The sequence below is a fragment of the Corylus avellana genome, chromosome 11 (assembly GCF_965113065.1).
Source record: "Corylus avellana chromosome 11, dhCorAvel1.hap1.2, whole genome shotgun sequence".
Taxonomy (NCBI): domain Eukaryota; kingdom Viridiplantae; phylum Streptophyta; class Magnoliopsida; order Fagales; family Betulaceae; genus Corylus; species Corylus avellana.
In genome coordinates this window covers 7,592,612-7,664,700 of record NC_142500.1, presented here as the reverse complement: position 1 = coordinate 7,664,700, position 72,089 = coordinate 7,592,612, and the positions used below count along the sequence as shown (strand labels likewise).

Sequence of the window (72,089 nt, the reverse complement as noted above, 5' to 3'; positions counted from 1 at the left end):
GCCTGGATAATTAAACAATACAACAAATGTTAAAAGATGGGTTTGGGTCAACTATTGGACCAACAGTAACAAAATAATAGCCAACAAATGGCCAAAATAATAAGGGCGGTTTCCCTTTTTTATTATTTATTTATTTATTTTGAGAATGAGAGAGAGCAAATCAGAGAGCAATAGAGGGGTGAAAGCGTAGATTTAGGATTGAAAATAATGGTAGCATGTGGCTCTGATACCATGAAAGAAAATATAATCTAGAATAAAATATATATAATATGAAAATAATAAAATAGATACAAAGAATTATTTGGTTTGGTCTGTATCCTACTTCTACATGATAAAGCTTAAAGGACTTACATTTTGCTCTTATTCTTTGGTGATGTTTACAATAATATAATAGTCTCCTATTTATATGAGAACTATGGTAGATGAGAATAATACAAATATGAAAATTATATCAGATTTGAATGAGACATTCAAATCTAATAACCTAAAAAAGAAGGAGATTACAATCAAATCTCATAATATATTAAATCTGATTACCATCAAATCTCATAATATGAGATAATCAAATATACTTTACCACTTTCATCCCTTCTTCTTCACGCTCTCCTCATGCTGTAACAATAACCATTCAATGTATAACTCATAAAATAGCTTTTCTTTGCATAAATCATAATATCACATTTTTAATACATAAATCACAAAATATTATTTCAACTACTTTAAAGTTTGTTTACTCTTAATTTTCTCTTAACATTCCACTCCAATGTCTGCGATTTATCTTATAGTCAATTAATAATAGGGGAAAATACATTTTACCCACTGAATTATCCATCCATTTGCACTTTTACTTTCAATGTTTAAAACGTGATACTTAACCCCTCAAACTTTCAAATTGTTGCAATTCAACCATTCTAACTTTTTTTTTTTAAAAAAAAAAACATAAAAAAAAAACCAGAAAAAAACAAGGAAGAAATATGTTAGGGTGGCTGAACCACCCCATAGGGGGTGGCCAGCCACCCTGTTTGGCCTGGGGGTAGTTTGTACACCCCCAGGTCGGCCGTTTGGGGGTGGCCGAACCACCCCCATGGCCTAAAGGGGTGGTTCGGCCAACCCCAGACCGGCCGCCTGGGGGTGGTCGGCCACCCCAACATATTTTTTTTTTAAGTATCAAATTGCAACAATTTGAAAGTTTGGGGGGGTCAAGTGTCACGTTTTAAACATTGGAGGTAAAAGTGCAAATGAATGGATAGTTCATGGGGTAAAATGATATATTAATACAAAGGCTTAAATACCATTTTGCCCCATATGGTTTAACAACTTTATTTTTTGTTCCTTAGGGTTTAGATTTTATCACAAGAGATACCTTGGGTTTACATAAAGACGGAGATGGTACCTCCATCTAAATTCCGTCCAAAATTTGACGAAAAGTCACGTCAACACCATTAAGAAATTGATACGTGTTAATATACATAATTAAAAGGGTTAAATACCTTATTCACTCATGTGGTTTAACTTTATTTTTTGCCTCATAGGGTTTACTTTTTATCACAGGAGGTACATGATGTTTGCATAAAGACGGAGATGGTACCATCGTCAAACTTCCATTCAAAAATTGATGGAATGCCATGTTAGCACCAAGAACAAACTGACACGTGTCCAAATAATTAATTAAAAATAAATATTTTTTTTAAAAAAATTAAAAACGTTAAAAATATATTTAATTAATTAATTAATTAATTATTATTTTTTAAGTTCTTTATGCAAACCCCATGTACTTTCTATGATAAAAAGTAAAGTTGTTAAATCACATAGGCGAATAAGGTATTTAACCTAAATTAAAAATAATTTTTTTTTTAATTAAAAATATTAAAAAATTATATTTAATTAAATTTTGTTTAAAAAAAGATAAAAAATGGGGAGGTCGTAGTCATCCCTTTGTCCATTTGGGGTGGGTGGCACCCCTCCTTTGGACATTGGGGTGGCCTGGCCACCCTCATCTGGCTGGATTGCCACCTCACAGCCCTGGAGATGGTTCAGCCACTCCAAGGGGCCAAATGGGGTGGCCGAAACCCCCCCCCCCCCCCCCCCCCCCCCCCAAACCCCATTAGAGAGTTCAAGAACTCAGAATTGATTGGTATTGCATTCCCAAGGAACCAACCGATGAGAATATACTCCAGTGTCTGCCTCTCTGGAATGCCGATAACTGGGCCACAATTCACGAAGTCAAGGTTATGCTTAAATATTCATCTAAAATTCACGGAGCCCCCTTTACTGCTTCCTACATAAACTTCAAAGCCGATGCTTGCATTTGGTCCTCTGGAGCATCTTCCTGCACTTCATCTTCTTCCACCACTACTAATTCCTGGCTTTCACAAGAGCTGGACACTGCAAATCAAGACAGGCTTAAATGGGTGCTGAAAAACTACATGATATATAATTACTGCACAGAAGCAAAGAGATTTCCCCAAGCCCTCCATTCAGAATGCAACACCTTCCAGAGAAACCATCAAATTCTTTTACTATTTGGCCCCTTTGGGGTGGTTTCGGCCACCCCCATTTGGCCCCTTGGAATGTCCTATCTACCCTTATCTGACCTGATTGGGAGTGCCCAATGGCCAAAGGGGGTGGCCAGCCACCCAAAAAGGCCAAAAGAGCCACCCCAATTTTTATTTTATTTATTTTTTTTAAAAATTAATTAAATATAATTTTTTAATATTTTTGATTAGGTATATGGACACATGTCAATTTCTTAATGGTACTGATGTGGCTTTCCGTTAAGTTTTGGACAAAATTTAGATGGGGGTACTATATCTATTTTTATGTAAACTTGAACTACCTTCTTTGATAAAAACTAATCCATATAGGGTAAAAAATAAAGTTGTTAAACCACATGGAGCAAAAAGGTATTTAACCTTTTGTATTAATATATCATTTTAAGATTAAATCAAAATATATATATATATATATATATATATATATATATACATTTTAAGATCAATACTAATGATTAGACAATATTCCAAAAATCATTATAAAATGCAAGAACAAATGCAAACAAATTATGATAATGCTTAGTTTAATTAAAGAAATTATACACATTTAAGCTATTATTAATTGACTATAAGGTAAATCGCAGACATTGGAGCGGAATGTTATGAGAAAAAAAGTTAAAAGAGAAAATTAAGAGTAAACAAACTTTAAAGTAGTTGAAATAATATTTTGTGACTTATGCATTAAAAATGTGATATTATGATTTGTGCAAAGAAATGCTATTTTCTGAGTTATACATTGAATGGTTATTGCTACAGCATGAAGAGAGCGTGAAGAAGAAGGGATGAAAGTGGTAAAGTATATTGATTATCTTATATTATGAGATTTGATGGTAATCAGATTTGATATATTATGAGATTTGATTGTAATACAAAAGAAGACATGAAGAAGCTGCACCATTAATGTTCTTACAAAATGGGAGAGTGGTTTTCATTTCAAATTTCTGGAGAAATCGGTCACATCTGCAGTACGTGAAAACGTTAAAAAGAAAAGAGAGCAGTCTTTTCAAGAGACAACATTAAATAAAACAAGACAAATGCTCCTGCACCCATGACTGATTAGATGCATGAGAGCTAGAGGAGGCATTGCACAAACCAGGAAGAAAATCAGCTCTTTAATGAGTTGAAAATAATAAAATAAAAAAGAAAAAAAAGAAAAAAGAAATGAAATGAAACAAGGAACCAGCGTGTAAAGGGACTGCAACATGCAAAACCAAGAAGCAACGGCCTTGAGACTCTGTCTGGGCATAAAACAAAACCAAGTAAAACAAAACCCCTTTGTCTCTGTTCTAGCAGTTCGTTGGCCAAGAGGACGAAGAAGAAAACAAAAAACAAAAGGAAATTGAGAGGAAATGAAAACAAAAGGAGGCAGTATATATAGGAACAAAAACAACAAAGGCAGCCATTTGTTGTTTTCTTCTGGATGGAGATCAGGCGACAGTTTGAAAATCCTTGGGAGTTTTGAAAAGAAAGTAGGAAGTGGAAATAGTCCCACATTGCCTGTAGACTTGAGCATGTTTATAAGTAATAGACAACTCTCTCTTATTGAACCAGTTTTATGAAATGAATTAAGCCCATAAATTTCTTAATGGTATCAGAGCCTACCACAGGACGAATGGAGGCTCACACTACTTACCATGTGACAAGGACCAAGAAAAATATCAGCTTGCATGTGAGGGAGAGTGTTGAGAAATAGTCTCACATTGCCTGTGGACAAGATTTTGGGCATGTTTATAAGAAATGTGCAACCCTCTCTTATTGAACCGGTTTTAGGAGATAAGTTAGGCCTACGAATTTTTTCAGGAAGCACAATGATTTATTTATTTATTCATTTCTTTTTACTTTTTTTTTTCCTTATTTGCTGTTGTTACACATATTTTTGGGGTTGGGCCCACGGGTCCCTAACGCATAAATACAGGAAAGAAAGCCCAAAACTCCATGACAGGCCCATTATGAAAAGCCCCGAACCTTTGTGAAAGGCCGGTCCATCTACTGCATTAGACCATCCCAAGAATCAGCACCCGAGACTAGCATAGTCGGGAGTGCCTAATCTATTAGTTTGCAGATAACAAGTGTGCATTAACCATTCGGTCTGTTATACATCATTCATGGACACATGTTAATGATCCGGACAGTTACACCCCAATCAAGGGATATGCATTAATCCAAAGAAGCGGTTAAAAATTGCTTATAACGGCTAGGAGACAGAATTGTTAATTCCTCCATCTGTCATGCCCGGATCCTAGATCCTCCACTCGGTCATCATTACCACATTCAAGACCCTACCTATAAAGGGGGCAGAGTACCCAAGAGATAGGTACATGATTCATTATCCCTAAACATTATACAATACAAAGGAAAAGAGCTAACTTTAACATCGGAGGAGGATTCACTAGAAACACTACCGGCGTATTCTCTTAACCTTATTTTTGTCTTGCAGATTGAAGGAAAAGCAGCATCAAGAATCACAACTCTACCCTTGGGCTCACCAAACCGGAAACTATTTTAACAGCTATGTTTAATGTTTAACATTTTGATTATGGGTTTTGTTCTCATAGTCATGAGTGGCCAATTTCTAGTTAGGGCTAGGGGTGAAGCTCGTTAGTCATGTTATGTGTTCGTGAGAGTTTGTTGAAATGCTTTTCATAGACTAATAAATGAATATTGGAAATGATTTATAATTTGATAAAAATTCATGTGGGCAAGTTATGATTGAATTATAATCGTTTATATATTAAATGCTTACTTTGTTTGAGTACATAATCTATCTTGTGACTATTGGATTTAAAGTAGTGACCAACCCATGGTCAATCTACTTTACATTTGATTAGTACTTAATTGTTGTATGTTCCGATTAGAAGAGTTGATTCTCTAACCTAGTCGAGTTAAAAATATCTTAAAATCATATAAAATAATGCTAGGTGGATCCTTGAAGCTCTAGCGTTTTCTAATTAATTTTTCTTTTAACTCTGTTTTAATTAATGGAGAAACTTCACAAATGATCCATAAACTACTACATGTTTTGAGAAGATCCCTCCAAAAAATTTCAAAAACTCTTAATTTTACCTCATTGAACTTTCAATTTGATGCAATTTACCCCATTAGTCAATTTATTTCGTTAAACCCTAATAGAAACCTCTAAAAAGACCAAATTACCCTTTGATTTATTTATTTTTTTAACTGAAAAAATGAAGAAAAAAAGGGTCACCTTGTGATTTTTGTTTATTATAATATATTTTTTAATTTTTAATTTGAAATTAAGGGTAAATTTGAAATTTTATACAAAAATTAGGGGTATAACACTCATTTTATCACTTTTAACGTTTAAAACTGACGGAGATGAGTACATTGTATCAAATTGAAAGTTTAGAGGTGAAATTGAGAGTTTTTAAAATTAGGGGGTCTTCTCAAAACGTGTGGTAATTCAGGGGTCTAAAGTGAAGTGTTCTCTTAATTAATTAATTATATTTCATTTTATCTCAGATTATGTTTTACTCCATTGCTTCACTTCTGAATGGAAAAACAACAATCAACTCTTTTTTTTTTTTTTTTTTTTTTTTCACAATAATAGAAATTTTACTTGAATGTTTATCATTCCTTGAGGATCAACCTCGATCTCACCGAGTATTTTATTAGTTGCTATAGCTTGCACTTGGGTTCACAATCATTTTGATGCAACACAAGTCAAGGTTTACCAATTAACCCTAGACTCTATTTTATACTAATCATCTCCTAATCACCTATTAAAGTGCTCATTGGTCTTTTACCTCTCATTCAAGCTCTAAAGTCGTTTTCTCACTGCACATTGTCTCTCTATCTTTTTATTTTTATGACATGTTTGATTATTCAGGATGCTAGAGAGAAGATACTTGTCATTAAACATAAGATGATAGCATCACAAAGTTGACAGAATAGTTATGTGGATAATTGTAGGCGGGAGTTGGTTTTTGAGGTAGGGGATAAAGTGTTCTTAAGGATTTCCCTAATGAAGGGTGTAATGCTATTTGGAAGGAAAGGAAAGTTAAGCCCTTGGTTTGTAGGACCATTTGAGATTGTCAGAAATTTGAGCAAGTTGGCTTACTAGGTTGTTCTACTGTCATATTTAGCTAGAATGCATGATGTCTTTCATGTCTTGATGGTGAGGAAGTATATTGCTGATCTTGACCATGTCATTGAGTATAAGCCATAGTAGATTCATGAAGACTTGACCTATGAGGAGATCCCGATATAGATATTGGATTGTAAGGAACAAGTGTTGTGTACCAAGAGGATTTCGATAGTTAAGGTCTTGAGGCGCAACCGCGGGGTTAAAGAAGTATCATGGGAAGCAAAGGCATATATGTGAGCTCATTATCCACATTTGTTCGAGAAGGTTCATGATCTTAGATCACAGTGATGGTTAAGGTAGTATTACTTTTACTCATTATTTTGGATAATGAAATTTCAAGGACGAAATTTTTGTAAGTAAATGGGAATGTAATATCCCGGTCCTAAGCCTAGTTCAGAGACAAAATATTTTGGACCCTAGGTTTAGTGGAATCAAGTTCAGAGGGTTCGAAGTACTTTTATGGCTTGGAAGGATCTCCATATCAATTTTTGACCTAGAGGATTGATCCTCCACAAGAGAGGATCGATCCTCAAGCCAAAGGATAGATCCCAGAACTTAGAGGATCGATCCTCAACCCTAGAAATCCTAAGGATCCATCCTCCATTTTTCATGATTGATCCTTTTGCCTCTAAATGGGATTTTAGGGTTTTTTGAAGCCCTAGTGTAGCCATAACATTTATAAATATGTCTTTAGCCTTCATCAAACATAATTGCATGAATTTCAAGGTTCTGAAAGACTATGAGAGTGTAGTGGTAAAGTGAGAGACTTTGTTTCATTAGTTTGACATCGCTTTTGGGAGTTTCTAATCCCCGCAAAGTGAGTAAAATGATTAGTTTCACTATTCTTCATCATTTAGATTATCTTTCACTATAAGTTAATGTTGTTAAGGTTGTGTTATTGAGTTTTATTCAGTGTTTTTTTTTTTTTTTTTTTTTTTTTAAATTTTTTTTTTTTTTTATATATATATATTATCTTAGTTGAGTTAAGACCATAGTAAGCATGTTTGATCAGTTATGACGATTTCTAACTGTAGGTTTTGGTTAGATTGAACCTTAAATTATTCAAGAGGCATTAGGAGTCGTTATAGGATTTGTTCAAGTTGTTTTGAAGTTCGGGAGTGTTTTGGATGTCTTGGAAGAGATTTCTACCAATCCAGGATCGATCCTCCCTCAGCAGGATTGATCCCAATGCTTCTGGGATTGATCCTACCCCCTTCCAGAACCTTGTTTCGTTAGTTTTTAAATCCTAGGTCAATTTCTTTGGTTCGGGAGAGTTGTCTAACATTAGGATTTTTGCAGAGGACCATCTTGGAGAGATCAAGGTCGGTTTAGAGGATTGTTTCGACAACTCAGGTGAGTGAATCTCACATGGATACTCTAATGTGATTGGCATTGTTTTAGCATACTATTTTGATATGAATGAGAAAACATGCATGACTTTTATTACATGGCCTATATTTTATGAACATGTGAACTCTTTTATTTGTGCATATGATGTAATTGATTATGAGATAAACTGATGTTCATGGTAAGCATTTTATGTCAAGCATGCATGTAAAATATAATGAAGATAAGTGCATTTTGTAGACATGGCCTTGTGACATGGGCTACCATCAAACGGCAAGGCCTTATGGTCTAGTTTAGTTTATGGTTTGCCATTGGATCAAAGAGGTGAGCTAAGTGACAACGCGTAGCTATATACACATGGTGGTCACAACATACGGCATTGTTAGTAGTATGGGCCACTCGGGGTCGAACCCGATCAGGCTGGTGATGATAACTACTAGTTTGTGCACATCGGGGCACTGATGTGTACTAAAGGTTCTTTTGAGAACACGAAAATCAGAATGGGAAGGGCTAAGGGCCCGAGTATACCATATGGAGTTAAGATATGACGGCATGATCAGAATTATCATGGATTTATATATCTATATTGCATTGTATAATCTCTTACGGATATCAACTGCCTTACACGATGTATATTTTAATGTGGATTAAACATTTTTGTAAAACCATAGGGTTCATAAGTTATATAACTGTCTTCATGTTGTTTTACCTCACCAAGTGGTGGACTTACTGTAATACCTAGATAAAAACACCTGTTTTAAAAGATTAAATGACTCACTACAAAAATGGTTGATGCTTTCATAAAACATAGTTTTATAACAAAAAGGCCTACATCCCTTGTGAGTAGCCCATCCCCTAGAAGTTTCCAAAACAAATCTAGAAATCCCACTCTCTGATCGAACGTTCACTAGGGACCACACGAACGTTTGCCCTTAACTTAAGTACGAGCGTTCGATGGGGGACCACACTAGTTTTCTTTGACCAGTCTTTGATCCAATGAGCAATACCCCCAGAACGTACGCTTGGACGCTTTTATTCAACATGTAATAGTACCCGAACGTTTGCCCTATAGTACCTGAATGTTCCCTGACACCCTGAAAAGCGGTTTTAACCCATTCTCCACTTAGTCAAAGCAAGGCACGCCCCAACTCCTATATAAGCTAAGTCTTCGATCCCCAGCCTCCCTTAACCTTAGAAAAACCCTAACCCTAGTGGGAGAAGTGACTTGGAGAGAGAGAAGGAAGAAAGCTTGGTGCTTTTCCCATCTTCTAAGGTAGTCTCCTTACCCATTCCCTTGCCTTTTTATTGTTGTCACTAGTATTACAAGTTTTAAAGATGTTTTGACAAGTCCTTACACCTATTTGCTTGCAAGGACCAAGAATGTTTTGAAAGAGTTTTAAACCCTTATTTTATTTCTTTGGGTTGCATGATAAGCAAGATATGTACTTTGCATGTGTTTACTTAGTAGCCTAGGATGAGATATATCAACCCTTAGTTTTGATGGAAGCCTCAAAACATAGTTTGGAGCTTTTGGTCAAGAAATCTAACTCACTGGCCGAACATTCACTCTCGAGCTTGAGCGTTCGACTAGGAAGCAAGGCATCTGCCCTTTAGCTTCAAAAATGTGATATTAGGGTTCAGTGACCCTTTTGTTAGCTAGGACTTGGTACCATTGTTGTGCAAATATCTACCTAAATTAATAGGTAAATAATTGTACGTTTTACTTGCAAATGCACAAGGCCAACATAGTAGTATATGGTGCAAGTACAAGACCATTCCAACGAGGATTGCAGAATTTTTGTTTAAAAATAATTTTCCTTAAGTAAAACAAAGATTAATTGTTTAAGTGATGATAATAAAAGGTAGAACTTTGATATCCACTGCTAATTATATTTAGCTAATATAACAATATGCCAATGCTTTGATCATGTTATGCATATTTAATGTTTGCCAACTTAAGAGCATGACGTATACTCCTTACGCTATAGATTTCCCTAAGCAACGAGTTAGGCATGGCATATACTCTAACTCTTTTCTTTTCTAAGGGATTTAGCATGATGTATATTAAGTTGTTCCTTAGGAAAGCATATGTTTTATGGAAATCGACAAACACATGAGGCCTAGGGCGTGGCATATACTCCCGGTTCCCTGTTGATTAACCCAAGAATCGCAGTGTGGATTCTTTTGTTATTTCTATTAAACCCAGGACTCGGCCATCCAAATTGATTTAACTAACTAGTCCATACCACATGCATATGTTGATCAGGCACACACATATGTGGAATTCATGCAAATAGGTATTAATCAAGTTAAATAGCACAACAAGATCATTACAAGGGCGCCAATATTGAAATATTAACTAAACATAACTAGGGCTTCAATCAAGCCCTACTAATTAAATTAGCTACACATAAAATTGATGTTAAACATCTTCATAAAGAAAAGAAAAGAAAGGAAAAGAATAAACCTGAGACTTGAACTTGAAGAGCTCCTCTTCTTCTTCTTACAAAGTATATCTATTCTAGAGGCTTAAGGGTCTATTTATAGGCTTTAGAAGTCCTTGACAAAGTAGTAAACCTAGGGATTTCGTAGGCTTTCAAAACCTATTACAATTGAGAGTTGGAAAACCCTAATATGGAAAGAAAGACATTTTGGCCACCACTTGATGTGTCTCATGCGCATGGGTGCGATCAATCGCAACTCGTGTGCGCTCGATCGCGCATTCGATCGCAGGTCTGCGATGGATCCTTCTTCTGTCATGCGCTCGATCGCTCTTGGCCTGATTTGTGTTTGATCTTCTCGGGTACTGCGCTCGATCGCAGGTCCCTGTGATCGATCGTAGTGTCAGAGAGCTCCCAATTTTCCCATCTTCTCTCTTTGAGCCCAAATCATCTAGATTTAGTTCATTTTCTTCCAAAAGCCTACAAAAGTAAATTAAAATGACCTAGTTAATCAAAACCAAAGGATTAAAACATGAAAGTTAAGTGCTGAAAATATGAATATTTTAGCACTTATCACACCCCAAAACTTACATACTGCTAGTCCCTTAGCAATACAAAACTAAAAACAGGAATGGAAAAACAGAAAACAAAAGATAAATCCATCTTTCGTGAGATGTATGATTGCATCTAGTGTATGCAACAAGCCTTTTAAACCCCTTGGAATTCCCTAGTGGACGAGTGAAGTCTCGTGAGGGTTTTTCAGAAATGTTACCCACAAACATCATGCACAGTTCATGTTATTTCAAAAAGCAAAGCATCACTTTGAGATCATGATTTTCATTCAATAGTAAGCTTAAAAAGATGAACTCCATCTTCACAATGAATTGGAATCTCAAAATTCAATTACTTACAAAGGACATGCTAAAACATTACAAGTTTGAAAATAGTGTAAAGTGAACTGGCACAAAATTATGAGGCTTCCAAATCATTCCAATATGCAATGTCTCCATATCTCAAATTTCACTAGAATCCCTACTAGAATGAACAACCATGGCATATTTTTTTCTCTTCTTTTCTCTCTCTCTTTTTTTTTTTTTTGGTCAACTTGTGCAATGTTGGTTCCCTTAAGCTTTCTAATTGACCCATGTAGCGAGTGTTAAGTCAATGACTCCCAAACCAGATGGTTTTAGGGCATTAGGTGTAGAGACACCCCTAAGGACCTATTAACTCGAGTAAAAAAGGCTTCAAAACCAAACTCACCTTGACATTGATCAAATCCAAATTTTTCACCTTTTGACGTGAACACTCAATGCTTTGAGGCAAGAGGTCCAGTTACTTAGTGAAAAGCCTATCAATGATCATTTATTTCATATCTCTTTTTTTTTCTTTTTTTTTTCTCTTTTTTTTTTCATCACTATATATGCCATAGTGTCATCTAATAAGTCATCCAATTTTATCCAAGAGCCAGAAACACACATATTAGATCTCATGTCATACCTCAAAAATTATGTGCTAATGTGCTTGAGTGCTTAGATCAAACATGTGATTTTTCAACTGTCCTAAACAAGTAACCAAACTAACAGATTCACTCATTAGATCATCTGTTCAAAATGCTAAGCTCACTGATGAATTCAAGCCACAATTCTTTTAGATCAACCTAAAATTTTAGGGGCAACATGAACATGCATAATTTTTTTTTTTTCTTATATATAAACAAACAACAAAACAAATAACATGAAATTGGGACAAAGTGTGTGTAAACAACATGTGTGCCCATACCCTCAAACTTAAATGACATATTGTCCCTAATGTGTCTAAATTAAGGAAAGAGTGTACCCGGGAGATGGACGATATGATCTTGGAAAGCATGGCTCATAGCACACCCCCAAACTTGAAGTGAAGCACACTTGTCCCTGTAAAATAAGAAAACACACAAACAAGTAAAAATGAACAAAACTAAAACTAAATAAAAATTGAACTGAAAACACACTAAACAAAAGAAAAGAGTAAACGATGGGGTGCCTTCCATGAGTGCTAAGTTTTACGTCTTCAGCCAGACGGTGGTCCCATCTCAGTGTTGTCCAGAATTAGATGCTCCAGATGGTGGTGGCAAACTGCTAAGGATAGACCGCATCAATTCTTCCAAGGCAGCTAATCGTTGATCTATCAGTGCTTTATCTTCCCGAGCCTCCCTTCTTTGATCAACTAGCTCTCTGCGAAGGCCCGCCATCTCTTCATTAAAGGAGTGGTATTGTGCGGCTCGAAAGATAATCGGGGCTTCCTCTTCTGTTGCTACCGACTCAGCTGCCGGTTCATCTTCTGCCATTGGCTCGGCCTCGCTCTCTTCCCCACCAATTGCTGGTGTTGGAGGTGCCCGGGGCATATGGGAGCAGCTCTTGTTCCCTATAATGTAAAATATTCGGCACTTGTGAGTACATTAAAATTTCACAGCACGTACGTACTTGGTATCACACATATGAGGGAACCCCTGCTTGCGGAAAAAAAAAAAATCTAAGTGGTGTGCTAATTGGATTTCATTGGTCATTTTGATACTTCACCTAGGAGTAAAGTGGATCATAAAATATATCTTGTGTTGGTAGCGAGAAGGAAGTAGGCAAATTAACAAGTTCTTTCTTTCCAGGCTATCTTTCTTAGTATATCCAGATAATAAGTTTGAACAGAAATTGAAACATTTTTGTTATAGCTTTGCTCGTACCTCTCAAAGGAACTTGCTCTAAATGAATAGTTTTGTTTCACTACGCCCTCAGTCGTGGAGCATTTACTAAAGAGAGGGTAGTCGGCCTTGGATTGGAGAAACTCAACGTCAAGTAAGGCAACCCATTACTTAGTCAACTTAGAACTAAACTAGTTGATTCTCTTTCGTCTATCGGCCGGTCATCTTTAAGCAACCTTTGCATTTCTTGTTGAGATCCCAAGTCTCCAAGTCAAGTGGGCCTGAAATGACCCTTGGGGGAGGGGCATGAGTTATAGTTGGTATCCTCTTAGGAATGAAATTTTGCTATTTCTTTTGTTTTTCTTTTCACGGCAATTGGCTTTTTGACACATAACAATAACCACATCGCTTTGGACTTAACATCCTGAGAACCTCCCATCCTTTCAATGTGTCCATCTTATGTCATTAAATACACCAAATATCATCCAAGGATGATCCCCAAAAGAAGAAGCACTCGAACAAAGATTGTTCCAAAGAGACTCCCTTGGCCTGGAACGCAAATGATTCAAAATTTAATTAAAAGATAGGGTTCTAATTGGGATCTTGTCCTAGAACTGTAGACGTTTTGCCCAAGCCTCCATAGTAAAAAAAATAAAAACCTTGTGGGACCCGAAGAAAATCGAAAAAGTTTGTAGGTGCTTGTTATGCTTCAAATAGAAGAATTTTGCTTCCCATGAGACTCATTGAGCAAGGCACCGACGCACTTGGTATAGTTGCCTATTTGGTGAACCTGACCATTTCACTCTGAGGTTCATAAAGGTAAATCTAACCTCCTACATCTTCGCCCCAGAGCTAACACATGGGTTTTGTGTTCTATCGCTCGTTCTTGTTCCAACGATTAACCATTTCTAGAGCAAAGTCTACAGCTAGAGCGAGATACCTCCATGTAAAAAAAAGTAATGCAGGGGTTTCCTGGTGTCCAAGTGTCAAGTCTTGATGGCTTGTTTTGATTGCTTGCGCTTTCCACTAAGGAGGTTGATTTTTCTTTCCCATCCCCATGTTCTTTAACTGCTCAGCTTGTTCTTCGAGCTCTGCTTTACCCCTTCGTATCCAGAAAAAGTAGTGGCACTTTGCATCCTTGAACTATAATCTAAATATCTAAAATCTAAATAAAATAGAAAGGGTTTGAATGAAATCATAAGAATATGTATGATGTACACTCTATTTCCTTGGGATTGAAGTTCAATTGGTCAAAGCATCGATCTGTCTAGGCAGAAGTTGTGTGTTCGAGTCCCATCAGTCTTAACCAATCCAAATCTAGTCACTCATTCTTGTATCCATTTATTAACCTATTCTAGAGCAATCTAGTGATTAGCCTATCTCACACTACTTGAAGCCAGTTTGCTCAAAGAAAGTGACATCAAGGCAAAAAAAGCCTTTCATAAACAGTGGATTGTTAACAACTTCTCATGGAACAAGCAATACTAGGCTTGACTTTAATAGCATATCCTATTAAAAAATCCTCAAAATCCTTTCATATCAAAACTCTATCATTCTTGTATACTTATTCCATCCTATGCTTTGGTAGATCAAAATCTAACACCAAATTGATCAGTTCCTATGCCCCACATAGCCGAATGCCCATATACCATTTGTAATGCCCTGATAAAAACTAAAATTAACTGCTTAGTACACTTCCCCGTCTAATTCTCCTAGGACCAAGGGATCTTTACTCCTCAAAATCATAATATAACAGAAACATATGATATCTCTATCAACATTAATCATTACAACAAGAACATCTACTAAGAATCATCACAATAACTTAAATTATACTATATATATATATATATATATATATATATATATATATATGTTAAAAAAAAAAAATCCGAACTAAAGTTTAATCCACAAACATATCCCAAACACTATGTCTACAACGTTACCCAAAAGTATTAATTACCAAGAACGGCTTTCAAAATCTTGAAATAAGTAAGCATTAACTAGATCACTATCGTTCATCTAAACAGTCGCAACTGCCTCAAGGTCCTTCTCAAATATGAAATCTAAAGGTAATTCGACTAGTGAGTAATAATAAACATGGTTTACATGATATCATGTAGTGAACTCAGTTATGTAGCAAAAGTTTGTAAACCATAAGCAATAATATAAATGAAGTATTCCATTGAATAAAAGAATGTCATGATGATTTATTATAAATATAATACATGATCTATTAAGTAAAGCATGCCATATATTAAACATCCATATAATCTGCCCATGATATTAACTCCTTCTCGGCGGGGTTGGCGTTGTCTTGAAGGGCCTGTAGTATAATACTTGTGCCTTGGATGCTATCATATATTGTTTGTCAGTAATGGCCCAATCGAGTCTCACCTTTGGTGGAACATGCCGTTAATGACGTCTATCCTGGTGACCATCATCATACATGGTTGCACTAGTGATAAGCGCAAAATGTTGCATATTCAAGCCTCTTAACTAGCATTTGTAAATTCCTCAATGTCATTATCTTTTTGATTTTGTGTTATTTTAGTGTTTTTAGGTTCTAAATGAAGATGCAAGCAATTTCATTGATTTTGGGCTTAAAATATGCTTTAAGGAGCTACTTAAGTTAGAGGGATCGAGCACGGCCAAAAAGAGCTTGTGCACAAAACTGCACATGAGCATAGGATCGCTAGGCATGAGTACAAGTGAGCACATGAACATTAGGCTCGAACGCAAGTGAGCTCGAGCACAAGTGAGCTCGAGCGCATCAACATTGGGCTCAAGCACACTCACACCGACTTGCTGGATAGAAATGCAGAACTGATATGGAAACAATTTTAGGTTTACTAATTTGACTAGGAGAAGGAAGTGCGGCATTTCTGGGACTCCAAGGGCTTCTAGGGTTTATTTTAGATCCTATAAATATGTCATCAATCTCTTAAGAGAAAGGGGGGGGGGTGCTTAACTTAAAGAAAATTCACAAAAATATCTTCTTAGAGGCTTGAAGCATTGAAGAGAAAATGAACATGGTAGAAAGCCATTCCAGCACCATCATGAGCAACTAAATTCATAATAGGGTGTTTGTGTATCCCTTTCCAAGTAACAATGGTTTGATTTATTTTAATTTATGGTTTTTTTATATGCATGATGGTTGTATAACTAAGAAAATTGATTTTAATGTTTATATTCAATCTTGATAGAATTCTTATCTTGTCTTAGAAAGCTTTTTATCTTGATTGAACTCAATCATTCTTTTGTGATTATAATAATGATGGTTATGCAATAGTTTTAACTAACACAAGATCAATAAGGTTTGATAGGTCATGCCTAGGGAAAATGATTCGTATTAACCAAAGATGAGTTATGCTTATCCCTTGATTATGTGTAACTAATTAAGAGATTTGATAGTCCATACCTAGGGAAGATAGACTGTTTTCCTAACGGACCATACCGCATCTAGAGGTTAAGTAGACAGTTCATGCCAACCGACAATGGATTATACTTATTTTTTAATAACGGTACTTTCTTGACTACTCGAGTGACACAATTCTTCATGCATAGAATGAATTTTCCTTGTTAAAATATGATTAATCATTGTTATCCGGTTAGTGGTGAAGTCAATCCTTTATTCTTTTTGCCAATACAATTTATCTTCCCTTTACTTTTATGCATTTATTTTTCAAAAAAAAAAAAAAAAAATCATCTTTTAAATTAGGTTAGAATTAATCTAGACAAGCTTAATAACAGAGTCAACGTAGCCTTTGAGGTTCGACATTCTCAATAAAGCCCTATCCTACAAGGATTCGTTCTATTGCGACTGGTAATTTTATTATTGATACTAACAAAACTCATATATTTCTTCATTTTATTATTCATCACTCATTTTCATAAAAGTATAGTTCAAATTATTCTAAAATATAACACGTGAGTTGTAAGCATGCTCATTTGATACATAAAATAGTCATGTTATCAAATAATTGAAATAACAAGCATCCATGTTAGTCTTACTGACCTTGATCGTGGTTTTCCAACAAATAATCACCTAGACAAATCTCCAATCTTCAAATATGTCAAAAGATCTAATATTAGTCTACAATCTAGATGAAAATACCCTTAACTATAAACTAGGGGCAAAATGGTCAGTACACTCTACCATAAAATGTTCGGTTATCAAGCATGTTGTTCGACCTCGATCGGTTGGTAACCTTACCAAATATTCGGTAATCGAGCAAAATCTATATTTCTAACTGATAAGCGTTGAATGTTGCACATTCAAGCCCCTTAATTTGCATATGTTAATTCCTTAGCGTTGTTATTTGTTTGATTTTGTTTTGCTTTTGTGTTTTTAGGTGTTTAATAAAGATACAAGAAAATCATTGATTTTGGGCTCAAAATGCATTTCATGTATTCTAGCAAAAATACTGCAGCAACGTTACTGTAGCTACAGTATGCTCGAGCGCGGCTATAGTGCGCTCGAGCGCACACAGTCGGCAGAGACAAAAAAGGAGTCCGAAATTGATAAGGAAAGTTTTCTAGGTCTCCCAATCTGACTGGGAGACTGAATTACAATTTTTCTGGGATTCTTAGGGCTTCTAGGGTTCTCCTAATCCCTATAAATAGGCCTCTAAGCATTGAGAAAAAAGACACACCGCTTCCTAGAGCTAGAAATCAGAAATTTGCCTTTGGAGCTTAGAAGATCATGAGTGGCTAAACCCCTTTGTGGGGTGTTGATGTAACCCTATCCAAGCATAATGGTTTGACTGTATTTAGTTTCTAGATTTTCAATTTATACATGTTGATTGTATAACTATGAGAATTGCTACCTTTTGATTCTCTTCTTAATTATTAAATGTGTTAAGTGTTAGGTCATTTTAATTCCTTTTTGTGTTTTCCATACTTTTGTTGGCTTTTGGAAGAAAATAGATTAAATCTGGAAGATTTGGGCTAAAAGAGAGAAGATGGGAAAAATAGGAGCCCCTGGCACTGCGATCGATCACATAATACCTGCGATCGAGTGCAGTACCAGAGAAGACATAGCACGAAGTAGGCCATGAGCGATCGAGTGCATAACAAAAGAGGATCGATCGCACCCATGCACAGGAGACATATCAAGTGGCGGCCAGATTGTCATTCTTTCCATATTAGGGTTTTCCAACTCCCAATTGTAATAAGTTTTGAAACCCTACAAAATTCCTAGGTTTACTAGTTTGTCAAGGACTTCTAAAACCTACAAATAGACCCTTAAGCCTCTAGAGTAGGAATGCTTTTAAAGGAGAAGAATAGGAGCTCTTCAAGTTTAAGTCTCGGGTTTATTCTTTTCCTTTCTTTTATTTTATGAAGATGTTTAACTTCAACTTTATGTGTAACTAATTTAATTAGTAGGGCTAGATTGAAGCCCTAGTTATGTTTTGTTAATATTCAATATTGGCGCATTTGTGATGATCTTGTTATGATATCTAACTTGATTAATACCTAGTTTCATGAATTCCTCATATGTGTGTGCCTGATCAACATGTGCATGTGGTATGGACTAGTTAGTTAAATCAATTTGGATGACTGAGTCCTAGATTTAACATAAGTAACAAAAGATATCCACACCAGATTCTTGGGTTAATCAACATGGGGAACCGGGATTATACACCCATGCCCTAGGCCTCATGTGTTTAAGTACGCACTCCAACAGAAATTCAGCAAGTTGCACTCAAGCCTTCCACTCCTGCGCTCACACTCATTTGCGGTAGTACGCTCGAGTGCACTCTACAAGTACGATTGAGCACACCAACAATAGTCTACATCCAAACTCCAGCGCATCTAAGGGCCGTTTGTGAGCTTTAATTTTTTTGTCTTAGTTTGTCTTGATTTTTTTTTTTTGTTTCTGTTTTTATTTTCTTTTTCATTTTATGTTAGGTCGTCGTTCTTTGTCTTTGCCATTAATTACTTGCGACCTCGACATTGAACACACTCTTAGACAACTTAGAGTTGAAAGAAATTCTAAATTGCTAAGAGCACACACCACTGAGACCATGGGTGACCATGTGGCTTTGAGAGATCACTATCTCCCTATCACTTACACTACTCCCACATGTCTCCAGCTGGCGGAGATTACAATAGCCCACTATGAGATTAAGCCTAGCACTATACAGACTTTACCTTCGTTCCTATGGCTTAGCACTGAAAACCCTTATGACTTCCTCAGTGATTTCGAAGCAATCTGTTCTACCATTAAAATGACAGGTTTCACTGAGGACGCCCTAAGGATACGTCTCTTTCCTTTCTCCCTCAAGGAAAAAGCCAAACATTGGTTCCAGTCCTTAGCACCCAACTCCATCACTTCTTGGGCTCAATTGCGACAAGAATTTCTTAAGAAGTAATTTTCCCATAGGAATGACCAATGACACTAGGAGAGCTATCACTAGCTTCTCCCAATATGAGGGAGAACATTTCCATGAGACCTGGGACAGGCTGAAAGACTTGCTTATCATGCCCACACCACGCTGTCCTAAAATGGCAGCTAGTGCAGAGTTTCTATGATGGTTTGACCGAGTCCAATAGAAATATGGTAGATGCATCTTGTGGGGGAACATTCATGTTGAAAAGTGAAGATGAAGCATGGTCTATGTTGGAAAATTTGAGTACTAATCCTCTTCAGTAGGTTTCCACCAGACTGAGGGCACCAGCATCTAAAGCACCAAAGACAAAGAGTCTTTTTGGAGTAGGACATTCCTCAAACATGGCCACCCAAGTAGTTGAGACTATCACCAAGAAGCTAGATCAATGGATGACTGCTAGTTTTGCTCCTAATACTGCTCACTTGCACACACTACTTGAATCATGCTCATTCTGTTCTAGTCCTATGCATCATGTAAATGACTGCTCTACTGCTGAAAATTATACTGATGTTTTTAATGAGTAGGTTAATGCAGCTTTCTTAAGACTAGGTAATGATCTGTATTCCAATACCTACAACCCGGGGTGGAGAAATCATCCCAACTTCTTATGGAAGAATCCAAATTCAGGCAAATCAGCCCCAAGGCCACATAATCAAGCTCAATCCAACAGGCAGCCTACCAACCTCAATCCACTTACCGGCCTCCATAGCAGCAATACCAGGCCGCACCATCTCCTCGATCGGATTCTGACTTCCAAGATCAAATGTTGAAAAGTCAAGATCACCTGTTGAAAACCCATGATCAGATGTTGAAAATTGTGAGTGAGATAAGTCAGACTATGAAATCTCAACAGGAGACAGTGAACTCACACTCCCAATCCATCGCCAAGCTAGAAGTTCAAGTCGGACAACTTGCCAATGCCCTCAATAGGAGGGACAAAGGAAAGCTTCCAAGTCAGCCAGTGACCAACCCTAGGGGACTATACATGGTAGAAGGAGGCACATCTCATCTAGAGCAAGTTCAAGCAGTCAACACGTTGCGAAGCAGAAGACTGGTTGACAATCATCTAGAAGAAAAGAAGGATGAGCAAATTGAGGCCCCACAGAATCTACATCAGGACAAGGGTAAACAGGTAAGCGTCGAGGCATCTTCATCATCTGCCCCCACTCCTGAGGTACCATATGAGCATAAGGTCCCATTCCCAGAGCGGCTTAAGGCACCCTTCCACTTCGGGAAACAAGTAGAGAAGATACAAGACATGATGGAAACCTTCAAGCAGGTCCAAATCAACATCCCACTCCTTTATGCCATCAAGCAAATTCCAGCCTATGCAAAATTTCTCAAGGACTTGTGCAATCGAAAGAGGAAGAATCTGAAGCACATTCCCAAGAAGGTCATTCTCACCAAGCAACTAAGCTCTCTGATTCAGCATAACACTCTCCAAAGTTCAAAGACCTAGAGCCCCTACAATTTCGTGCATCATTGGAAACACTGAAATTGAAATTGAGAGAGCTCTCCTCGACTTAGGAGCTGGTGTTAATCTGCTTTCATACTCTGAATATCAGAAACTGGGCTTAGGGGAGTTGAAACTGACAAGTACTATCTTGCAATTGGCTGACTGCTCGATCAAGAAACCATGTGGGATTGTGGAAGATGTCATTATCAAGGTGGACAAGTTCTACTATCCAGTTGACTTTATAGTTTTGGACACAGAACCGGTCTTAAATCCAGAGAAGCAGATTCTTGTCATCCTTGGGCGTCCTTTCCTCGCCACAGCCAATGCATGCATCAATTGCCAGACCGGAGTAACGAAGATCTCTTTTGGGAATATGAAGATTAGATTGAACATCTTCAATGCCTTTGAGAATGCACCTGATCAGAATGCATGTTTCTTTTTGGAGGACATTGGAGAAACTGTTGAAGACCCACCTACTGATCCTCTATCTGAAGCCCCATCATAGGGCAACCCATCGGAGCCTATGCCTCTCACTTCAAGTACTTCACCACCTGATGACAACCCTATAGGGGACATATTTCATTCAGAGGTTGCTGAAGTGGATTTCATTGGGGTGGAAAATTTTTTGGCAAACTCCCTGGCTACCCCAATTTTTGAGAACTCCCATAGAGACAAAAGGTTGATCATGAAACCAGCTCGGGACAAACACCCTGAACATCGTCTTGGGGAGCATCAGGACCTATAAGATGAGAGAAGTAGTTTCGGGATGGTAAGAGGAATCCTCTTCCTTGTGAAGTGCTACATGATCATAAAGAAGAAGGGATGTAAGAGCTTACTTGGACTTCTGAAGGATCGAGGTAAGATCCTTCAGAACTTGTACTTCAATTGAGAAATACCTCATATGATCAAGTGCAGACCCTGTGCGCTCGACTTCTTACTTCACCAGGGTACATGATCTCCATCCAGGTTTATTTTATCCATTGTTGCTTCATTATTTGATTATATTTTTACAACAATGTATGCACTTGATTGGTATTTGGTTGGAGTATCACTTTTTTTTTTTTTAGGACATGTGTTGTTGCATTCAAGTTTGGGGGTATGATATGCCCTCATCTGCTCATTCAGGTATTCCTATTCTCTTGATCTTATTCTTTAGTTCTATACATACATTGGAGACAATGTATGATTCAAGTTTGAGGGTATGGAAAAACAAAACACGGTCCATTTTTGTTGTTATGTCATTCTTAAGCATATGGTTGAACTTTGATTCTAGTTTAAATTTCATTGATAGGCTTAAAGTTATGAACACATGATCATATGACTTAGGAATTTTAAGTCTTGTTTCTTACTTTTGGCAACATGAGATGCTTCTTGTTTCAATTTAAATCTATCTTAAGCACACTAGCACATGTTTATGAGGTTTGAATTTTGAGACCAATTATGTTTGTTTTCAATGTCTTGAATTTTGTTGGGTGACATATTGGATGGATAACTTCGGCATGCTATATATGTATAAAAAACAAATCAAGTTTGAATTTTTCGTTGAGTAACCGAACCTATTGCCTCATTAAGCAGTGAGTGTTTGCGTCAAAAAGTGAAATTTTTGGGTTGATTAATAAAATTGCTAGCTTAGCTTCGTAGCATTTTTGACTCGAGTTAGTAAGTTCTTAGGAGTGCCTTTACACCTAATGCCCTAAAGCCATTTGGTTAGGGGGTCATTGGCCTAACACTCGATTTGTGGGTCAACTAAAAAGCTTAAGGGAGCTAAGCATTGCAAAGCCTACAAAATCAAAAAAAAAAAAAAAAAGTATGCCTTGTTTGTTTCATTTGATATGAAGTCCAATGAATTCTGAGATGTTGATTCATTCATATTAGAATTATTTTGAAGCCTCATGATTATGTGTCAGTTCACTTTGCACTAACTGAAATTTGTGTATCTCAATCTGCCATTTGTAAGTGATTTGACTTGTAAATTCCTTGAAATTTTGAAGATTTGAAGTTTATAATTTTAAGCTTGTTAATGAATGAGAACCATTATTTTTGTGATGCTTTATCCTTTTGAATGACATAATGATGACAATGTTTGTGGGTATCATTCCTAGAAATCCCTCACGAGACTTCACTCATCCTCTAGGGAATGCCTAGGGGTTTAAAAGGCATGTTGCATACGCTAAATGCAATCATACATCCCACGAAAGATGGGCTTATCTTTATGTTTTTCAGTTTATTTTTTGTTTTGTATTGCTAAGGGACTAGCAATATGTATGTTTGGGGGTGTGATAAGTGCCGAATGTTGCACATTCTAACCCTTTAATTTGCATATGTTAATTCCTTAGCGTTGTTATTTGTTTGATTTTGTTTTGTTTTTGTGCTTTTTGGTGTTTAATAAAGATACAAGAAAATCATTGATTTTGGGCTCAAAATGCATTTTAAGTACTGTAGCAAAAATACTATAGCAACGTTACTATAGCTACAATACGCTCCAGTGTAGCTTCAGTGCGCTCGAGCGCACACGGGTGGCAGAGACAAAAAGGAGTCCGAAATTGATAAGGAAAGTTTTTCTAGGTCTCCCAATCCGACTGGGAGATTGAATTATGATTTTTTTTTAGATTATTAGGGCTTCTAGGGTTCTCCTAATCTCTATAAATAGGCCTGTAAGCATTGAGAAAAAAGACACACCGCTTCCTAGAGCTAGAAATCAGAAATTTGTCTTTGGAGATTAGAAGATCATAAGCGGCTAAACCCCTTCGTGGGGTGTTAATGTAACCATATCCAAGCACAATGGTTTGACTATATTTAAGTTCTAGGTTTTCAATTTATACATGTTGATTGTATAACTATGAGAATTGCTACCTTTTGATTCTCTTCTTAATTATTAAATGCAATTGTTCTTAAATTCCAAAATCAATATTTGTGAAATTCTTCTCTTGTCTTAGAAAGTATTTTACTTTTGTTCATCTCAAATCATTCTTGTTTTATGTGATTATGAGGGTGATGGTTATACAATGAGTTTAATTGACATATGATCAATAGGATTTGATAGGCCATGCCTAAGGAAGACGGATTGTACTATACCCTAGTTTAGTGTAATTTAGGTAGACAGTCTGTGCCAACCAAAGATGGCTTACGCTTATTCATTGATTGTCTGTATCCTATTAAAGAATTTGATAATTTATACCTAGGGAAGACGGGTCATACCACATCTTAGTGGTTAGGTAGACGATCCGTGCCAACCGAAGATAGATTATGTTTATTCTTTAATAAGGTAGTTTCTTGTTTATTTATAACATGCATAGAATGAATTTTTGAGATTAATTATGATTAGCCATTGTTGTGCGGATAGAAGTGAAGTCAATACCCTACACTCTCTCTCTTATTTTAAATCTCTTTTATTTTCATGCACTTTAGTTTTAAAGAAAATAAATCAAATATCTTTTTAATTAAGTTAATTTTAATCTTTCAAATTTGATAACAAAACCCCTGCAATCCTTGAGGTTCAACACCCTCTCTATAGCCATATCCTACAAAGATTCATCCTATTGCGAGTGGTTATTTTTATTATTGATATTTTTGGATACAAAAATACCACATCACTAACACTGCCATAAATGCATAAACTACAATAACACCTCCATGCACAACTAAGTACATACATCACCATTATGTGATTAACGAACAATAATCTTGCCTTACTAACTTAACATAACCCTACAATATAAATCCCAAAACCTGGATCTACTAGCTAAGATTGTCTAAACCATAAAACACAACTAACATAAGCTAATCAATAAAACAATATGCTAAAAACGCCAAACAAAACAAATTTTGGCTAAAAGTTACCTCCTCTTGAAAATAGAGCCATAAGAAAGGTCATTCTCTCTTTAAATTCGTACACTATCTCCTTAAAGTTTCCTCAAACTAAAAAGGTGGTGAAAATAGGGCTCAAGGGGCATAAGGACCTATTTATAAGCTCCTATGTGCGTCCAAAGAGGTGAGGTATTGTTAAAAAAAATACCATGAGAATGACATTAAATGTTCCGGATTCAACTTTGAACGTTCGGCATCCAACTTTGATCGTTTGAGATCCAACCTCGACGACGTTCACCCTCGAGCAATTGAGATCCAACTTTGAACGTTACATCCAACTTCGATTTTTCAAAATCTAACCTCAAACGTTTGCAATCGAGCATTTGAAATCCAACTTCGAATGTTCAAGCAACACAGGAATTTCTTCAAGTCCAAAATTCCCCATCCTTTCTCTTAGATCCAACCCTAATATCCTATAATGTAATTTAGAGCACTCTTAATTCTAATTAATATTTTGGGTATTACACTTGTGCTTTTGGAGGAGCACACATGCCTCAGGATTTAAGTCTTGCTTCGCTCATACTAAACAAGCATAGTTGTAGTAATGTTAATTTTTAATGATAAATACCCTCACTTGTTGATCATTTGTGAGTCAAACTCACTCTCTTGCCACACCTTTCACTCACTTGAATGAGGCTGCCATCACATTGTATTTAACCACACTATGGCCCCTTTGCTTCATTCCTTGTAGTCGCTCTGCTCATCCCCCTCGGGGGGGATCTTAACCCCATTAGCTTTGCTATAACTCATGTTTGCATCTATGGGGCCTAAAGCATAAACCATAGCATGGTAGTAATCAGTAAGTTGGTCTAGTCTTGGAAAACAAGTGGCTGCAGTTAGGATGAAATTCAGAATTACGTAGAAATGTTAATATTTATATAAATTGAGGTTCATTGTGAAGCTTCGGTATATTCAGTATTTATTTTCATCTAATAGTCTAGTAAGGGTGGAGAAGTGTCTCTCGGCTATGTCCAGAAGGGTAAATAAGGTATGAATGAGCATTTGCTTAAAGATTTTAGAAGGGAGGAGGTTAGCAAAGAATTGAGCATTTATTGGAGATGAAGTATGTAACACAAAGCTCAGCTTTCTAAATTATAGGTGGTGTGCAAATTTAAAATACTCACAAGCGCACGAGTCGTGTGCAATATAACGTGTACAAGTGCGAGGTCGATCCACAGGGAATTGCATTGCAAAATCCAATTTTTAATCTAAATCAATCCTATTTTAACCTTCCCCAATTGTGTATTTTTTGTCATGCAAAATAAAATAAACTAAATTAAATGATAAACATTTGATAGAAAAACACTTAGGTTTTCCGAATCCACCTCGCCAAATCAAACAACACATTTTTGTATTTTATACACATAACTGACAAACCAATAGGTCTTATACATTGTTCAAATTTCTATAAAAATGCATATTAAATCATTCGATGAATCCAACTTTTAAACAAATCACAACGAATATCCAATTGAGATCAAATCATCCACTATATCAGTTTGATATACGAATCACAATGGATATCTGCTCTCAATCGAATGATTCGATGTATCCATGGATGAAACACATCGAATATCCAAGTTTTTATAAATAAGAGTCACAACATTCAATCAAATGAAATTAATCAAACAATTGAATTGAATTTGAACAACAATTTGATTAAACATCAGAATTGTATAAATAAAATAATAAGAATGTGATTGTTTATCAATGATGAGGCTTCATCTTCAACCTTAGTTGATGGTTTTAGCCTCTCATGATGACCAAACTCGTGATAATGTGAATTGAAATCATAAAAAACATAAAACTTACAAAGAGAAACATAGACAGAGCATAAGAACGACAACAAATCGAAAATGGGCTCTAAACGCTGCCTCCCAACGTAGGTTTACAATACAAAAGTATGCTATAAATACTAAAAATCTAGGGCTTCAGTGCTGCCAGGCCAGCACGGGTGCACTTGATCGCACACTAGGTGCACTTGAGTGCACTCGAGCGTGCTCCAAGTCCTCTACAGTGCAGCACTTAGACACTGCGTATTTAGGTGAATGCAAGGGTGCACTCGATCGTGGTCTTCTTGAGCTCGAGCGCACTTCCAAAGATGCTCTTCTTCAATTTCTTCACAATTTTCACACAAAAGACCGTAGTTTTCTCTCAATGACCTGCAAAACTCTAAAACACCAAAACTAACCAAAAACATCAGAAAATAACGAAACTAAAGGTTTAACAAATACAAGTTATGGGGCCCAAATATGCGATATTTGGCACTCATTACTAGGCTACTAGATGATGAAATTAATTCAACTTATATTGCGTTGATCTTGAAAATTAAAAATCCTAAAAAAGTGACTGAGTTCAGACCAATTAGACTATGCAATGTTGTGTAAAAAATTGTTTCCAATGTTTTAGCGAATAGATTAAAAATCATTCTCCTGCATATTATTTCCAAAAATCAAAGTACGTTCATCCCATGGTGATTGATCTCTTATAATATCCTTATGGCATTCGAAACACTCCAATCCATGTATACTAGAATGTGGAGGAAGGTGGGATTTATGGCTTTGAAACTAAACATGAGTAAAGCCTATGATCGGGTTGAATGAGATTTTTTTGAGGTAGTTATGGGGAGGCTGGGATTCACCATTAAATGGATTATGCTTATTATGAATTGCATCAGGTCAGTTAATTACTCCATTGTAGTAAATGGTCAGCCATTGGGAAGAATTATTCCCTTTAAAAGAATTAGACAAGAGGACCCATTATCCTTATTGTGCCAAATACCCACCTAAATTAATAGACAAATACTTTGTACGTTTTACTCGTAAGTGCACAAGATCAAACGATAGTATAGTAGGCAAATACGAGATCATTTCCATGAGGATTGGTAAATTATGTTTAGAAGTAATTTCCAATTTAATTAAACATATAAAATTCAATTGTCACGATTGAATTTAATATAAAGAAATAAAATAAAAGATAAACTAAAACTAAAAAGGATTAGGGTTTTGATATCCACCACTAATCAGACTAATTAAGATAACAATATGCCAATGCGTCAATGCACCAATTATACCGGTATATTTAATGTTTACCAACCTAAGGGTATGGGTGTATACTCTAATTCTTTTATTTCTTAGAGGATTTAGCATGAGTGTATACTAAGTTGTTCTTTAAGAAAGCATAAATCTACGAAAATCGACAAACACATAAGGCCTAGGGCGTGGGTGTATACTCCCGGTTCCCCATGTTGATTAACCCAAGAACCCGGTGTGGATTTCTTTTGTTACTCTTATTAAACCCAGGACTCGGTTATCCAAATTGATTTAATTAACTAGTCCATACCACAAGCATATGGTGATCAGGCAAACACATATGAGGAATACAAGAAAACAGGAATTAATCAAGTTAAATATACCAAAATATAATTGTAGCAAAGGCACCAATATTCAAATCATAAATAGTCATGACTAGGGCTTCAATCTAGCCCCAATTAAAATAAAATGTGAAAGAGAAGAAAAACTCAAACTCCTCTTGATTTAGCCTTCAGTTCCTTTCCAAAGCTTGTGCCTTTTTTATCCACACCTATTCCTAGAGGCTAAGAGGTCTATTTATAGGCTTTAGAAGTCCATGTTACACTAGTAAACCTAGGAAATTCGTAGGGTTTTATTTCAATTACAAGTGAGAGTTGGAAAACCGTAATATGGAAAGAATTACAGTCTGGCCACCGCTTGATGTGTCACCTGCGCACGGGTGCGGTCAATTGCAGCCCGTGAGCGCTAGATCGCATGTCTGTGATTGAGACTCTTCTGTTGTGCGCTCGATCGCACATGGCAGCTTTGCTGCTTGTCTTCTCTGGTAGTGCGCTCGATCGTAGGTTCCCTGCGATCGATCGCACTGTCAGGGACTCCAACTTTTCCTAATTTCTCTCTTTGAGCCCAAATCTTCTAGATTTACTTCATTTTCTTCCAAAAGCCTATAAAAGCATGGAAAACATATAAAAGAACTGAACTAGTATAGTTCAACAAAAACTAAAGGATTAACAAATATAAGTTAAGGACTAAAATATGAATATTTTGGCACTTAACAATCCCCATAATTGTTTATTATGTGTGCGGAGGCATTGAGCTCAATACTTCACCATTCGGAATGAATGGGATATCTAGCTAGTGTTCCGACATCCAAAATTGGCCCACCTTTAAACCATTTATTTTTTTGCCGATGATAGTTTACTTTTTTGAAAGGTAAATTAATCCTTGGAATGGCATAGGTTGTTGCAGATTTTGGAAGATTATGAAAGGGCTTTGGGACAAAAATTAAATAAAGATAAAACCTCCATATTTGATGTCACAAGGAAAATGAATCAAAGATCCACTGGATGAGCTAGGAGAAAATTGGGCATTAAAAGACAAAGGGAGGTATGGATTTTAGAGATTTATTCTTCAACAAAGAACTTTTGGAAAAATAGTGTTGGCACACTTTTACATAATCCTCAGAGCTTGGCAACATGGATCATGAAGGCAAAATATTTCTCAACAGGAACAGTGATAGACATGGCATTGTGCAAGACCGTCTTTTGCTTGGAAAAGTATCTGCTTGGCACGTGAATTATTACAAAAGGGGCTTATTTGGAGAATTGGGAATCGAAAGGCAGTTAAAATTTGGGATCATAAATGGCTGCCAACTCCAACAACTTATTTTGTCCAATCACCAAGCAAGATGCTAATGGAAGATGACAAAGTTGTGGAATAGATAAATCTTGACACAAAGTGGTGAAATCAGGCTTTAATAAAATATTTCTTTCTAGAGGATGAGGCAGAAGTAATATGTAAAATTCCTTTAAGTTGATGTTGCGACAAGATGTGGTGACATTGCTCGGTACTACTTCGGAAGAGTTTACGGTTTAAAGCGCATATTGTATGAATAAAGAGAGGAAAGAGATGCTTCAAGGCGAAAGTTCAAAAATATCAAGAGATAGTAGACTTTGGAAGATAATTTGGACACTGAAGGTACCGAATTCTATCAAAATGTTCTAGGCTTGCAATGATCTCCTCCAAACCGGGGCAAATCTAAAAAAAATAGTTATTGTGAAGGATCCTATATGTATTTTCTATAATTTGGAGAGTGAAAGCTTTTTTTGTATCTTGTGGAGTTGTCCCTTGACTAATGATGTTTGGAGGGAATGTAGTAAAAAAGAAAAAGAAAAAGTGTAATAGGGGTGGAGACACTTTTATAGATGTGTTGGAGGAACTGATTTGACAAATGGTGTACAAAGGAGGATCTAGATCTTTTTGCAGTGATTATAAGGAGCATTTGGTTCTGAACAAATAAAGTGATCCATGGGGGAGAGTTTATTCTGCCAAATCAACTGATTCAAGAGGCTGTAATTGCCTTGAACGAATACCCTATAGCCAATGCCAAAGATGAGGTAACTAAGCCATAAACAAAGCCAGCATCACGCATGAAATGGAAAAACCCACAACAATGTAATTATAAGGTGAATTGGGATGTGGCTATTGATTTTGCCCATGGAGGCTTGAGAGTAGATACCATTGTGAGGAACCACCAGGGAAGGTGATTGCTACTAGAAGTCTTACTATATGTATTATAGCAGAGGTTGTGGTGGCGGAAGCAATAGCAGCATTGAATGTAGCAGAACTCAGTCATGATTTGGGGCTCTCAAGTATAATTTTCGAGGCTCTCTTCTTCTCTTTCAACCTTGGTCTCCTAACCCAGCTATTGATGAAGTTAAGCTTCTTCTCTATTCATTCTGGTTGCAAGTGCATAATCTTCCTCATCAGAATATGACAACAAAAAATGCCATTAGGATTGGCAAAGGGTTGGGTAAGCTTTTGGAATTAGACAATAATAACTCCTTAGGTCTCATTTGCTGTCAGTTTATATACTTCAAAATTGAAATCAACACTTCTCTACCTCTTGCTTCAGGATTTTATATTCCTTACTCAAGTAAGGAATCTCATTGGGTCAGCTTCAAATATGAAAGATTAGATGATTATTGTACTCTTTGTGGACTCATTGGACATTTGAAAGGTGTTTGTCCTACTCCAAAAACTTTGGCTGCACTAGAGAAATATGATATTTCTCTTAGAACTTCCTCTTACACTAGCCCAAAGATGGTCTTTAATGATCAACTACCAATGCAATCTTCTGACTCTGCATGCCCATATCCTCTAATAAATGATCCCACCAGCCTATACCTATTTTTCTACGCCTACCTTTCCCTTGTCTCCCAGCTGGAATCTACTACTAGCCAAGTAAATAATATGCTGATCTATCCCACCCTCCAAAACCGGCCCACCTTTCTAAGAAACTTCTTAACTTATTGGGCCCAAAATTCTAATAACCCAAGCCTTAATGGACCTCCCCCTCCATTTCATTTAACCCCTCCTTTAACCCAAACCCATCCCCTCTTAAACCGGCCCACCTATTTCCAAATTACCCAAACCCCAAATGCCCCATCTTCATGGAAAATTCCTACCCATCCTCACAGCCCCTCAACGATTCCGTCCATATTCCCTAGCTAGATCACGTCCCCTTGCTCCCTCTTCTTCTCCTTCCTCCTCTCCAAACCTCCATTACCCTTCCACCCCACCTCCTATACCATCTCCTCCTACTCCCCCACTTATTTCTACTTTGCTCAATGGAAAAGGAAAGTCAAAGATCACATTTTCTGATAATGATATACCTCTTGCCTTTCTAAAGAAATCTCGCCATGGGCAGCATGTTTCCACGGAATCCTTAACTAGCTTGGAGATTGCTTCTCTGTCTCTTACTAAGCTTCAAGATTCTGCTCCTCCCAAAGGACCAATTCAAGCTTTCATCACCAGCCCTCTCCATGGGCATTACAGACAGAATTTGGACACCTTGCCTCAATCGGTTTTGCCTTTTGCTCATGGTGCCTAGGCTGCCTCTATCTTGATTACTGCACCCTCTATTAATATATCTGAAGAGAGTACTTCTATAATAGCCTCTGTAGCTGAGGCTCTAGCACCTTCACGCCGTTTTTTCAGAGCTCTAAGAAGAAGACATAGGCTCTTCAATGATTCTGTGTATGGTAATGAGTTAGACAACCATCCTCTCCTTCTCATGATACTTCTGCCATGAAGGATTTGAAGATTTTGGAGGTTGACCTAGTGAGGCCACTTCGCCCTACATGAAGTTCTTGGCTTGGAATTGCAAAGGGTTATCCCGTGCCTATGCAATTCGTAGCTTAAGGGGTAAGATTTGAAAACATTCGCCTGATATTCTCTTTTTGCCTGAAACAAAAACTCAACCTTTACATGTTGTTTTTGTTCTCAATAGTCTAGGATTTTTATTTTATTTTATTTATTTATTTATTTATTTTTGGCTCATGCTCCTCCCTCTGGTTCTAAAGGAGGCCTTTTGTTAGCATGGCGCAATGGTGTGGATCTAGAATGTATTCCGACTACTGTTAATATAATAAATGTTTGGTGCTATTATGATCCTCCTAATAATCCTTAGTTCGTTTCATGTATATATGGTCCTCCTGTACAAAAAAAAAAAAAAAAAAACTCTGATTTTTGTGACTCTTTGTTGAATGCGAGTAAGGATTATAGTTGGCCTTGGTTGTGTATTGGTGATTTTAACATGATTCTATCCCAATTTGAAAAATATGGTAGTAGACCTTACGCATGCTCCTCTAAAGATCCATTTCATAGCTTTCTGGATTCATTTGGAATGGTTGACCTAGGTTTTTATGGTAACGTTTTTACTTGGTCTAATAAAAGACAAGGTCATCATCTTATCAAGGAACATCTTGATCAAGGTCTAGCTAACTCTTAATGGATTCATTGTTTCCCCATTTCTCTGTCCAACACCTTCCTACGCACACCTCTGACCATAATCCAATCATATTGGATACAGCAACCTCCAATCATTCACTCCCTCGTCCTTTTAGATTTGAAGAATTTTGGACTTATGATCCAACTTGTAGCTTAGTTATCTCCAATGCTTGGGTTAATTTTTCCGATGGCTCTCCCTCTTATAATTTATCCAGGAAGCTCAAAACTACCAAGGCAGCTTTAAAAATTTGGAATTCCACTCACTTTGGAAATATCCAAAACTGGATTGCTTCTACTCTTCGTCTACTTGACTTTATTAAATAGTTTATGCCTTCAGCTCAATCTTTTGATAAAGAATTAATTCTCCAAAAGCTTTGGATGATCTTCTTCTTCAAGAAGAATCTCTATGGGAAATAAATCGAGCTATGGCTTACATGCAAAGACTTGAATACGAAGTTCTTCCATACACCTACTATTATCAAAAGGCAAAGGATTGCTATTGATTTTCTAAAGCTGCCTTATGGGGTGTGGACTTCTGATAGATTGAAAATTGGTAATTTTTTTACCTCTCACTTCAAGACATTATTTTCCTCATTTGTTCATAATATAGACGAGGTTCTCTTATCTCTTTTTGATAATTGTATCTCTTATGACGAAATTGTTTCTCTTTGTACTATTCCCTCAGAACAAGAAATCTTCTATGTCTTATCTAGTCTTGGATCTACAAAAGCTCCTGGCTTTGATGGGTTTACTACATTCTTTTATAAGAAATATTGGACATAGTCAAAGATGTGGTGATTTCAAGCATCTAGGACTTTTTTTTTTTTAGAATAATCATCTTCTAAAAGAGCAAAATCACTCTTTTATTGCTCTTCTTCCTAAACAATTGGGTGCTTCATCTGTGCATCATTTCAGACTTATTAGCATGTGCAATATTATCTACAAGATCATCTCAAAAATCTTGGCGAATAGGTTCAAAGGTTTGCACCATCATTTTATTTCTCCTTATCAATCCGCTTTTGTTCCTTATTGGAATATTCAAGATAATTCAATTATGGCTTATGAACTTCTTTATTCCCTCAATTCAAAAAAAGGACGAGGAGGGCTAATAGCTATCAAAATTGATATGGAATGGAGCTTTCTTCTAGCCATTTTATCAAAACTTGGATTTCATCCAACTTGGATCAACTGGATTAGAATTTGTATTACTTCTCTGTCATTCTCCATTCTCATCAATGGAAGTCCTTTTGGTCTTTTCGGCCCAGCTAAAAGGCTTCGTCAAGGGGATCCTTTATCGCCATTTCGTTTTATTCTTGGCACAAAAGTCATTTCTCGTCTTCTGCTTCGTCAAGAATCTCTTGATCTTCTTAAATGTATCAAAATTGGCCGAAATTGTTCTCCGATTACTCATCTTCTGTTTGCAGATGATCTTATTCTTTTTGCAAAAGCAACATCTTTAGAGGCTATTATTCTCAAGTCTTGCTTAGACAAATATTGCCTTCAGTCTAGACAGGCAATCAACGTTTCCAAATCTTTTGTCCACTTTAGCAAAAATATTGCAACATCTACTATCAACAATATCAATGGCATTTTTCCCTACAAACGGGCTTCAATGTCTTCTAAATATCTCGGTTTACCCATTTTCTTTGGTAAATCGAAATCAATAGCTTTTCAAGATATATTGGAGAAGTTTTCAGGCAAAATCGAGGGATGGTGAGCTAAAACTTTGTCCCAAGCTGGGTGGACAATGCTTATTAAATCGGTAGCGTCTACGATTCCATCTTATGCAATGAGCACTTATCTTCTCCCAATCTCTCTGAGCTCTTAACTTGATAGAAAGTTCAAAAACTTTTGGTGGGGATTCTCAAAAGATAAATCCAAAAATCTCTCCCTAAAATCGTGGAGCTCCATATGCCTCTTGCGAGAATTGGGTGGTCTAGGTTTTCGACGGATGCATGATTTTAATCTAGCTCTCATTGCCAAGCTAGTTTGGAAATTATTATCAAATTCTAATTGTCTCTAGGTCAAATAGCTTCAGAACAAATACATCAAATATGGGAATTTCATCTCCTCCCCCAATCATTCTTTAGCTTCCTGGCTCTAGAAAGGTATTCATAAAATTAAATCTTTTATTTCTAGCGGGAGCTTGTCTAAGTCTCAAGAACCTCCTCTTCTCCAATCTAGTCTTCAAATTGGATCCCTACCATTCACTCTTTCAAGCCTATGCCAAAATTCCCCAACAATCGCAATATTCCATCTCTCCAAATTAGGGATTTAATCAACCCTCTCAACTCCCAATGGAAGACTACCTCTATCCATCCTTTGTTTGATATCTCCTTAACTCAAGAGATTCTCAAGATTCACATCTGCACAGATCTTGAGCCTAATTACAGTTGGACTCCCTTTACTTCTGGGCATTTCACTACTTCCTCAGCCTACCATTTTATTAACTCTACTTCTTCCAATTTTTCCTCCCCTTCTACTCCAAATCACTTTTGGAAATCTCTATGGAGGTTAAATCTTAATGATAGGCTTAAATTGTTTTTGTGGAAGACTGCTTGGAATATCCTTCTGACCAAGGAGTGATTAGGACAATTATTTTCTTCCATTTTTGATCTTTCTTGTCCTCTCCATAAAGTGGCGGCTAATTCCATGCAACATTTGTTCTTCAACTGTGTTCTTGCTCGAGTCGCTTGGCATAATTCTTTCTGGCCTTTGGACTCCGAATCTTTTAACTTCTCTTCTATGGTGGAATGTGATGAACAAATTTAATTGTACTCGTAAACGCACAAGTCGTGTGCAATATAACGTGTGTGCAAATGCGAGGTCGATCCACAGGGATTTGTGTTGTGTAAACCAATTTCTATTTAAACCAACTATATTTTAACCTAGTTCTGAATTTCGTGATTTTTATAGTGCAAAAAAAAAAAAAAAACATAAATTAAAGGAAATGATGAAATAAAATGTTAAAGAACACTAATGTTTAAGAATTCACTTCGCCAAATCTTAACTCTATATTCTTGTATTTGTTCCTACAATCGACAAACTATTGTTCGATGTTTTACAAATATTTAGTTTAAATCATTCAATGAATCCACCCCTTTTTACAAATCACAACAAATATCCGATTTAAAATTAAATCATCCTATGTATCCGTTTGGTTAACGAATCACAGCAGGTATCCGATTTCAATCGAATGATTTGATGTATCCGAAGGATGAAACACATCAAATATCCAACTCCAACACATAACAGTTCATCATATTCAATTAAAAGATATGAATCAACCAATTGAATGAAAATCTACAACATCCTTATTCAAAGTCAAAATTGTATAAACAAAATACGAGAATACATGAGTTTGTCAATGACGAAGCTTCATCTTCAACCTTAGTTGAAAGATTTAGCCTCTTATGATAACAAAAACAATCCACAATTCAATTGACATCATGAGAAAAATAAAACTTACAAATGGAAAATGAAGCAAAAGCTCCAAAAACTTAGAAAACATGAATTTTGACAAAGTACAGCGCCCCCGGCTTGTCTCCCTCCATTTACAATGAAAAACAATGATATTTATAAGCTAATTTTAGGGTTTTAGCACTGCCAAGTTGGCCGAGTGCGCTCGACCACACTCGGGCAACATGTTTTCTGCTGCACAGGGCGCGAGTGCGCTCGAGAGCACTTCCATTCGGAATTAACCTACTCTTGTGAAACATGACTTTGTAGATCTTTGAATTAGCTTTCCAATGACACCAAGATCGCCTCAATCCGAGCTATAAAACTTTAGATATGGCTTTTTTAGTGGGACTCATCGAGTGCAAATCATCACTCAATCTCAATTTGCTGCCAAGCTCCATGAAGTGTCTTAAGCCCCAGAATTAATGGAATGAGTTGCAAATATCACCTTAAAGCTGCATTTTCCTTTTATCAACCTACAAATTACTAAAACACCAAAACTAACCAAAACATCAGAAAATACTAAAGCTAAAGGCTTAGCAAATGCAAATTAAAGGGTCCAAATATGCAATATTTGGTACTCATCAGAATGGATTAATATTATTATCTCTCCAAGTTATTCTCTTGGTATCTCTCAAGTGGATGACCACAAGTTTCAAATCTTTGCCTTTGTAGCATGTGATATTTTATGGTTTTACAGAAACAAAGCATTTCATGATGGACTCTCCTTCAATGCCCGCAGCATGTTTGTTCATATTAATAAAATCACCCTTGAGCATTTTCAAGCTTGGCAATCAAATCACAAGCCCCTGTGGAAAAATGGATCTCTCCTCTACTTAACAAGTTCAAGATTAATTTTGATACCGCCATTCAGGATACTTTTCTGCACAGGCAGCTGTCTATCGTGATCCTAATGGCCAGATTATCCGCATGATCGCTCAAATCAGTCCACCCTGTCTACCAAATGTGGGTGAAGCTTCGGCAACCCTCCTTGCAGTTTCTTTAGTGTCTTCTCTTCATCTTAATCACTTTATTCTTGAAGGTGATTCTGAGGTGGTGATCCTACCTCTTCAGCATCCAAAACTTTCCCAAGATTGGAGGATCTTCCCCATCATTTTTTATACTTTAGATGTTATTCATGTTGCTTCCTCTTGGAAAGGTAGGAAAGTTAATAGAAGTGCAAACTTCTGTGCCCACTTTGCGGCATATTGGATCGCAGCTAGATCTTACTCTAGCAGCATTCCCTTTTCCTCTCCTCCGTTCTTGTCAATTCCCCTTGTTCGTGGGAAAGATCCCTCGTCTTCAGTTTGTTTCTTGTAGTTCTTGTTTCAATGTACTTTAAAAATAAAAATAAAAAAATAAATAGAAGATAAAATAAAGGAAAATAAAATTTCATATATAATACTAATCATCGAGATTTCTTTTTTTTTTTTTTTTAAAAAAAAAAATGAAGTTACAAACGTGATGTGAGTCATGCGACATGAAGAATCAGGAACTTCATATTAAAAAAATTAAATATGATGAATTTTCTTAAGATTGTTTTGATTAAATTTATTTATTTACTAGTTTTGAAATATAATCAAAACAATATTAAATTCTTTCCAACTTCCTTTTAGATAATTTCTGTTCTAACATCGTTTTCAATTTTATGTAAAAACATTGTCTAAAATTAATATTTCTAAATAAATACGGCTTCATCGATTTGTTATATATTTTATTAGTTATTAATTAATTATTTTGTTAATTCTTGCTTATTTTTACTATCCATTATTTTTTTTTCTTTCATTTTACAACAAAGATAAACGTTATGTACAATGAAGATACATTTATCTTAGGAAAAAATGTAAAATCAGTCAATGTAGTTTACATAATCTACAATTAGATCCATCTGGCATTAAAATAAACCCAGAGATCCATGAGGTTTGCAAAAAAATAAAAAATTACTCCCTACAATCAAATTTGGTCAACTAACATAATAGATTATTGTGTTTAATTATCTGTCAAACATACATGTGTGTGTGTGTGTTTATATATATATTAAAGATCACTCACATTCGGCTCAACAAAATTGCGAAAGATTTGCTGATCTGCTACAATGCTCAACAGGCTAAAACATTTCTTGATCTGTTCCGGGAATTATTATAGATCTTAATTGATTCAACAATCGGATCATTGGAGTTATCGTATTATTGGTATAGGGTTTATCTTTTTAATCATAGGTATTCTTTGGGGAGCAAAATAGGCAAATGAGGCATGAGGCTCATATTGGAATTGTGATCCGAAGGAAACTTGGGGCATTTATTACTTGGACCATATTCACCATTTGTTTACATATTTGAACAAATAAAAATTTTAAAGATGTAAATTCCACAACTGTAGCCTCGATTGGATTTCTTATAATTTGGATATGCTATTTTGGGGTCAATCTATTTGGAATAGGGCTACATGGTTTTGGTTCATTTACACTAACATCTAATAAAAATAACAAAATAACAATCTTGTTCTCTATCATCCTTTGGAATACTAAAAGCAGATAAAGAAATAATATTTTAAACAGAAAGTGAAAAGTGGATAGCTAAAATATTGTATCGGATGTAGATGATTTGAAAAAATTAATAGCTAGAATTAAAAAAAAAAAAAAAAAGTGTTTTTAGCTAAAATTTAACTAAATATTTGTTGAGTCAGATGAAAGTAGTCTTTTTTTTTTACATTACAATTGCTCAAGCAAGATTTTCATTTGGGGTTTTTGTGGAACCATCTTTAGTTAGGTTAGCATTCATACTTGATATCCAAAGGTTATTTTAGCTAGTCAAGATACAAATTTGGCTAGTCACTCACCAAATCTAATATATATATATATATATCATCCACTCTCCTCTCAATTACCACTCTCCTCTCAATTATTTTTCTTACAAGGAATAAAAAAACTTTGAGAAATAATATTTAAATAGAATAGTAAAAGTGTATAGCTAAAATGGAGAGTGAGATGTATGTATTAAAATGAAGAGAAAATTTGTTGAGGCAATTGTGAATGCTCTAAACACCTTTTTCTTTTGAGCACTCAATTAGTCTTCTTTTAATTGAGACTTAGGACCTGTTTGGGATTTGAAGGGCTTAAAAGTGCTTTAACACTCAAAAAGTTGGTTTGAAGAAAAAAATACTCGTTTGGTAAAAAAAATTAAAATTGATTTTAATGGTCCAAAATGCCTAAAAATTGCCAAAAAAAACATTTTACTAAAGCTTAAAAATCAAACTTTTGTCAAAAAACTTATTTTAACTTAAAAGCTCTATTTCTCATACACAATCTTAAACAGGCTTTTAGACCTTATTTAAAATAAGTTGTTTTTTCTTCTTCTTTTTGTCATCTCCATATAATAATAAGAAAATATTGATAGAATACCTTATGCTTTTCGCTTTTTTTGTGAGGAAATTATTTAATTTACTTTTTTAATATTAAAGGATTTGGTTTTCTTTAGAAGTTAGAAGAAGAAAAACAGGATGGGACCAGAAGATCCGGGTGAACCCAGACGGACCCCCCTCCTCTGAATCCAGAGCGAGAATTCCGCATTGCCCGCATGAGACAACCACACACAACACAGCCGCAGCGGCCACACCCATCCTACGCATCATCATTATCACATAATTGCCCAGCTTCTGGTCCCCATTGCCCTCCAACAAATCCCTAACGTCCACGTAACCCTCCTGTCATCGAGGCAAAGAATCCACGTGCTCCTGTCCCCCCCTGAGTGTGGGACCCTTATCTGTTCAGGCCGAGCAATAAATGCCATCACGTGGCGCTGCCTGCAGCGTACGATGAAGGGAAGATCTGAGCCGTCGATTCTGTGCCGAGGGTTTGACTCGGCCTTTATTTTAGGGGTCCCAGGGGTTCCTCGATGGGTCCACGTCAGGCCGAGTAATTGCAGGCACTGTACACGTAGTAATTGTAATGTCATGAAGGTGGTGAATGGGGTTTTTCTTCTCCTCGTTAGTCGGGCTCCTATCCTCGGTTCCCGATCCCCCGCTCCCGCTGACACCGACATGCCCAGTCTTCGGGTTACCTAATCATCGCCGTTGGATCTTATAACTGGACGGCTGTGAATTCGAGTTCCTTAATCGCCGTCTTTCCCATGACGTGTTTTACGGAAGACGGTGTTCAAGTCACAGCTATACCCCATTAAAACCATCGGAAAAAAAAAAAAAAAAAAAAACACAGTCCAACGAGAAAATATTTCATAATCTAATTTGCGGTTAATAAGTTTTTTATATTTTTTTTTATAAATTTAATAAATAAATTATTAGGTTTGTAAATTTTGTTTTTTTTTTTTAAAAAATAGACTGAGATTATCATTAAAATGATCAAATCAAAGATAGATCTGACTGTTCCATCAAAATTACATCACGTATACAATCTGGAGAATCTTTCAACCAAACTTTATCCATGAAAGAACCCACAAATTTACCATTGACTTATGTAGAGTTTACATAAACTCACAAATCTAATGATTGATTTTTAAAATAAAATAGGCCAAATATAAAAAAAAAAAAAAAAATATTGACTCCAAACATTTTTTTTGTGAAGAAATATCTAGTAAGCATACATAAAAACTTGATTAGTTTTTCACCTTTATATTTTTGTAAGCAAAAATTTTATAAATAAAGATATCACAATTTTGGTTGTTTACTATTATTTCATTTTCTAAACTATTTTTATATACATTCACATCAATCTCAACACTCCCATAGCAATTGTACGTAGGTTGTTGCAGCTACCTTCGTGGCCATAAAAAGTGATGAGTTTTTTGGAAAATAAATATTAAAATTAGGATATTATTGAAAATTTCAACTAAATATGATTCAATTCCAGTTAAAAATTATAGTAATTTCTATATATTGTTAGCATACGAAAATGTTAAATTACTATTTGTCTTAAACGGTTAATTAAATTGATAAAAAATAAATAAATTTAATCATTTAATTTATAATTTAACAAAAATCTCATTCTATTGTAGAGTAAACAATACGATCTATGACCTAGATTGCCTTACGAAATTATATATATAATACTCAACTTGGATGTTGGTTTCACAATATTTATATATATATTTTTTTTCAAAATGATTAGAATGATATAAATTGTGAATTTTGGTTTCATTTATTGTTTGGTCAGTTGAGTTTATTTCTATTGAGAATCGCACGTAGAACTAGGGAGTAGGTGCCATCCTCATTTGAGAGGGAATGTTTTTCCACTATTATTTTGTAGGATATATTTAAAACACATCAAACAGAGGGAATCTTCAATTTTTAATTAATTAAGTACCATTTCGACATAGTAATTAAATGAAGAGAGAACAAATGCAGGAGAAAGAAAAAAAAAAAGAATGGATTGAGAAGAATAATATTAAATAATTTCTTACCAAAGTGTCAAGTTCCAATTTAAGTTATTCCTTTTGAATCTTTTGATAGTTTTATTTTTATATTTATATATATAAATTTTTTATTCTCTCTTTGATTGTTTTATCATTTGTACTTATATTGATTATTAAGTATTTCTCCCTGCTTGTCATGCACATTAATTCATAACGTCAGATGTGTGGTGCATGTCATACTTTCTATATAAACTGAAACAATGCAGAAGCCAATTAAATTAATGCTTGATGCATAATTTATTTGGCACAAATTTTCAAATAAATAAATACTTTATCTGAGAAAATTAATGTCCTTCGATCTTCTTCTTTGCTCGAATTATATACCGCTCAATTCCAAATTATTGAAATATGATTAATCTCAAGACTTTAGGAATCTTGTCTCAAGATATATATATATATATATATATATATATATAAGAAAGAGAAAGACAAGTTGTTTTGTCATTATCATTTTAATTGAGGTTAAATACACTTAAGCCCTCTAAAACCACGACTATTTTTCTTAAAAAAGCTCACAAATTGATAGTTTGCATGACACTTGGATACATTAAACCATTATTTTGTGTAAAAAAAAAAAAAAAAAAAAAAAAGGCCAGGCCATTAGGATTGATGTTAGAATGGATGAAAAAACTACTTTCGAAATACCCTTACTTTAACCATTGAAAAACTAGATTTACCATTTATAATTATTAATCAGTAAATAAAAAGAAAACTGCCATTTATTTTATTTTTTTTTAAGAAAACTACACCATTTTGGTGGGTTGCTTCTTCTTTTTTTCGAAATTATAATGGTTTTGACAAAAAAAAAAAAAAAAATTTCAAGACAAAAGAGATATATATTGTAATTTTCTAGTAGAGTTTTAGAAGGACATTAATGTTTCAATTGAATTTTTTATTTTTTTTTTATTTTTGGTAAGCTCAATTAAAATTTTGAGAAACATTAAACAAATTGCATGATAGCTTAAGAGAGTAGGTGTACTTTTTCTAATAATTTAAAAAATATATTTTCTGAAATAAGATTAAATAAATAGAAAAAAAGTTAATGGAAATGTGACCCTGAGCGTACGGGAATAGGATCGTACATGAGGGGTTGAAAAGTAGGGGAGAAGAAAAGCTAAAAATAATAAGGTAATGATGAAGAATCGCATTGAAGGCAGAGTCGTCTCGTGTCAAGCGCGTTATTTAATTATATTATTTTTTAAATAAATACCAAAGTTTGTCTTGTTGTGTGTTTGACTGAGGATGCAACTGGTGGTAGCAGGTAGTAGGTCGGTTGGTTAACCGGCAGCAGCCGGTAAAACACACTTGGGAAATGACACACAGAAGAGGATCAAGATTGGGTGGGGGTGGGTGGGTAGCTTAGCTACTAGGGTTTCCCTTTTTTTGCCTTAGTGGCTTTATCTTAAGTAGTTAAATACCATTTTGCATAAGCTAATTTAGGAACATCTGAATCCCCATTTCCCCCCACCAGTGAGTCAGTGCAATTTTTATATTCTCAAAACTCCCCTCCCTCCTTTCCTTTCTTACTATAAAGCTATGAGGGTTAGGGTTCTCACTTTTCAGAGAGTGTTGTAGAGGGTGTTTTGAGGGGAATGTTGGCTGGCTCGAGGCTTTTTTCGTTCTGATGAAAAAACAGAAGAACTCTTAAGGCTTCGGACCAGGCTTCATTCCCCTCAAGCTTGTGTACATATATGGGATGTACGTATATATATATATAAATATATATATATTCATTGCTTCTTCATTCCCCTCAAGCTTTTCTTCTGAATGTTTGGTTGAGAGGAATGTTGTTTGGCTCGAGGTCATGGAGAGGAATTCATTTTTCCGGCATTGTTTTTGCCGGAAAATGTTGATACTTTCAAACCCTAAATGATTCTCGGACCAGGCTTCATTCCCCCCAACCATAATGATTTGATATCTTCCTCCTTGTTCCTTGCTCCAGCAGCTGGTAAGGCTAGCCTTCTTCAACTTTTAGGTTTGTTTTCCATGGATTTTAGAACTGTTTTCCTTGGTACTCACGTTTTAAGAAGATGTTATTTTTGTTTCAGGATTGATTGAACAAGAACACTTCTTCTTCCTCTTTCAACGGAATTAAAATAACATTAATCGATCTTTCTCTCTGAAGCCTTTGATTTGATGTTCATGTATCACAGCCTCTCTTTCTCACGCGCATGCACACACAACCACGCAAACAGAGAGAAACTTTTACCCACCTCTCTATTCTTCAATTAAAACAATTTGTGTGAAAACCGAATGTTCATTTCACGTGGACAAGATGGTATGTACTGTCAGATATATATATATATATAAGATGTGAAATTCTTGCCAGCACTAGCTACCTCTACCTCTTTCTAGGGTTTCGAAACAACATATCCCCATCTTTTTGTTCTTTTTCGAGGAAAAAAAAAACGTTTATTAATGGGTCAGCGTTGTATATATATGTACAAACAGGTAAACTAACAGATATTCCGCATAGATGGTTATATCCTGAATGGGTAAGTTTCATTGTCAATTAATTTGAGCTGTTTATGATTCCATTGGTTGATTAGCACCCACAGAGGATGTCAATTCATTTTATCTTATGTTAGAATAGTAGTATTTGGATATTTTTTGTGTATATTTTTGTTATATACGTTCATATAAATGTGCTTGTGTTAGTATAGTATTATATATTTGCATATTTTTGTGCATATATTTGTTTATATTTGCATTGTTAGCTTTAATTCAAAGCCAATGTAAATTAACATTTTTTCATGTTCGCAGTGAGATCTGACTCATTAATTAAGTTACCAAATTAAGCTGCTAAAACATCTGAATCTGAAAGAGTGAAGGAAAGAAGCATTGAATCATATATTCCAACCAATCATCAAAGAGATAAAGCTTCAGCTACTTGAGATAAAGATCATGCAGATGAAGAATAAGCTAGTACAGTAAAAGAGAACTGATCTCCAATCCAAAGAATTGTCTTTCAACTATATTGTTAAAACTCATGTATAGAATTATAGATTTATAGGAACAACATCACTTGTAAACTGTAATCGTTGAGTATTATATAAAGGAGAAGGGCACATTTATAACCATTAATCATTTCATCTTATAAAAAGATAAGGAGATAGAAAGGAAAAGAAGCGAGAAATCCTGGCATACTTTTTACGTACATCGGTACATAGATATCTCTAAAATAGGGGGTAAAGGCAAATCATGAGCATCCTCCATTAATCCTGCCCTTGTATGATGCCCCACATACCTGCATATTGGAGGGAAAGGAGAGAGAGAGAGAGAGAGAGAGAGAGAGATGCTTGTGTGTTTGTGTATATGCATTTATGAGGCCTTTAAAGTGGTTGAAAAATCAGCTACTATCATTGGAAAAGCTCGGATTGGCAACACCATTGGCATTGGCATCTCTCTTCTCTTTCATGGAGTCATAGTACAGATTTTTTAGCTGTTGAAAAGCCAACTTCAGGAAAAGAAAGATAGAGAGAGAGAGAGAGTAAATGACGACTATCTGACCTTTCTTGGGAAATGAAACGGAGGGCACAGAGTCGGGCATCGGTTCATGACAAACTTGGTGTCTTAAAGAAGGCAAACAAACCATCACCTTTTGGCCACTTCATCGTCTATTTATTATCAAAATCAATTGCTTTATTAGTCAAAATGATTATTTGAACAAAATTTTAAAATTAAATCTGAATAGTATAAAAACTACGTAGTTTTTTTTTATTTGTTCACCATGTTAATGATATATTTGATGAGCACTATATATATATATATATATATAATATTTGGCTCCTGTCTCTTTCTTTCGTGATCTTCGTTTGTTGTTTGTTTGTTTTTTCTTTTTTTTTTCGTGGAGAACATCTTCTAGACCAGGTTTGTAAATCGTGGTGGAGATATTGTTTATGTATTGCAAGGTCTTTGTAGAGATTCTATCTTATCGCTTGTTATCTAACTTTCTTTGGAATCAGTCTATTATTGTCTTTGTTGTCTTTCTTCCATAGCTTTGATATGTGCAACTGAGATTTCTGCTAGCTAGGTTCCGACAGCACCATTTAGAACAGATAATGAAAAATATGAATGATAGTTAGAAAAAGAAAAATTATAAAAAAATATAAAATTTTAAAGATATGATTGTTGGAGGAAGAAATATTTGAAAATGAATATTTAAATAGAATAATAGAAGTGTATAATTAAAATGTTGAGCGGAATGTAAGTGTAATGTAAAAGTGGGTAGCTAAAATAGAGAAATATGATTTTTTTAGGTGAAATAGAGAGTAAATTTTTGAGTTGAATGTGAATACTCTAGCTTTAATGAGTGAGAGAGATAGAGAGAGAAATGCTACATATACTTTCAAGTGGTTAATCCTTGATGTGCTAGTGAAAATCAAACCACAAAAACATGCTAACATAAGCTAAATATGTTAATAACATTAAAAACAACAAGTTAAGGCTTAGGGTATTACCTCTCCTCAAAGAATAATTAAAAGAAATTTCTTCTCTCTCCATGCCTTCACTCTCTCACTCTAGGGTCTCCTTAGACAAAAGGTGGCGAAATAGGCTCAAAGGGCGTAGGGATGTATTTATAGGCGTGTGAGGGCGTTCAAAAGGGTTGAGGTGACCTATTCTTTAAAAACACATATTGATATCGAACGTTCGAATCTAACTTCGATTGCTATGCACCAATCGTCTGAATCCCACTTAAATGTTCCAAAGCAATCGTTTGAATAGTGTTCGCCCAAATAGAAGATTCAAGATTCAAGTAAGAGCTCAAAATTTCACCTCTTAACACTTGGAATCCATCCCAACACTCTCCTATTCCAATTATAACATCTTAATCCGGTACGTTAAGAAGTCAGGGTATTACATTGGTGACTCTCTTTTGACGATAGGACTTTCATGGTTTCTACTACTTCTCTGAGTAGTGGTAGCGGGTCTAGTGTGTTTGACACATGTGACAATGGTGAGTCATCCCCCAACAATTCAGTTGTTAAGGAAGCAACCTTGATGGCCAAGAAGTTTCGAAAATTCCTCAAGTTCAACAAAGGTTCTTGCAAAAACATGATTTTCATTGAATATTGCTAAAGGTGATTCCCAAGGAGCCACTCGACACAAGAGAGAAATGCCCAAGAAGGATGAGGATTTACGTAACATTTAATGCTATGATTGTTCCGGTTTTAGGCATGTTAGACTGACTGTCCCAATTTTTTGTAGGCAAAGGGTAAAACTCTTAATGCGTCGTTGAGTAATGAATTAAAGTCTAACGACTCTGAAGAGGAGAATGTGAGCCTCATAGCTTTCTCCGTACCTCTGTCAAGAGTACCAATGGTCCTAGTGATTGTGACTCTTTTGTTCTTGTGGAGACTAGTGATGCGAGTTTACAAGGTATTTTGGGTGAGGAGATTAATTTCCAAGAGGCATACAATCACTCCTCAATAATTTGAATGAGGATGAAATTGTGAAGGAGTCTTTGTGTGTAAAATTGTATGATTTGAATGTTGTTAATAATTCATTGAAAAATGAGAATTCGATGCTTGTGATCGAATAAAGTTAAATCTTTAGAAGATAATCTTGTTGTTTGCAAATTTGATTTATCTAACTCTTCTAGTGCTAAACTTGATTGCATCTTGAGTTTTCCAAAACACCTTGAGAACAAGTGTTGACTTGATTTTGATAAAAACGATTCCACTGCAAAATCCACACTAGTCAATAAAGGAAAAATAAAATTTTTCCCTCTTTGTGTTGATGACATTTTCCCTATAATTGATCATAATGGCAAGGGTGTTTTGGTAGGCAATAACTCTAAGGTTGAGGGTATGATCCTACTAAGTAACAACCTTCTTCAAGGTATGTTGCTAAGTACTATCATTGTGGTAGAGTGATTCACATTCTATCGCATTGCCGAATGCTTAGGTTTAGAGTCCCAAAGAAAGAGGCCACTCCTTCTAGGACCAATGTGAAGAATTTTGTCTGTATGTCGAGAAATGTTGTCCTTATATTGGATAAGCTAGAAGGAGGTAGGACAATTCATAGGAGGAGAAGGAATAGGTCCAAGAAAGGGGAAATCACTCATAATTTGAGGGAGAATGATGATGAATGCCAAATATTGCATATTTGAACCCCTTAATTTACATTTATTAATCTTTTAGCCGTAATATTATCTAACATCTTGTATTAGTTTTATGTTTTTAGTGTTTTGTAGGTTGCTAAAGGGAAAATTGCGGGTTTAAGGTGAAAAATGCAAAGTTGGGAAAAAAGCCACCAAGGGAAGGCATCGAGCGCACCAGATTGGTTGCACTCGAGCCCATAGGCTTAAGCTCGAGCGCACCTGCGCTTGAGCAGAAGCGCAGCAGCACGCGAGCTCAACTGCGTAGCAGAAGGGGTTCTACATGTGTTAGTGCACTTGAGCGTACAGGCCATGTGATCAAGCGCATCTACGCTCATGGACCAGCCAGCAACGCCCAAGCATTGTGTTATAAAAATTTTAAAACTCGCAAGTGTACAAATCGTTTGCAGTAAAAGGATTGCAAGTGCGAGGTCGATCTCACAGGGAATTGTGTTTTTGAAAACAAAATTTACCTAAATTAATTAAATCTTAACTTAGTCACAAAAATTGAGTGATTTTGGAATCGAAAACAAAAGCATAAACTTAACAAGAGTAGATAAATCAATGGACGAAGCACTAAGGTTTTGGAATTAAAACTAACAAAATCATAGCAACATGTTTCATGTTCATCAATATTATCCGTAGTTTTCAACGACACATTTTATGTATGTTCTATTTTTTGCTTAAAAGATTAATTAAATCATTCAAAGTATCTGTTCTTTGCACAAATCACAAAGGATACCCAATTTAAATTAAATTATCCAATGTATCCATGCTTTGCACAAATCACAAAGGATATCCAACTCAAATCGAATAATCCAATGTATCCGTTGAACCAATCACAATGGATATCCAATATTTTAATAAATAAATCAAGTAATCAATTAAAATGGATCAACAATTAATTGAATTAAAATAGAACAATCAGAAATACAATTCACATAATCGGAAAAAAAATATCAATTTACATGAAAAATTATGTTGCTAATCATCTGTGGGGTTTCATCATCAACCTTGGTTGAGGGTTTAGCCTCTCATGGAATTGAAAGAAAATACAAATGTAATTGAATCCATGGAGTATTTAGAAGCTTACAAAATAAAACCCCTAAAATTGAGAACACCAAAAGCAAGGAAAAAACATAGACTTCCGTCTCTCTCCTCTAAAAAATAGTCCTATGCAACATCCTCTTGTTTTTTTTTTTTTTGTCTTGTTTTTTTTTTTTTGGTCTTTTTCTTTTTATATCATTTTCTAGGGTATTGTCCTCAAAACAGTGTTAGGTAGAAAATCATATCTAACGTGTCCGTCCAGATGGGTGTTTTCCCTGTTCGGACGGGTGTTGCTCCCCAGTGCGCTTGAGTGGCACGGATGTGTGCTCTAGCGCACGTCCGTCTGGACAGGCATTTGTGCCGTCCGGACTGGTGTGCTTCAAAACACACTATGGTGTGCACTTGATGCTTCCTTGGTGGCTTTTTTCCAAAAACTTGAATTTCTCACATTAAATCCACTATTTTCCCTTAGTAACCTTCAAAACACTAAAATTAAAAAACTAAAACAAAATGTTAGATTATAGTACAACTAAAGGATTAACATATGCAAATTAAGAGACTCAAATATGTAATATTTGAAACTCATCAAACACCCCCAAACTTACATATTGCTAGTCTCTTAGCAATACAAAACTAACAATAAAATGAAAGCACAAAACATAAATCCTTTTTCGTGGGAGAGACGATTGCATTTGGCATATGCAACAAGCCTTTTATACCTCTAGGCATCCTTAGTGGACGAGTGAAGTCTCATGAGGGTTTAACAGAAATGATACCCATAAACATTGTGAGCACTATGTTATTGAAATGAATGAAAGTTCACACAAACAATGGATCTTATTCATGAGCAAACTTAAAAAGACAAACTACATATACAAAATCTTTAGGGCATCCAAAATTAAATCACTCATACCTGGACAATTGAGACATTATATGTTCCGATAGGTGAAAAGTGAAATTAGCACACAATCATGAGGCTTCAATTTAATCTTAAGACAAGTACCTCAACATTCATAGGAATCCCTATCAGGTGAAACAACCAAGGCAATATATGCATTTTTTTTTTCTTCCTCTTTGTGTAGGTTGTGCAATGCCTAGCTCCCTTAAGCTCTAATTGACCCATATAACGAGTGTTAGGCCAGTAACTCTCAAACCAGATGGCTTTAGGGCATTAGATGTAGAAACATACCTAAGGGCTTATTAATTCAAGTAAAAAAAAAAAAAGCTACGAAGCTAAGCTAGCTTTACCATCAATCAACCTGAACTTTACACCTTTTTACGTGAACACTCAATGCTTAATGAGGCAAGAGGTTCGGTTACTTAGTGAAAAACTCAAAATGATATATTTTTTTTTTCTTCTTCTTCTTCTTGCAAGCTAATGTGCTCATGATAATTCAATTCAAAACAAATGAAGTCTCTTTTGCCCAAAAATAAGTCAAAGGACTAAGATTCCTAATGACATGATGATGTGTTCAACACTTTAAGCAAGTCAATAAAATGCAAACCACAGTTACAGCTTAACTCATGCTTATCAACAACAGAGCACAAATTTTTATTTTGGGAAAAATGCAGTTTACCCCCTGAAGTTTCAGGGGTTTTTCAATTTTAACCCCAAAATTCAAAAATTGGCAATCTACCCCCCTGAAGTTTCAAAAATTGGCAATTTAAACCTTCCATTTAATTTTTCCATCTAAATGCACGAAAATCTATGAAATTACATCATTACCCTCAGACTTTTTTAAAAAAATTTCCGTCCAATTTAACTGAAATTAGTAACGGAAGGTTTAAATTGCCAATTTTTGAAACTTCAAGGGGGTAGATTGCCAATTTTTGAACTTTGGGGTTAAAATTGAAAAATCCCTGAAACTTCAGGGGGATAAACTGCATTTTCCCCTTTTATTTTTATTTTATTATTTTTTTATGACAAGAAAATGAAACAAACAATAAAAAGATAACAAACAATGGACAGTGGTGTCTTTCCATACTCCCAAACTTGAATCACACATTGTCCTCAATGTGGGTAGAAATACAATATCGAAGGGTGATGAAAACTGGAGTGTGCAAAGAGAATGTCCCCCAAACTTACTCATAAATACACCTGTCCTAAAAAACACAGCAACAATAAAACAAAAATTAAATCAAATCACAAGAAATAAAAGGAAGACGGATTGCCTCCCACAAGCGCTAAGTTTATTGTTTTCAGCTAGACTCTGCACAATAAATGATGATCAGTCTTGATAAGTAGGATCCTTCAAGAGCATCTTTTCAATCTATGGGTTCATCAATTCCAAGAACGGCTTGACCATTTACCTTAAAAGTATTTCTATTCTTGGGATCCTTGATCTCGATGGCTCCATGAATAGAAATTGTACGAACTTTGAATGGTCCAGTCCATCGAGATTTAAGCTTGCCTGAGAACAAATGCAGACGTGAATTATACAGAAGCACTTTCAGACGAGGTTCTAAAGATATCATCAGAATGCATTGGTCATGGGTCTCCTTCATTCGTGCCTTGTCTAGCTTGGCACACTCATAAGCATCATTCCTTAATTCCTCTAATTTGTTGAGTTGGAGCTTCCTTTGAGAGCCAGCCTTGTTAAGATTAAAGTTTAGCTACTTGATGACCCAATATGCTCGATGTTCCAACTCAACAGGGAGATGACATGCTTTACCATACACAAGACGATAGGGAGACAAGCCAATGGGGGTCTTGAATGTCATCTGGTATGCTCATAGTACATCATTTAATCCCAGAGACCAATCCTTTCTTGTTGAGTTCACAATCTTTTCCAAAATATGCTTGATCTCATGATTTGAAATTTCAACTTGACCACTCGTTTGTGGGTGATAATTTGTTGCAACCTTGTGGGTTATAGAATACTTCATTAACTGTTCAAAAACCCAATTGCAGAAATGCTTTCCCCCATCATTAATAAGGGCTCGAGGAGTGCCAAAGTGCGCAAAGACAGGCTCCTTCAAAAATTGAACCATGACCCTATGGTCATTAGTTTGGCATGCAATGGCCTCCACTCACTTAGAGACATAGTCAACCGCGACTAGAATGTAGAGATACCCATAGGAGTTTGGGAAAGGTCCCATGAAATCGATGCCCCAAACATCAAAAAATTTCACAATCAAAATAGGGTTAAGAGGCATCATATTCCTTCGAGAGATACTCCCTAACTCCTACCATCGCTTATAGGCTACACAATAAGCGTGAGAGTCCAGGGAAAATGGAGGGCCAATAAAATCCACATTGCAAAATTTTTGCAGCTGTCTTCCGAGCACTAAAATGGCATCCACAAGCATAATCATGACAAAAGGCGATAACATTGGATTGGTCATTCTCAAGAATACACCTTTTAATGATCTGATCTTGCCATTACTTAAACAAGTACGGATTGTCCCAGAAAAAGTATTTTGACACGGCCAGAAACTTAGATTTATCTTGTCCTCCCCAATGCAAAGGCATTTGGCCTCTGACAAGATAGTTCACAATATCAGCAAACCATGGTGCATGACTATGGGAGATGTGCATTAGTTGCTCATCAAGGAAAGTCTCAGAAATGGGCACAATGTCCTCCATGAAGTCTACAATTAGCCTGGACAAGTGGTCAGCCACCACATTCTCGGAACCATTTTTGTCCCGAATCTCAATGTCAAATTCTTGCAGTATTAAAATCCATCGGATGAGACGAGATTTAGCATCTTTTTTTAGAGAAAAGATACTTCAATGCAGCATGATTTGAGTAAATTATGACCTTAGATCCTAACAAGTAGGACCTAAACTTATCCAAAGCAAAAACGACTGCTAACAACTCATTTTCAGTGGTGGAGTAGTTGAGTTGTGCGTCGTTCAGAGTCCGACTGGCATAATATATGACATGGGGGAGTTTTTCAACACGCTACCGCAAAACAGCACCAACGGCGTAATTAGAAGCATCACACATTATTTTGAATGGCACCTCCCAATTGGGTGGTTGAATGATAGGTGTGGAAGTCAAAATCTTTTTCAACTCCTCAAATGCTTTTTGACAGTCATCATCAAAGACAAATGGTGTTTCTTTGGCCAACAAATTTTTTTTTTTGACATGTCCGCACAGGAGGGGGGAGGGGGATTCAGACTAGTGACCTCCGCTTCATTAGGCGTGGTCCTAGCTGATTGAGCTACTTTTTGGGGGACCTTTGGCCAACAATTTGCACAAAGGCTTGGCAATCTTGCTAAAATCTTTAATGAACCACATGTAGAATCCTACATGTCCAAGAAATGACCGAATCTCCATCACTGTACGTGGGGGCGGAAGGTTGGAAATCAAATTCACCTTTGCTTTGTCAACCTTGATGCCACGATGGGAGATTACATGCCCCAAAACAATTCCTTGCTTCAACATGAAGCGACACTTTTCCCAGTTAAGCACCAAATACTTTTCTTTGCGCCGCACTAACACAGTGTTAGATGGTTCAGGCATTCCTCAAAAGATGAGCCAAAGATCGAGAAGTCATTCATAAATATCTCAAGGTGACGTTCAACCATGTCAGAAAAAATGCTGATCATGCACCGCTGAAAAGTAGTAGGTGTGTTGCATAACCCAAATGGTATGTGATGGTAGGCAAACGTACCAAAAGGACAGGTGAAAGTGGCCTTCTCTTGATCTTCGAGGTCCAAAGGAACTTGGTTGTAGCCGGAATAACGATTAAGAAAACAGTAGTAGGGATGTCCAGCTAACCGTTCCACCATCTGATCAATGAACGAGAGAGGGAAATGGTCTTTCCTTGTGGTGGCATTCAGCTTGCGGTAATCAATGCACACCCATATCTTGCCTGAACACGAGTTGGGACCAACTCGTTATCCTTATTCTTCACCATTGTCTAAACACGACTAAACCGTTTGCTATCAGAAATCGAGTATATAATACTAGCATCCAAAAGTTTTATCACTTCAGCTCTCACGACCTCTTGCATGGTAGGGTTCAATCGCCTTTGTGGTTCACGAGATGGCTTGGCATTCTCCTCCAAATGAATTTTATGCATAGCCACCGAGGGGCTAATTCCTTTGATGTCATCAATGGTCCAGCCTATAGCTTCCTTGTGCTCTCTTAAAACATCCAATAACTTCTCTTCTTGAGCATCAACCAAGTTGGAAGCTAAGATCACAGGCAAAGAATCAAATGGACCATGGAATTTGTACTTCAAGGTGTCAGGTAAAAGCTTTAGGTCTAGCTTGAGTGGCTCTGTCCCTGGTGATGATGGGTTAGGTAAAGGTGTCATAGTGGTCTGCCCATCATTAGTTCTCATCTCTAGAGTAGATTCCAACAATGCATCAGCTTGCTCAATTAACTTGTCATGGTCCAAATCACATCCAAATTGAGCAAGGCATGCTTCCAAAGGGTCCCTCAATATTTGACTCACTAACAGTGTCGGCTATTTCTTCAATCAGGCAACACTTCTAACCTCCTCATGTTCAAATGGTTGCCTCCTGATATCAAAGATGTTCAGCTCCATTGTCATGTTCCCAAATGATATCTTCATCACTCGAGTCCTACAGTTAATTAGGATGTTAGCCATAGCAAAAAAGGGTCGCCCTAACATTACTGGAATTGAGATCCCAACATTTTGAATAGGTCCTGTGTCTAGAACTATGAAGTCCACAAGTAAATAAAATTTGTCAACCTTAATCAACACATCCTCAATGATTCTTCTTGGGATCTTCACATAACTATGAGCGAACTAGAGTGTCACTGATGTGGGCTTCAATTCTCCTAACCCCAATTGTAGGTAGATTAAATATGGGAGAAGATTCACCCTTGCTCCCAGATCCAACAAAGCCCTTTCAACCTGGTTATCTCCTATCATGCAAGAAATTGTAGGACAACCAAGGTCCTTATATTTGATAGGGAGCTTGCATTGAAGGATGGAACTGATCTACTTAGTCAGAAAGGCTTTCTTAGGAACATTTGTCATTTCTCTTAACAGTGACCAAATCCTTCAGAAACTTAGCATACGAAGGCACTTGCTAGATGGCATCTAAAAACGGGATGTTTATCTGAACTTGATTGAACACCTCTAAAATGTCTTCAAATTTTGCTCCTTTCTTGGGAGCTTTAAGTCTTTCTGGATAAGGAGCTTATGGGACAAACTTCAGGAGTGACTCATCAACAATGGGGATGGTCGTGTTTGGTTCAGGCTCTCTTGTAGGATTGTTGTGGCTGTTCTCCCCTTTTTCCATGTCAAGGTTCTCTTCAGGCACCGCCACTCTATTATCCACTTGTTTTCTTGACCTCAAAGTCACAATGGCTTGCATATGCTCCTGCCCATGGGTAGGATTAGAGGAACTTCCAATAACAAACTGCCTTTTTGGGTTAGGCAAAGGTTGACTTGGGAACTTTCATTTTTCTTTCTCACCCAACTGATTTGCTATTTGACCAATTTGACTTTCCATCTTAGCAATTGCTTGGGTGTTGATCATGGTGGCATTCTTAACCTAATGCATGGATTGGCCAATTAGCTGCATGAATGCCTTCAGTGTGTCTTCCAAAGATGACTATGACGAAGATGTTGGCACTTGAGTGGTAGATTGGAACGTAGGAGGTTGGGCTTAATGCATTGAGCAGAATTGATTCTGAGCCTGTGGAGTGAATCCAGGAGGCTATTGATTCTGAGCATGAGTAGAAGCTCCTCCTTGATTTAGTGGTTGATTTTGCCTCCAAGAGAAGTTGGGGTGATTCCGCCACCTTGGATTGTATGTCTCCGCAAAAGGTCCACTTGATGCTTTCCGATAATCATTGAAAGCATTGACTTGCTCCATCGGACACTCTACAAATGTTGACAGAGACGGGCAGTTTTGGGCCAAGTGCATAGACTAGCATATAAGGAGCATCCTTCAATTGGGTGGGCATTTGCCAAGTTAACAGATTGGCTTACAAATAGAGCTTCAACTGTAAGCGTGAAGGCATCTAGTTTCCACCTTAAAACAGCCTCATCTTTCACCTCATAGTTGCCTTGCTTCTTGGGGGCATGGGGATTATCTTGGCAACTTGAAAAACCCCACTGCTGTGAACTGTCAAACAGTTTGTCCAAAGATTTATAGGCTATGTTGCCTGTGAGACTTAAGAAACTTCCACCGTTCATTGACTCAATCATGTTATGGTTCAGTTGAGTTAAACCGTTGTAGAAAAACTGAATGAGCCGCCAAGTCTCAAATCCGTGGGGTGGGCATTTCAAAGTCAATTCTTTAAACCTCTCCCAGCTCTCATAGAATTTCTCCTCCTCTTCTTGAGTAAAACCACTAATCACCCGACGGTATTCATTGACTTTGGACATCAGGAAGAATTTATTCAAAAACTTTCTCACCAGGGTTTCCCATGAAGTGATGGATCTGAGCATGTTGGAGTTTAACGAAAGCATGTAGGGAGAAAGGAAACAGCCGAAGATGCACCGATTCCTCAGAGAAATTTTGAAACCGAAAGGTCAAGCAAATGTCTAGGAATGTATTCACATGATTGTAGGGATTCTCATTCTCTAGATCATTGAATGAAGGTAGGAGTTGGATGACATGGGGTTTCAGATCAAAGTGCGTAGCATTGGTTGTAGGCAACAGTATGCACGAAGGAGGGTTTGTCACAATGGGTGCAAACAACTCCCTAAGAGTTCTAGCTTCATCCACATTCTCAAGTCACTCTCCCATCTCAACAACAATTTCTAAGTTAGTAGGTGTTCTCAGATTCCTTCTAGAAGTTCTTTCAATCTCGGGATCTAAGAGTATTAGCTCTAGCCTCTAGGTTCAAAGATCTACGACTAAGCATGCACTAACACAATTGTATGAAACTAAACTAAGCTAACAAACACAAATGTCACAATTTTAATAAGGAATCACAAAAATTAAATTCAAACAAAAATTAAAAACTCACAAAAAAGGACCAAAAAAATTTGACAAATTTTTCAGCTACTGCCAGTCTGTTGGTGCTGTCTGCGAAGGTGCACTTGAGCACAGAATGCAAAGTTCGTTCGGCATATACTAGCAAACAGAACAAAACAAAAACAAAATAGAGCAGCAAGCACCGTTCAAACGGCCCCTGCAGAAACGAACTAGCAAAAACTTCAGCAGAACAGAGCAAAAATAGAGTTTTTTTTTTTTTTTTTTTTAGATGTGCAGAAAAAGAAAATAATCAAATTGCACAAGTAAAAAAATCCTAGCTGTTGTGAGTTTTAAATGATACTCACAAGTGCACGAGTCGTTTGCAATATAGTTTTTCCAAGTGAGAGGTCGAATCCACTGGGAATTGTGTCGTGAAAATAAATTTCTATCTAAACTAATTGTATTTTAACCTAGTTCCGAAAATGATGTGATTTTTCTTGCAAAATTGTAAACTAAATAAAATTTACTAAATCCAATGATAAAAATACGAAGGTTTTAGAATTCACACTCACCAAATCAAAGCACACATTCTCATGTTTTGTTCATACATCCGACAAGCAATAAAACCCTATCCAGGTTCTATTTTTTTATAAAAATAATCTATTGAAACATTCATGAATCCATCCATCATACAAATCACAAAAAATACCCAACTCAAATCGAATCATCCTCCGTTTGATTTACGAATCATAATGGATATCCAATTTCAATTGAATCCTTCAATGTATCCTTCGGATGAAAAACACTAAATATCCAATGTTTTCACAAATAATAATTGAAAGAATCAATTAAAAGAATTTAATCAAATAATTGAATTGAAATAGAACATCAACTACAATAAATGTCGGAATTGTACAAACATTACATGAAAATGAGGTGTGCTAATCAATGGTGAGGCTTCATCTTCAACCTTAGTTGAGGGTTTAGCCTCTCATGATTATGAAAATAAATTTCACAGATAAAGTGTTAAACATTAAACCTTAAAATACAAAAGAAATAAATTAAAGCTAGAAATACATGGAGAAGCGAGAAGTTCAACTTTGCTGCCTGAGTGCCTTGCGGCACTTTTTCCTTTTATTTTTCTTCTCTGCTCTCTGGGGCGCATCCCCTTGGTATCTTTACAAAATAAAAGAATGATATAAATACAAAAAACCTCGGGCTTCAGCGTTGCCAGGTCAGTGCATGGGAAAGCGTGCTTGGGCTTAGGCAAGGGTGCGCTCGAGCACGTCACTGCTGGGCTTAAGTGAGCAAATGTGCTCGAGCGTACTGACTTGCGCTCGATCCCACTTCCCAAAAATGCACTTTTTCACTTTCTTTGTATCTTTCACTATAATACCACAATTTTCCCTTAACAACCTGCAAAACATCAAAACTAACATAAACATCAGAAAATAATAAAGCTAAAGGCTTAGCAAATGCAAATTAAGGGATCCAAATATGCAATATTTGGCACTCATCACTAGCTAAAAATTGTAGAAAGATAAAATTAATCTAGACATAAATTGTTATCAAAAATCAAATCAATTCCCCGGCAACAGCGCCAAAAACTTGTTGTGAAAATTTTAAAACTCGCAAGTGAACAAATCGTTTGCAGTAAAAGGATTGCAAGTGCGTGGTTGATCCCACAGGGAATTGTGTTTTTCAAAACAAAATTTACCTAAACTAATTAAATCTTAACCTAGTCACAAAAATTGATTGATTTTGAAATAGAAAAGAAAAGCATAAACTTAACAAGATTAGATAAATCAATGGACGAAGCACTAAGGTTTTTAAATTAGCATTCACAAAATCATAGCAACATGTTTCATGTTCATCAATATTATCCGAAGTTTTCAACGACACATTTTATGTATGTTCTATTTTTGCTTGAAAGATTAATTAAATCATCCAAAGTATTTGTTCTTTGCACAAATCACAAAGGATATCCAATATTTTAAATTAAATCATCCAATGTATCCGTTGAACGAATCAAAATGAATATCCAATATTTTCACAAATAAAACAAGCAATGAATTAAAAGGGATCAACAATTAATTGAATTAAACTAGAACAATCAGAAATACAATTCATATAATCAGAAAATATATATATATATATATATATATATATATATCAATTTACGTGAAAAATTATGTTTCTAATCATCTGTAGGGTTTCATCCTCAACCTTGGTTGAGGGTTTAGCCTCTCATGGAATTGAAAGAAAATAAAAATGTAATTGAATTCATGGATTATTTAGAAGCTTACAAAACAAAACGCCCAAAATTGAGGGCACCAAAAGCAAGGAAAAAACCTAGACTTCCGTCTCTCTTCTCTGAAAAATCATCCTCTGCAACCTGCTCTCATTTTTATTTTTTATTTTTTATTTCTTTTATATATCATTTTATAGGGTTTTTTCCTCAAAATAGCGGTGGGCAGAAAATCGTATCTGACGCGTCCATCCAAACAGGAGTTTTCCTCGTTCGGATGTGTTTTGCTCCCGAGTGCGCTCAAGCGGCATGGATGGGCGCTTGAGCGCACGTCCGTCAGGACGAGCATTTGTGCCGTCCGGACGGGTGTGCTTCAAAACACACTATGGTGTGCACTTGATGCTTCCTTGGTGGCTTTCTTTCAAAAACTTGTATTTCTCACATTATATCCACTCTTTCCTTTAGTAGCCTTCAAAACACTGAAATTACAAAACTAAAACAAAACGTTAGATTATAATACAATTACAAGATTAAAATATGCAAATTAAGGGGCTCAAATATGCAATATTTGACACTCATCACGCTGTGCCTCAGGAGACAATGCCACATGCTCGAGTGTGCTAGAGCGCACCTAGTGTGCGACCGAGCACACTTACCAGTTCTAGCTTAGCACCAGTGCCGTGTGTTTTGGGAAAAGAAGCCCTAGCCAATTTTTGGGGACAAAAAACCCTAGACAAAGCCCTATAAATAGAAGAGACATGGGAGGAGGCTACAAAGGTTGCTGAGTACAAAATTTTCAGAGTAGTTCTCCCTTTAGCTTAGTTTTTCTTTAGGTTTAGGATTTATTTTCCATAGTATGGAAAGGCACATTGTCGGTTTGTTTGTTTTAATTTATTTGTCTTTTTTCTGTCAAAAAATAAATAAATTATGTGCTATGTTGTTTGTTGTGCAAATATCTACCTAAATTAATAGGCAAATAATTGTACGTTTTACTTGTAAGTGCACAAGATCAATATTGTAGTATATGGCGCAAGTACGAGATCATTCCCACAAGGATTGCTAAATTTTGTTTAAAATAAATTCCGTAAGTAAAACAAAACAAAGATTGATGTTGAGTTGATAATAATAAAAGGTAGGGCTTTGATATCCACCACTATTAAGTGCCAAAATATTCATATTTTAGCCCTTAAACTTATGTGTGATAATTCCTCAAGTATTGTTAATTTGTGCTATTTTAGTTCTTTTATGTGTTTTCCATGCTGTTGTAGGCTTTTGGAAGAAAATGAAGTAAGTCTGGAAGATTTGGGCTCAAAGAGAGAAATTGGAAAAAGTTGGAGCTCCTAATAGTGTGATAAAGCGCAGGGAACACTACCAAAGAAGACTAATAGCGAGTGCAGCCATGCGTGATCATGCGCACACACAGAAGAGTCTCGATCGCAGACATGCGATCGAGCGCACACGGGTTACGATCGATTGCACTCGTGCGCTGATGACACATCAGAGGCGGCCAGACTGTTGTTCTTTCCACATTACAGTTTTCCAAGTTCGACTTGTAATAGGACTAAAACCCTGCGAATTTTCTAGGTTTACTAGTGTGTCAAGGACTTCTAAAAGCCTATAAATAGACCTCTTAGGTTCTAGGAAGAAGTGTGGAGAAAGAGGCACAAGCTCTGGAAAGGAACTGAAGGCTAGATTAAGAGGAGTTTGGGTTTTTCTTCTCTTCCACCTTTTATTTTGTTATGTAGTTTATATTTTAATTAGGGCTAGATTGAAGCCCTAATCATGTCTATTTATGATTTCAATATTGGCGCCTTCGCTACAATTATATTTTGGTATATTTAACTTGATTAATTCCTGTTATCTTGAATTCCTCATATGTGTTTGTTTGGCCAACATATGCATGTGGTATGAACTAGTTAATTAAATCAATTTCAATGATCGAGTTCTAGCTTTAATAAGAGTAACAAAAGAAATCCACACCAAGTTCTTGGGTTAATCAACATGGAGAACTAAGAGTAGACACACATGCCCTAGGCCTCAAGTGTTTGTCGATTTCCATAGATTTATGCTTTCTTAAAGAATAACTTAGTAGACACCCATGCTAAATCCTTTAAGAAAGAAAAGAATTAGAGTAGACACCCATGCCTAATTCGTTGCTTAGGGAGATCAATAGCTTAAGGAGTAGACACCCATACCCTTAAGTTGGCAAACATTAAATATACCAGTATAATTGGCGCATTGGCATATTGTTATCTTAATTAGTCTGATTAGTAGTAGATATCAAAACCCTAATCCTTTTTAGTTTTAGTTTATCTTTTATTTTATTTTTTTATATTAAATTCAATCATGACAATTGAATTTTATCTGTTAATTAAATAGGAAATTACTTCTAAACATAATTTACCAATCCTCGTGGGAATGATCTCATATTTGCCTGCTATACTATCGTTTGATCTTGTACACATGCGAGTAAAACGTACCAAGTATTTGCTTATTAACTTAGGTGGGTATTTGGCACAACAACCACTAATCATATTTAGATAATATAATAATATGCCAATGATCCAATCATATTATGAATACTTAATGCTTGCCAACCTAAGAGTATGGGTGTCTACTCTATTTCTTTTCTTTCTTAAATGATTTAGCATGGGTGTCTACTAAGTTGTTCTTTAAGGAAGCATAAATTTGTGGAAATCGACAAACACATGAGGCCTAGGGCATGGGTGTCTACTACCGGTTTCTCATGTTGATCAACTCAAGAACCCGGTGTGGATTTGTTTTGTTACTCTTATTAAACCCAGGACTTGATCATCCAAATTGATTTAATTAACTAGTCCATACCACTTGCATATGTTGATCAGACAAACACATATGAGGAATTCATGAAAACAGGAATTAATCAAGTTAAATATCACAACATGATCATCACAAAGGCGAGAATATTGAAATATTAAATAAACATAATTAGAGCTTCAATTTAGCCCTACTAAGTAATTTAGTTACACATGAGTTTGATGTTAAACATCTTCATAAAATAAAATAGAAAGGAAAAGAGTAAACCCGAAACTTGAACTTGAAGAGCTCCAATTCTTCTCCTTGGAAATTGTCTCTCTATTCTAAAGGTTTAAGGGTCTATTTATAGGCCTTAGGAACACTCTAGAAACCCTAAAAAACGTAGGGTTTAAGCTCTAGTTCGCACAAGGCTTCAAAACCCTAAAAGAAACACATTCCATAAAAAGGCTGCGGCTGACTTGCTCGTCACTCACGGGTGCGCTCGATCGCATCCCGTGTGCGCTAAATCGCAAGACTGTGATCGATCGTCTGTGCTGGGCGCTCAATCACAAATGCGATTGAGGCTACTTCTTGTGCGCATGCCTTGCACTCGTCTGGTCCTTGCTTGTAGTGCGCTTGATCGCAGCTCCACTACGATCGATCGCACTACCAAAGCCTCCAACTTTTCCCAAAATTGCTCTTTAAGCCCGATACTTTCAAAATTGCTTCCTTTTCTTCCAAAAGCCTACAAAAACATAGAATATTTTGGCACTTAACATTGTTGTTAAGTATGAGTTAATCTGTAACTATGGTTTGCACTTCATTGGCCTGCTTAAAGTGTTGAACACATGATCATTGGGCAAAAGATACTTCATTTGTTTTTACTTGAATTATCATGAGCACATTGGCATATAGTCTGTGAGGTGTGAACTTGGAGTTTAATCATGTTTATCTTGAGATTTGTTGGATGACTCATGGATGAATAACCATGGCTAAAAAAATTAAAAAAAAAAATAAAGAAAAAGAAAAATAAAGTTTTTGGTTACTGTTTTGTAACTTTTGCCGCAACCTCTTCAGCACACCAACACAAGTACGATCGAACGCACACCTGCTAGGCTCGAGCGCACTTGCGCCCAAGGTAGCAGTTTGTTCCATTGAGCGCACATGTGCTCGACCAAGTTGCATTTCGACTTGAACTCACACGCAGCAAGTCAGCAACATCGATGGATCAGCGCGCTTGCACTCGATCCTATCCACGCTGAACTCTAGTGCACATGCAGCCGAGGTAGCATCTGGTTTAGTTGAGCACTCCTACACTTGATCACTTCCTTCATCAGCTCAAGCACACTCGCAGCACATTAGCAGCACCTGACGGATCAGCGTGCCTGTGCTGGATCCCACCTACCCTGCGCTCAAGCGCACTAGTGCAGTGGACACCACTTACGGAAAATCAGTAGTTGAAACTTTGCCAAAATTATTTTTGGTCCTTTTTGTGAGTTTTTAAGTTTTGGTATTGTTGTTTATGCTTTTGTGTTAGTAGAAATTTTTGATTTTATAATATTTATCTTTTGTTTATTTTATTTTTAAAAGAGTGGTTAATGTTTGATGTGGAATATTTGCTTGCTAAAGAAAGAGTGAAGCATGGATTTTCTATTTGATAAGGTTAATAATATTTCTGCACAACATGTTTCTTCTAGTTGTATGACACCCGCTCTTACCAAGTCCCCTCACATTTTTAACCCACATCAACCGTGTTCATACTACTCCAATCCTTATCATCATGTTAGAATTGTCCATCCCTTGGACAATTTTTTGATTTTTCTTATAAGAGAATGAACACTTCTTTCTCCTGCCTTGGATTCGAATCAAATTTCAATTTTTATAACCCGAAATGGAGCAACCATTCTGATTTCCCGGGGCAAGCTCAAGCTACGGGAAATTATTCTCCCCAATTTCATGAATTGTACCATCCAGACTATCCACAGTTCGATAACCAATTCTCTCATCCTTCATTCTACAATTATCCTCCACAACAATTATCATTGGAAGACACACTCAAAGCATTCATGCAAATAACTGGCCAGTATTTGCATGAAAATCAAAGATGCCACCATGGTCAACACTCAAGAAATTGCAAGGTTGGAAGGATAGGTTGGTCATCTAGTTGCTGAATTCAACTCAATAGAGGTAGAAGAGCTTCAAAGTTAGTTGATGGCTAAAGGACACTACATGATTGATGAGGATGATGCTATCAATTCTTATCATGATCATGTCCAAGCCACCACCACACTTGGGAGTGACGAAATTGTTGATAACAACGAGGAGGAAGAAAAAGAGAAACAAGTTGAGCACCTAGAGCAAATTGAGTCCCCAGCAGAATCTAATTTGTGTAGTGAAATGGAAGTGAGTACTGAAACTCCTACCTGCATCACTTTCCCTCTTGAGACACATCATAAACCCAAAGCTTCAGCTCCTCAATGTCTCAAAGAGCCATCTTATGCCAAAATCCTCAAGGACCTATGCAAACAAGTGCGCAAATCTAGGAATCATTGTCTTGAGAAAATCCATCTAAGCAAGCAAGTTGGCTACCTGAGATGGCAAAACACTCTTCCAAAATGCTATGAAGTTTTAAAGAACAAAAGGTGGAAGGGACTAGTTGGACATTCAAATGAACGGTGTAAACACTGTAAATTATGTGTTCCATTTTATTTTCCGCACCTCCAGTTCTGATTTCTTTTTCATTTTTCATTTTAGTAGGCGTCCCGAATTAAGGGCGCTTGCCAGCCAGGTGCACTTAATTAGGGGCGCCTAGCTGGCAGGCGTTCCTAACTAAGGGCGCCTAGATAGCAGGCGTCTTGAATTAAGGACACTTGCCAGCCAAGCGCACTTAATTAACTAAATTGGGGCATGTCTTATTGGAATGTCCTGAATTAAGGGGACGGTTTTTTGCGCAGGCATTGCTAATTTTATTTTGTGTCATTTACACAATAAAACGTCCCTATAAGAGGATGTTTTATTAAAGCGCCTCTATTCCAAGTGTTACTAAAGCTTGTTTTTTTTGTAGTGACAACAATTAATCTCTTGATGCTTGTTTCTGTGAGAAAATATTGCTGTAAGTTTTTGACAGGTGTTATAGTGTTTAAGTTTAGGGGACGCTTTGCCTTTTTCATCCTCAGATGTTTCCTACTTCTGGTAATGTATTTCTATACTACACATTGAGGACAATGTGTAATTCCAGTTTGGGGGTATGGAATGACATGTTGTGCCAAATACTACCTAAATTAATAGATAATATTTAGTACATTTTAACTCGCAAGTGCACAAGATCAAAACAATAGTATAGTGCAGCAAGTACGAGATCTATCCCACGAGGATTGTGATTTTATTTAGAATTAATTAAAAATATCAACTTGTCACTGAATTGATATTATGAAAAAGAAATAAAAAGATCTAAAGATAAATGAAAAACTAAAGGTAGGGCTTTCATATCTACCACTAATTATATTTAGATAATATATCAATATGCCAATGCTTTGATCATGTTATGCATATCTAATGTTTGTCAACCTAAAGGCATGTCATATACTCCTTAAGCTGTAGATTTCCCTAAGCAACGAGTTAGGAATGGCGTATACTCTAACTCTTTTCTTTTCTAAGGGATTTAGCATGGTGTATACTAAGTTGTTCCTTAGGAAAGCATATACTCTATGAAAATCGACAAACACATGAGGCCTAGGGCATGGGCGTATACTCCCGGTTCCCCATGTTGATTAACCCAATGATGTGCAAATTATCTACCTAAATTAATAGGTAAATAATTGTACGTTTTACCTGCAAGTGCACGAGGTCAACATGGTAGAATAGGGTGCAAGTACATGATCATTCCCACGAGGATTGCTGAATTTTCGTTTAAAAGTAAATTCCTTAAGCAAAAGTAAAATAAAGATTGATTGTTGAAGTGATGATAATAAAGAGCAGGGCTTTGATATCCACAACTAATTATATTAAGCTAATATATCACTATGCCAATACTTTGATCAAGTTATGCATATTTAATGTTTGTCAACCTAAGGGCATGGTGTATACTCCTTAAGTTATAGATTTCCCTAAGCAACAAGTTAGGCATGGTGTATACTCTAACTCTTTTCTTCCCTAAAGGATTTAGCATGGTATATACTAAGTTGTTCTTTAGAAAAGTATATGTTTGATGGAAATCGACAAACACACGAGGCCTAGGGCATGGTATATACTCCCTGTTCCCAATGTTGATTAACCCAAGAATCCGGTGTAGATATTTCTTGTTACTTATGTTAAACCCAGGACTCGGTCATCCAAATTGATTTAACTAACTAGTCCATACCACATGTGATAAGTGCTAAAATATTTATATTTTCAGCCCTTAACTTGCATGTTTTAATCCTTTGGTTTTGGTTAATTAGGACATTTTACTGCCTTTTTGTATTTTCTTTGTTTTATAGGCTTTTGGAAGAAAAGAAAGCATTTCTGGAAAAATTCCAAGCTTAAAGGGGCAAATTGGGAAGACCTAGAGGATATGGTTAAGCTTAACCAATCATGGTTAAAGTTTAATCAAATAAAGGAAAGGATTAATTCGGAATTTCTCAATTTGAAGTCAAATCGGATTGGATGCAAAATTGGATTCTGAATACGTCTCGGTATTTTGACTATAACTTTCATCTCAGATATCCGATTGAGGTGATTCAAGCGGCATTGGAAAGCTAACTCAAACTACTACAATTCATTGTGAAATAGCATTTTCCCAATTCGGAGCGCCGCAAGGCCAAAATCATGCCGCAAGATAGGACCGCAATTCTGGGCGAATCCTACTCCGATTTGGGCTTAGGTTTTCTTTAACCTAATTGGGCTTGGACTTAAATCTCCGAAATTCCTAGGATTACTAGGGCTTCTAGGACTCTCCTAAGCCCTATAAATAGACCTCTAAGCCTCACAATTGAGGGGGGATTAGACGAAGACGCGCCGGGGGCGCCGTTCTTGGTCGCTTTCCGTGTTTTCTGGGTTTTTGTAGCTTGGAACTCGAATTCTTTTGTAAGTTTTTAATTTTAATGAAGTAATTTAGTTTCTTTATGATTTCTTTTGTCATGAGAGGCTAATTCTTCAACTAAGGTTGAAGATGAAGCCTCACCATTGATTAGTTTTATATTTTTATGTTTCGTTCGTACAAATCCGTCGTTTAATGTAATGTATGTTCGTTTCAGTTCAATTGTGTGACAAAATTGTGATTGATTGTTGTTTATAAATCGTAAAAATGTTGGATATTCGTTGTGTTTCATCCAACGGATACATCGAATGATTTGATTGAGACTTATATCCATTGTGATTTACGGATACAATGGATGATTTGATCTCAATTGGATATTCGTTGTGATTTGTAGTAGAGATGGATTCATCGAATGATTCAATTGGTATATAAAAAAACAATAGAACATATACAGGGTTTAATTGTTTGTCGGATGCATGAATGAAAACATAAGAATGTATGCTTTGATTTGGTGAGGTGAATTCTAAAACCTTAGTCGTTTATCTTTTGATTATTTTTATTTTATTTAGTTTATGTTAGCTTATTTTCAAAATCAAAATCATTCGGAACTAGGTTAAGATATAATTGATTTAGATAGAAATTAAATTTCACAAACACAATTCCCTGTGGATCGACCTCGCACTTGCACACACACTATATTGCACACAACTCGTGCGCTTGCGAGTACAATTAAATTTGTACATCAACATGCATATGTTGATCAAGCACACACATATGAAGAATTCATGCAAGCAGGTATTAATCAAGTTAAATAGCACAACAAGATCATCACAAAGGCGCCAATATTGAAATATTAACAAAACATAACTAGGGCTTCAATCCAGCCCTACTAAATAAATTTGCTACACATAGAGTTGATGTTAAACATCTTCATAAAAGAAAAGAATGAAAAAGAATAAACCCGAGAATTGAACTTGAGTGCTCCTATTCTTCTTCTTCTCCAAGCCTCCCTATTCTAAAGGTTTAGGAGTCTATTTATAGGCTTTAAAAGTCCTTGAAAAAGTAGTAAACCCTAGGGATTTCGTAGGGTTTCAATCCTATTACAATTGGGAGTTGGAAAACCCTAATATGGAAATAGGGACATCTTAGCCGCCACCTTGGGTTGTCTCCTACGCACGGGTACGATCGATTGCAGCCCGTGTGCGCCCGATCGCAGGTCTGCGATCGACCCTTCTTCTGGCATACGCTTGATCGCTCCTGGCCAGCTTTGTGATATGTCCTCTCGGGTACTGCGCTCGATCGCAAGTGCCCTGCAATTGATCGCAGTGTCAGGGAGTTCCGATTTTTCCCATCTTCTCTCTTTGAGCCCAAATCACCCAGTTTTACTTCATTTTCTTCCAAAAGCCTGTAAAACCATAAAAAAAAAAAACACAAAAATGAATTAAAATGGCCTAATTAAGTAAAACCAAAAGAATAAAACATGCAAGTTAAGGGCTGAAAATATGAATATTTTAGCACTTATCACCTAAGAACCATGGTGTGGATTCTTTTGTTACTTTTATTAAACCCTGGACTCGGCCATCCAAATTGATTTAACTAACTAGTCCATACCACATGCATATGTTGATCAGGCACACAAATATGAAGAATTCATGCAAGCAGGTATTAATCAAGTTAAATAGCACAACAAAATCATTACAAAGGCGTCAATATTAAAATATTAACTAAACATAACTAGGGCTTCAATCTAGCCCTACTAAATAAATTAGCTACACATAAAGTTGATGTTAAACATCTTCATCAAATAAAAGAAAAGAAAAGAAAGGAAAAGAATAAACCCGAAACTTGAACTAGAAGGGCTCCAATTATTGTCCTTCTAAAAGTTTCCCTACTCTAGAGACTTAAGGGTCTATTTATAGGCTTTAGAAGTCCTTGACAAACTAGTAAACCTAGAAATTTCGTAGGGTTTCAAAACCTATTACAATTGGGAGTTGGAAAACCCTAATGTGGAAAGAATGACAATCTGGCCACAGCTTTGATGTGTCTCCTGTGCGCGGGTGCGATCGATCGCAACCCGTGTACGCATGATCGCAGGTCTACGATCGAGCCTCTTCTATTGTACGCTCGAGCGCTCGTGGCCTGCTTCATACTTTGTCTTCTGGTATTGCGCTCGATCGCAGTGTCAGGGGCTCCCATTTTTTCCATTTTCTCTCTTTGAGCCCAAATCTTCCAGATTTACTTCATTTTCTTCTCAAAGCCTACAAAAGTATGGAAAACACAAAAAGGAATTAAAATGTCCTAACTAACTAAAACAAGAGGACTAAAACATGCAAGTTAAGGGCTGAAAATGTGAAAATTTTAGCACTTAACACACCCCCAAACTTATATATTGCTAGTCCTTTAGCAATACAAACCTAACAATTAAATGAAAAACTAAAAGCAAAAAGATAAATCCATCTTTCGTTGGATGTACGATTGTATTTAGCATACGCAACAAGCCTTTTAAACCTCTAGGAATTTCCTAGAGGACGAGTGAAGTCTTATGAGGGTTTTCCAGAAATGTTACCTACAAACATCATGCACAGTTTATGTTATTCTAAAAATTAAAGTATCACTTCAAGATTATGATTTTCATTCATAAGCAAGCTTAAAATGATAAACTCCATCTTCACAATGAATTGGAATCTCAAAGTGTAATTACTTACAAAGGACATACTAAATCATCACAAGTTTGAAATTTGTGTACAGTGAATTAGTACAAAATTATGAAGCTTCCAAATCTTTCCCACATGTAATGTCTCCATCTCGCAAAATTCATTGAAATTCCTATTAGAATGAACAACCATGGCATGTTTCTTTTTCTCTTTTTTTCTTTCTTTTTTTTTTTTTTTTTGGTCAGGTTGTGCAATGCTTGGTTCCCTTAAGCTTTCTAATTGACCCTTGTAGTGAGTGTTAAGTCAATGTCTCCCAAATCAGATTGTTTTAGGGCTTAGGTGTAGAGACACCCCTAAGGACCTACTAACTCGAGTCAAAAAGGCTACAAAACCAACTAACCATGACATTGATCAAATCCAAAATTTTCACCTTTTGACGTGAACACTCAATGCTTTGAGACAAGAGGTCCAGTTACTTAGTGAAATGCTTATCAATGATCTTTTATTTATATCTCTTTTTTTTTCATTCATTTTTTTTCTTTTTTCAATATATATGTATGCCACAATGTCATCTAATAAGTCATCCAATTTCATCCAAGATACAGAAACGCACATATCGGACCTCATGTCATACCTCACAGATTATGTGCTAATGTGCTTGTGTGATCAGATCAAACATGTGATTTTTCAACTGTCCTCAACAAGTAATCAAACTAACAGATTCACTCATCAGATCATGTGTTCAAAATTTTAAGCTCACTGATGAATTCAAACCAAAATTCTTTTAGATCAACTTAAAATTTTAGGGCAAACATGAACATGCATACAATTTTTTTTTTTTTCAACTAAACAAACAAACACACAAACAAATAACTTGAAATTGGGACAAAGTGTGTGAACAATAACTTGAAATTGGGACAAAGTGTGTGAACAATCATGTGTGTCCATACCCCCAAACTTAAATGACACATTGTCCCCAATGTGTCTAAGTAAAGGACAGAGTATACCCGAGAGATGGTCGACATCATCTTGGAATGCATGGCTCATAGCACACACCCAAACTTGAAGTGAAGCACACTTGTCCCTACAAAATAAAAAAACGCAAAAACAAATGAAAGGAAACAAAACTAAAGATAGAAAGATGAAATGAAAATACACAAAGACAAAAATAAAATAAAAAGATAACTATGGGGTGCCTCCCATGAGTGCTAAGTTTAACGTCTTCAGCCAGACTGTGGTCCCTGCTCAAAGTTGTCCCGAAAAAGATGCTTGGTTTGGGAATTCTGTCGAACACCTGGTGTGCACTGTGATGACCAAGGTTGCTAAGGCATGGTAACGACTGCCCAAAACCCCCTGCAAAGGATGAAAACCCAACCACAGAGATGCAAATGTGGGTGGTGAAACACCCACACTTTGCAAAAATTATGTAAAAAATGGAAGTTGGGGGAGTAGGAGTTGGGTGTGTGATCTGTTGTGGAGGTGCGGTGTGGTGGTGGTTGAAGACAGATGGAAGTGACGGATAAGGGGTGGTGTGCCGGTGGAGATGATGTACAATGATGGAGTGTGTACGGTGCAGGGAAGAAAATGACATGGGGAATGGGGGAAAGTGACCCAAAATAGGTCATGTGGCCTGCTGCCTTAGTGTGCTCGATCACACTCGCGCAGTGGAGTCCGTGTTTGGGTGATGTCCACTCGAACGCACACATGGTGCGCTCGATCGCACTGACAGAATGCAATGCAGCCAAAAGTTGGTTACTGCGCTCGATCGCACTTAGAGTGCGCTCAATCGCAGTAACAGAATTTAACAAAATTGACTAGGGATTTGAAACATTAAAACACTAAAGTAAAATAAAACACAAAGGAAAACAAAAACAAAATATAAATAAAACAAAATAAAATAAAATAAAACAAACAACAAAATAAAAAGGATATGCTATGGGGTGCCTCCCATGAGCGTCAAGTTTAACGTCTTCAGCCAGACGGTAGTACTTTAAACTTGATGCACCAATCTTTCCTTCTCTTGCACCAAAGGGAATGAATCTTTTCTACTGCAAGGTGATTCCGAGTGTTTCTAGATTGGGGAGGACCACTCTGAGTTATCTCAAACAGTTGCTCATCCGGTGGGGAATCATAAATTGGAATAAAGTAAGAAGAAAACTCAAGGAGCTTTTCTATCTTGATGTCCTCAAATTTTTCATATGGTAGCTCTAACAGACTTTTCTCTTGGCCTCTTGGTGCTTCAGGAATAAGAGCTAATGGTGAAAAAATCTTAGTGCTCTCTTGTTTTTCCCGATGTAGCTCCTCTAGAACTTTGGTTTGCTCCCCATTCCCCTCTTCCACTTGATTTTCAACCACCTCTTCTCTCTTCAACATGACAACTTGCTCATGATAGTATGTGCGCTCTTCCTCCATGTAATGCTCATTAGGATTGGCCACCAACTGATTTTGACACTCTTCGTCTTCTTTAAGTGTATCTGATTTTTGTTTGAGGTGGGCCTCCATCCATTCAAATGATTGCTCTCTTTCCTCCATGCGGCTAAGACGAGCAGCTCTATGTTTCGCAAAGTCAGCACACTGTTTTTCGAAGGCAGCAATTGCTTCTTCTAATGCAGAGCTTTTTGGAGGAGGTGTTTCTTCTTGGTACTGTTGAGGCCAATCGATGGGGAATGCACTCTGCTCCTTGTCAAATTGTCCCATTCGTACTTCTAGTCTTTGAATGGCTTGATCATTTCTATGAAACGCTTGATCGATCCTTGTATTGATTTGTTCTTGATTAGTCATCAATTGCTGGAGTTGGGTGGCTGGCTAAATAGGAGAGATGTTTTAACTAGCCATGGATTTTACAAGTATA

The 72,089-nt window shown here is 36.4% G+C and overlaps 1 long non-coding RNA gene and 1 other non-coding gene across 2 annotated transcripts; both read left to right on the top strand.

Moving 5' to 3' along the window:
* Window positions 1-42,953: 42,953 nt before the first annotated feature.
* Window positions 42,954-44,622, top strand: LOC132166185 (uncharacterized). The gene is made up of 2 exons (XR_009438546.2): window positions 42,954-43,490; window positions 43,591-44,622. It is a non-coding gene; the product is annotated as an uncharacterized LOC132166185 (long non-coding RNA).
* Window positions 44,623-55,887: 11,265 nt separating this feature from the next.
* LOC132166833 (small nucleolar RNA R71) lies at window positions 55,888-55,990 on the top strand. Its single transcript, XR_009438634.1, has one exon. It is a non-coding gene; the product is annotated as a small nucleolar RNA R71 (small nucleolar RNA).
* Window positions 55,991-72,089: the final 16,099 nt, after the last annotated feature.